At 36.5% G+C, this 60,948-nt stretch overlaps 1 protein-coding gene across 5 annotated transcripts; it reads left to right on the plus strand.

Annotated features, from left to right (window-relative positions):
• The first annotated feature begins 29,755 nt into the window (after window positions 1–29,755).
• LOC144254301 (uncharacterized) lies at window positions 29,756–60,642 on the plus strand. Of its 5 annotated transcripts, none has more exons than XM_077797306.1 (11): window positions 29,756–29,929; window positions 36,030–36,120; window positions 38,006–38,104; window positions 39,987–40,060; window positions 44,643–44,736; window positions 47,491–47,552; window positions 47,652–47,715; window positions 50,156–50,235; window positions 54,906–54,999; window positions 56,799–56,880; window positions 59,339–60,642. In XM_077797306.1, exons 3-11 carry the CDS (start codon window positions 38,050–38,052, stop codon window positions 59,343–59,345), a joined length of 612 nt encoding a protein of 203 aa, XP_077653432.1. In that variant the 5' UTR covers window positions 29,756–29,929; window positions 36,030–36,120; window positions 38,006–38,049; the 3' UTR covers window positions 59,346–60,642. The 5 variants fall into 5 exon arrangements, with proteins under 5 accessions (XP_077653432.1, XP_077653436.1, XP_077653443.1 ...); XM_077797310.1 differs by having other exon boundaries at window positions 56,802–56,880; XM_077797317.1 differs by having other exon boundaries at window positions 47,524–47,552.
• Window positions 60,643–60,948: the final 306 nt, after the last annotated feature.

The following is a 60,948-nucleotide window of genomic DNA, read 5'->3' on the forward strand; positions in this document are numbered from 1 at the left end:
CCAGTTGACTTCAGGCACCAAGACCCGAATCTTTTCAAAAACAGAGTGAACCCTAACAGAAGAAATGAAGGCAAAGGGAAGGATAGGAATATGTGGTTTACTGTCAAAGATATCACAGTGATCATATATACACATATATTTTTGTTGACACCAATGTTCCACGCAGTGGTTCATTAAACATTATTATTAGGAAAAAACATAGGAGACAGTGTGAAGTTATTTTTTCCATTGTAATTTCAACATTGTTTTTCTACAAAATATCATTTTTCCTCGAATGGTTGAATCTTTGAGATATGCAGTGAACAAAGTGTTCAAGTTAAGGTAGAGGTATTGGATGCCAACAGCATTTACACTGGAGCTCTCAAACTGTAGTGTATGGTGAGTTGGGGCCAGGAGATTCTCCTTGTGACTCAGAAGTTCTTTCCTTCTACATTTGCTTTATGTTCTTAGGTGACTCCAATGATCCTAGTTTGCCAACAGCATTTTTGTAGCCAAGAAAAGAATGTTCCTGTGGGACATCAAAGAGCATTCTAGTAGATCGTACACACCAGAATAGAAGATGATCAAGAGCCAGGATAAATATTGCTATACTTCTGAGCATAATTCTTAGGTAGTGGGGATAAGAAAAAGACCAAGATTTAGAAATCATTTTCTCAGATAAATTTTCTACATTGGTATAGATAGGAAGGAGTTGGAATGACCCATGCAAACAATGCATAGTGGAAAGAATCAAGTCTCCCACACCAGAAGTTTGTGTTTGTCTGTTTGCTTTTTTGTTTGTTGTTTTGCTTGAATCAGCTAGAAGGAAGGGGAAATGTGGGAGAAAATAAAGAAGTTAGTAAGGAAATTTTGGAGGGGAAAATGAGAGAAAGCAATTCAGCATTTTTCAGTGTGGCTGCCTTCAAAGCAAAAGTGAGATGATACCTGGTCCACAGATGATTGAAACAAGTAGGGACTGGAAAAATCAGGGCAACCCTCCTGCACACCTACCAGGCACCACCATGTGTGTGACATCCATAAGAGTGATTTAGATCAGTGACCTAGTGTTTCTGAAGATGTTTTTTTAAAGATAGTGACTGATTATTAATATGGTTATAGTATTATATGATGATGATGATGACACGGATTATGATTTTAATTTTTATATTATATTGGTGCTTTGGAATGAAACCATGTCCCTGGTGCTGCAAGAATAAACTCCATTCCTGTGCTTAATTCTGATCTCTAGATGCCTCATTTTCTGCTCTACAGCACTTTCAGAAAATATGTGATATCATGTCTGGGTGTTTTATGTCACACTCATGTTTTTAAACAGAATTCTTTAAGAAATTTATTCCACCTAGACTATGACATTTTTCTAACATGTTCATATAAAAGACTTTGAAACACAATACTTCAGTCCTATCTGTCAATTCTGCTTCCTTTCTGATCCCAGTTTGCTGTGGATGGCTATATCTAAATCCTTTATGCTTTCTCACATTTTTTTCAGATGCAGGACATGTATCTTTGCCCAAGGGTGAAGAAGACCATATTCTATTGCCCGAAACAAATGAGGAAGGATTAGAAGATGTGCCAGGGTCCCAGATGGGTATGAAACACACACACATATATGTATTACCTGTTATTCTAAATGCATATACCTGGTCCAATGAATTCAGAAAAAAAAAAACAGTTTGAGGAGAAATTAAGTGTACATTTCCACAGATCTTGGATGAAAACTTTTTAATAATAAGACAAATGAGGTACAGGATACTCAGTTATAATAAAATGTGTTAAAGAATTCATAGGTCACTTGACATGTGTACTGCCATGTGACTAGTTCAGGTTTGACATTGAAGTTCTCAGGTTTCTCTTTTGCTTCTCTAAATACAGATCACTGTGGTCTCCAGATTGTGCATCTTCACATTTGTATACGTAATTTGCCTAAATATTTATGATGATTGCAAAGGTGTTCGTATTATTTGAAACTTAACTACAAGTTTTAATTACTAAAGATATTTTCTCCATATTGATTTTCTACATTTCAGTCTTGTCATTGTACTCAACCAAATCCACAAACACAAAACCCCTAAGCGAATGTAGTCTGTATCAACGCAAATGAAAATTGTTATCACTCAGACTGAGCTCTCTACTTATTTCATAGACTCATGAATGTGTTTTTCTTAATATTCAGGTTTTATTGATTATATATTTCACTTGCTTTTCAGGCTCTGAGGACGTACATGCTTCCGACAAGGTAATTCATCTTCTATGTTTATGTGATATTATTAAGAGTATGCTGAATGTACTGTAAAATACTTACATAATATCTTCTCTGCATGCACATCAAGCCGACCACCAAAAGCAAAGCTACAGCTCCCCCGAAACCGAAAAGGAAGAATAGAGGAAAAACACTGGAATCGGGTAACTGTTGCAGTACAGCTTCTATAAAACCGCCTATGTTTAAACCTTGGAAATGATAGCAATCTTCTCACTCCTGATATATCCATTTTCTGCCATGTGTTGGGAGGATTTGCCCCATGGGGTCTGTGTTGCTGCTGCATCCACATTTCAAAATATTTCTGTAAACGTCTGAGGAAATGATGTTTTAAAATAACCTCTATCATAGGCGTCTACAATTAAACTTCATGACACCTGTTAGTTGGGTTGTGGGTCTCATTTTTCTTCCCACCCAAATTTTAAAAATAGGTCTGGGGAGAAGGATTGAAGTCCAGAATCCTGATATTCTGAGGAATTCTAGATTTTTGGAAGCCGAGATATCAAGGCCAGTCTGTGAAATACAGGAAAATCTCATTTATAAGGCAATGTGCACTCTACTGTGACATCTAGTGTATCAACCAAATGCATCAAACTTGAGTGATGTTTTATATACAACATCATTTCATGACTTTGACAACTCTTGTGGGAAGTTTGAGGCAAGAAATAATAAGATGTATGATCATATGTACTTTAGTTTATCCCTTGTTTCTAAAGTGAACATTTGCTGGTGAACACTCTTTCCTGAAATTTTATCTCAGAGTAGTCAATCCATAAATTCTTCCACATCCCAATGGAGTGTTTGCTCATTATTCTTTGTCTTTGACTTGTTGTTTGTTTGTTACCTCTGTATGCTAAAAGCAGAACCCAGATCCTTTTGGAGACATGCCTTCCATTCAGGCCTGCATCAACCTCATAGAGCAATTTGCATTCTCATTATTCATCTCCAATCATGAACATGCCCCTCAAGTTCACATGCCCACAGAATTGAGATGGTTCCAGAAATATATGTGCCCATGACATAGATGACATTCTTTGGTATATGTATGTCCAAGCACCTTAATATTTCCAGGCATCTTTCACAATGCAAGTCTTCCTCAATCTATCTTTAGCCCGTTTTCTACCGACATGAACTTCTGGCAGTTTTCACCAATCTCTGTATTATCAGACACATGGCATCCCCCTTAACCCTTGTCTCTATGTCATGCTATATAGCCTTCCACTTTTTCACCATTCTCTGCCTCTGGCCGATGGCCTCACTCCTCAAGTCTCCATTCATCCCTACCTCTAGAAAAGACACCACCCACGCCAAGTGTTATTGCCTCAGACACTTACCTGACACTTTATTATGGGTGTTCAAACCAATTTGTTGTAAAAGCAGCCCCTGAAGTCCAGGACCTTGAGAACTAGACAGAGAAGGAATAATTTACAGGTCAAGTGGTTGTTACCCAGTACAATAAGGGTCATGTTTTGAGGTAGCTAACACCAGAGAAGCAAAACCAGTTGACTTCAGGCACCAAGACCCGAATCTTTTCAAAAACAGAGTGAACCCTAACAGAAGAAATGAAGGCAAAGGGAAGGATAGGAATATGTGGTTTACTGTCAAAGATATCACAGTGATCATATATACACATATATTTTTGTTGACACCAATGTTCCACGCAGTGGTTCATTAAACATTATTATTAGGAAAAAACATAGGAGACAGTGTGAAGTTATTTTTTCCATTGTAATTTCAACATTGTTTTTCTACAAAATATCATTTTTCCTCGAATGGTTGAATCTTTGAGATATGCAGTGAACAAAGTGTTCAAGTTAAGGTAGAGGTATTGGATGCCAACAGCATTTACACTGGAGCTCTCAAACTGTAGTGTATGGTGAGTTGGGGCCAGGAGATTCTCCTTGTGACTCAGAAGTTCTTTCCTTCTACATTTGCTTTATGTTCTTAGGTGACTCCAATGATCCTAGTTTGCCAACAGCATTTTTGTAGCCAAGAAAAGAATGTTCCTGTGGGACATCAAAGAGCATTCTAGTAGATCGTACACACCAGAATAGAAGATGATCAAGAGCCAGGATAAATATTGCTATACTTCTGAGCATAATTCTTAGGTAGTGGGGATAAGAAAAAGACCAAGATTTAGAAATCATTTTCTCAGATAAATTTTCTACATTGGTATAGATAGGAAGGAGTTGGAATGACCCATGCAAACAATGCATAGTGGAAAGAATCAAGTCTCCCACACCAGAAGTTTGTGTTTGTCTGTTTGTTTTTTTGTTTGTTGTTTTGCTTGAATCAGCTAGAAGGAAGGGGAAATGTGGGAGAAAATAAAGAAGTTAGTAAGGAAATTTTGGAGGGGAAAATGAGAGAAAGCAATTCAGCATTTTTCAGTGTGGCTGCCTTCAAAGCAAAAGTGAGATGATACCTGGTCCACAGATGATTGAAACAAGTAGGGACTGGAAAAATCAGGGCAACCCTCCTGCACACCTACCAGGCACCACCATGTGTGTGACATCCATAAGAGTGATTTAGATCAGTGACCTAGTGTTTCTGAAGATGTTTTTTTAAAGATAGTGACTGATTATTAATATGGTTATAGTATTATATGATGATGATGATGACACGGATTATGATTTTAATTTTTATATTATATTGGTGCTTTGGAATGAAACCATGTCCCTGGTGCTGCAAGAATAAACTCCATTCCTGTGCTTAATTCTGATCTCTAGATGCCTCATTTTCTGCTCTACAGCACTTTCAGAAAATATGTGATATCATGTCTGGGTGTTTTATGTCACACTCATGTTTTTAAACAGAATTCTTTAAGAAATTTATTCCACCTAGACTATGACATTTTTCTAACATGTTCATATAAAAGACTTTGAAACACAATACTTCAGTCCTATCTGTCAATTCTGCTTCCTTTCTGATCCCAGTTTGCTGTGGATGGCTATATCTAAATCCTTTATGCTTTCTCACATTTTTTTCAGATGCAGGACATGTATCTTTGCCCAAGGGTGAAGAAGACCATATTCTATTGCCCGAAACAAATGAGGAAGGATTAGAAGATGTGCCAGGGTCCCAGATGGGTATGAAACACACACACATATATGTATTACCTGTTATTCTAAATGCATATACCTGGTCCAATGAATTCAGAAAAAAAAAAAACAGTTTGAGGAGAAATTAAGTGTACATTTCCACAGATCTTGGATGAAAACTTTTTAATAATAAGACAAATGAGGTACAGGATACTCAGTTATAATAAAATGTGTTAAAGAATTCATAGGTCACTTGACATGTGTACTGCCATGTGACTAGTTCAGGTTTGACATTGAAGTTCTCAGGTTTCTCTTTTGCTTCTCTAAATACAGATCACTGTGGTCTCCAGATTGTGCATCTTCACATTTGTATACGTAATTTGCCTAAATATTTATGATGATTGCAAAGGTGTTCGTATTATTTGAAACTTAACTACAAGTTTTAATTACTAAAGATATTTTCTCCATATTGATTTTCTACATTTCAGTCTTGTCATTGTACTCAACCAAATCCACAAACACAAAACCCCTAAGCGAATGTAGTCTGTATCAACGCAAATGAAAATTGTTATCACTCAGACTGAGCTCTCTACTTATTTCATAGACTCATGAATGTGTTTTTCTTAATATTCAGGTTTTATTGATTATATATTTCACTTGCTTTTCAGGCTCTGAGGACGTACATGCTTCCGACAAGGTAATTCATCTTCTATGTTTATGTGATATTATTAAGAGTATGCTGAATGTACTGTAAAATACTTACATAATATCTTCTCTGCATGCACATCAAGCCGACCACCAAAAGCAAAGCTACAGCTCCCCCGAAACCGAAAAGGAAGAATAGAGGAAAAACACTGGAATCGGGTAACTGTTGCAGTACAGCTTCTATAAAACCGCCTATGTTTAAACCTTGGAAATGATAGCAATCTTCTCACTCCTGATATATCCATTTTCTGCCATGTGTTGGGAGGATTTGCCCCATGGGGTCTGTGTTGCTGCTGCATCCACATTTCAAAATATTTCTGTAAACGTCTGAGGAAATGATGTTTTAAAATAACCTCTATCATAGGCGTCTACAATTAAACTTCATGACACCTGTTAGTTGGGTTGTGGGTCTCATTTTTCTTCCCACCCAAATTTTAAAAATAGGTCTGGGGAGAAGGATTGAAGTCCAGAATCCTGATATTCTGAGGAATTCTAGTTTTTTGGAAGCCGAGATATCAAGGCCAGTCTGTGAAATACAGGAAAATCTCATTTATAAGGCAATGTGCACTCTACTGTGACATCTAGTGTATCAACCAAATGCATCAAACTTGAGTGATGTTTTATATACAACATCATTTCATGACTTTGACAACTCTTGTGGGAAGTTTGAGGCAAGAAATAATAAGATGTATGATCATATGTACTTTAGTTTATCCCTTGTTTCTAAAGTGAACATTTGCTGGTGAACACTCTTTCCTGAAATTTTATCTCAGAGTAGTCAATCCATAAATTCTTCCACATCCCAATGGAGTGTTTGCTCATTATTCTTTGTCTTTGACTTGTTGTTTGTTTGTTACCTCTGTATGCTAAAAGCAGAACCCAGATCCTTTTGGAGACATGCCTTCCATTCAGGCCTGCATCAACCTCATAGTGCAATTTGCATTCTCATTATTCATCTCCAATCATGAACATGCCCCTCAAGTTCACATGCCCACAGAATTGAGATGGTTCCAGAAATATATGTGCCCATGACATAGATGACATTCTTTGGTATATGTATGTCCAAGCACCTTAATATTTCCAGGCATCTTTCACAATGCAAGTCTTCCTCAATCTATCTTTAGCCCGTTTTCTACCGACATGAACTTCTGGCAGTTTTCACCAATCTCTGTATTATCAGACACATGGCATCCCCCTTAACCCTTGTCTCTATGTCATGCTATATAGCCTTCCACTTTTTCACCATTCTCTGCCTCTGGCCGATGGCCTCACTCCTCAAGTCTCCATTCATCCCTACCTCTAGAAAAGACACCACCCACGCCAAGTGTTATTGCCTCAGACACTTACCTGACACTTTATTATGGGTGTTCAAACCAATTTGTTGTAAAAGCAGCCCCTGAAGTCCAGGACCTTGAGAACTAGACAGAGAAGGAATAATTTACAGGTCAAGTGGTTGTTACCCAGTACAATAAGGGTCATGTTTTGAGGTAGCTAACACCAGAGAAGCAAAACCAGTTGACTTCAGGCACCAAGACCCGAATCTTTTCAAAAACAGAGTGAACCCTAACAGAAGAAATGAAGGCAAAGGGAAGGATAGGAATATGTGGTTTACTGTCAAAGATATCACAGTGATCATATATACACATATATTTTTGTTGACACCAATGTTCCACGCAGTGGTTCATTAAACATTATTATTAGGAAAAAACATAGGAGACAGTGTGAAGTTATTTTTTCCATTGTAATTTCAACATTGTTTTTCTACAAAATATCATTTTTCCTCGAATGGTTGAATCTTTGAGATATGCAGTGAACAAAGTGTTCAAGTTAAGGTAGAGGTATTGGATGCCAACAGCATTTACACTGGAGCTCTCAAACTGTAGTGTATGGTGAGTTGGGGCCAGGAGATTCTCCTTGTGACTCAGAAGTTCTTTCCTTCTACATTTGCTTTATGTTCTTAGGTGACTCCAATGATCCTAGTTTGCCAACAGCATTTTTGTAGCCAAGAAAAGAATGTTCCTGTGGGACATCAAAGAGCATTCTAGTAGATCGTACACACCAGAATAGAAGATGATCAAGAGCCAGGATAAATATTGCTATACTTCTGAGCATAATTCTTAGGTAGTGGGGATAAGAAAAAGACCAAGATTTAGAAATCATTTTCTCAGATAAATTTTCTACATTGGTATAGATAGGAAGGAGTTGGAATGACCCATGCAAACAATGCATAGTGGAAAGAATCAAGTCTCCCACACCAGAAGTTTGTGTTTGTCTGTTTGTTTTTTTGTTTGTTGTTTTGCTTGAATCAGCTAGAAGGAAGGGGAAATGTGGGAGAAAATAAAGAAGTTAGTAAGGAAATTTTGGAGGGGAAAATGAGAGAAAGCAATTCAGCATTTTTCAGTGTGGCTGCCTTCAAAGCAAAAGTGAGATGATACCTGGTCCACAGATGATTGAAACAAGTAGGGACTGGAAAAATCAGGGCAACCCTCCTGCACACCTACCAGGCACCACCATGTGTGTGACATCCATAAGAGTGATTTAGATCAGTGACCTAGTGTTTCTGAAGATGTTTTTTTAAAGATAGTGACTGATTATTAATATGGTTATAGTATTATATGATGATGATGATGACACGGATTATGATTTTAATTTTTATATTATATTGGTGCTTTGGAATGAAACCATGTCCCTGGTGCTGCAAGAATAAACTCCATTCCTGTGCTTAATTCTGATCTCTAGATGCCTCATTTTCTGCTCTACAGCACTTTCAGAAAATATGTGATATCATGTCTGGGTGTTTTATGTCACACTCATGTTTTTAAACAGAATTCTTTAAGAAATTTATTCCACCTAGACTATGACATTTTTCTAACATGTTCATATAAAAGACTTTGAAACACAATACTTCAGTCCTATCTGTCAATTCTGCTTCCTTTCTGATCCCAGTTTGCTGTGGATGGCTATATCTAAATCCTTTATGCTTTCTCACATTTTTTTCAGATGCAGGACATGTATCTTTGCCCAAGGGTGAAGAAGACCATATTCTATTGCCCGAAACAAATGAGGAAGGATTAGAAGATGTGCCAGGGTCCCAGATGGGTATGAAACACACACACATATATGTATTACCTGTTATTCTAAATGCATATACCTGGTCCAATGAATTCAGAAAAAAAAAAAACAGTTTGAGGAGAAATTAAGTGTACATTTCCACAGATCTTGGATGAAAACTTTTTAATAATAAGACAAATGAGGTACAGGATACTCAGTTATAATAAAATGTGTTAAAGAATTCATAGGTCACTTGACATGTGTACTGCCATGTGACTAGTTCAGGTTTGACATTGAAGTTCTCAGGTTTCTCTTTTGCTTCTCTAAATACAGATCACTGTGGTCTCCAGATTGTGCATCTTCACATTTGTATACGTAATTTGCCTAAATATTTATGATGATTGCAAAGGTGTTCGTATTATTTGAAACTTAACTACAAGTTTTAATTACTAAAGATATTTTCTCCATATTGATTTTCTACATTTCAGTCTTGTCATTGTACTCAACCAAATCCACAAACACAAAACCCCTAAGCGAATGTAGTCTGTATCAACGCAAATGAAAATTGTTATCACTCAGACTGAGCTCTCTACTTATTTCATAGACTCATGAATGTGTTTTTCTTAATATTCAGGTTTTATTGATTATATATTTCACTTGCTTTTCAGGCTCTGAGGACGTACATGCTTCCGACAAGGTAATTCATCTTCTATGTTTATGTGATATTATTAAGAGTATGCTGAATGTACTGTAAAATACTTACATAATATCTTCTCTGCATGCACATCAAGCCGACCACCAAAAGCAAAGCTACAGCTCCCCCGAAACCGAAAAGGAAGAATAGAGGAAAAACACTGGAATCGGGTAACTGTTGCAGTACAGCTTCTATAAAACCGCCTATGTTTAAACCTTGGAAATGATAGCAATCTTCTCACTCCTGATATATCCATTTTCTGCCATGTGTTGGGAGGATTTGCCCCATGGGGTCTGTGTTGCTGCTGCATCCACATTTCAAAATATTTCTGTAAACGTCTGAGGAAATGATGTTTTAAAATAACCTCTATCATAGGCGTCTACAATTAAACTTCATGACACCTGTTAGTTGGGTTGTGGGTCTCATTTTTCTTCCCACCCAAATTTTAAAAATAGGTCTGGGGAGAAGGATTGAAGTCCAGAATCCTGATATTCTGAGGAATTCTAGTTTTTTGGAAGCCGAGATATCAAGGCCAGTCTGTGAAATACAGGAAAATCTCATTTATAAGGCAATGTGCACTCTACTGTGACATCTAGTGTATCAACCAAATGCATCAAACTTGAGTGATGTTTTATATACAACATCATTTCATGACTTTGACAACTCTTGTGGGAAGTTTGAGGCAAGAAATAATAAGATGTATGATCATATGTACTTTAGTTTATCCCTTGTTTCTAAAGTGAACATTTGCTGGTGAACACTCTTTCCTGAAATTTTATCTCAGAGTAGTCAATCCATAAATTCTTCCACATCCCAATGGAGTGTTTGCTCATTATTCTTTGTCTTTGACTTGTTGTTTGTTTGTTACCTCTGTATGCTAAAAGCAGAACCCAGATCCTTTTGGAGACATGCCTTCCATTCAGGCCTGCATCAACCTCATAGTGCAATTTGCATTCTCATTATTCATCTCCAATCATGAACATGCCCCTCAAGTTCACATGCCCACAGAATTGAGATGGTTCCAGAAATATATGTGCCCATGACATAGATGACATTCTTTGGTATATGTATGTCCAAGCACCTTAATATTTCCAGGCATCTTTCACAATGCAAGTCTTCCTCAATCTATCTTTAGCCCGTTTTCTACCGACATGAACTTCTGGCAGTTTTCACCAATCTCTGTATTATCAGACACATGGCATCCCCCTTAACCCTTGTCTCTATGTCATGCTATATAGCCTTCCACTTTTTCACCATTCTCTGCCTCTGGCCGATGGCCTCACTCCTCAAGTCTCCATTCATCCCTACCTCTAGAAAAGACACCACCCACGCCAAGTGTTATTGCCTCAGACACTTACCTGACACTTTATTATGGGTGTTCAAACCAATTTGTTGTAAAAGCAGCCCCTGAAGTCCAGGACCTTGAGAACTAGACAGAGAAGGAATAATTTACAGGTCAAGTGGTTGTTACCCAGTACAATAAGGGTCATGTTTTGAGGTAGCTAACACCAGAGAAGCAAAACCAGTTGACTTCAGGCACCAAGACCCGAATCTTTTCAAAAACAGAGTGAACCCTAACAGAAGAAATGAAGGCAAAGGGAAGGATAGGAATATGTGGTTTACTGTCAAAGATATCACAGTGATCATATATACACATATATTTTTGTTGACACCAATGTTCCATGCAGTGGTTCATTAAACATTATTATTAGGAAAAAACATAGGAGACAGTGTGAAGTTATTTTTTCCATTGTAATTTCAACATTGTTTTTCTACAAAATATCATTTTTCCTCGAATGGTTGAATCTTTGAGATATGCAGTGAACAAAGTGACCTCCATTGTCTCTGAAGTATTGGATTAGTAAAACTACTCCCCAAATCACTCAATATGCCCTGGGGGAAGAAGGATTCCTCTGTAATAAAAAGCTTAGTGGGAGGCTGAGACAGGCTGATGTCAGGTTTCCAGCGAGCCAGGGAATATTCAGTCACTCTGTCTCCAAAAAAATTGAAGGCCTCGGATTTGAAGATCGGGCTACAGTTCTTGCCAAGGATACACTTGGCTCTGGGTAGAACCACCAAGTTCACACAACAATCAAAAAAATTCAAGCAACATGAACATTCACCTAAAATTAAGCTTCACTTGAAAATATTGTGAAAATAAAATTTTAGGATTCTTACAGTTATGTTTTTGTTGGCTAGAAATTCACTCAGACTAACTCTTTTAAGTAATTTAAGTACATCTGTGCATTCATCCCCAGAGTCACCTGACAATTTGTCAGCATCACGAGAGAAGGAAAATACTGATGGCATGGAAAAGAGAAATCTGCAGGTCTGTAAATGTGTCAATATTAATTCATGTTTTATTTTTCTTTTTTTCTTACGAAGGGAAATTATGCCAAACAAAATGACCTCACACAAGACTTACGTGGAAATCAAACATCATAATTTAACATTTAAGTCTAAAGAATATAATAGGACATGAAAATAGCTTTAGAAATCAAGGAAGCAGAATCTTAAAAGTAACCTTCATTTCATATCAATAGAGAAAATTTTTTGAATATTGTTTCAGTTTTCTTCTTGGTGACATCCTCATATCATAAGGAAAAAATTTAATACTCTGAAAGATCAATCAAATTCGGAAAATACTTAACCTGTAATGGCCAGTGAAGACATTTCTGTTAAATGATCATCATTCCCAAAGTCTCAAAATTTTAGTTTCCCATTTCCACTAATCCATGCCGGTCTTAAAGATTCCATTCTCCCTTGACTCCACTATGTAAGTTGAGGCAGGAAACGGGCTTAAATGAGAAATCAAAGGGCCTGTTGAAGGAGTCACATCCTTTCAGGATGTATCCATTCTGTTAGCATGCAAGCAAAACTTTCTAGTTCATTGACTTTTTAATGCAAGAAATCAACAAAATCACTAAATATGTTCATCCTACCTCTGAAATGAACATTAGTAAAAAGATCTTGGATGCAGTTATGGGGGACTCACGATATTTGGTGGTAACTTAATTCCCCCCCCCTTTCTTTTCCCTGTTGTGTGCATTCCTAGGAGGAGATTTTGCAAGCATTTTAGTTCTAAAGTTATGCGTGTGTCCTTTCAGTGTGCAAGTTTTTCTTTAGGATGTGTTCGGGTCAGGCCATCAGTCTCAGCGTCAAGTTCCCAAATGAGCATGTTTAACATATTTAGTCACCAGCATCCCATCAAGGGGAAAGATGAATCTCTGAGAACAATCATAGCTTAAAGCAAAACATGCAAATCATACAAATAAAATGTATATTTTATATGATTTCCTATAATACTTAGTAATTAATCGAACTTCATAGGAAATAGCAATGGGCACCTTGATGAGAAAAAGAAAAGACCTCAGTGACAATAAAATCATCATAACAAAATTTAAAAAGAAAAGACAATGAAATTGGTTATAATAACTAGAGACTGAAGAGGAGATGAGGATGAAATTCCATATAAAAGAGAATAGGAAAGAATTTAAAATAAGAATGAAAAGGAATCAGAGAACTAAATCAAAAGTGAGTGAAAATATCTTAGAAAATTAACTGTATTACAAAATATATATAAACCGGCAAAGCCCTAGAAATATCAGGCCAAACAAATGTAAGGGTCCGGCAGAGCGTCGGAGAAAGAGACCACACAAGAGACTGGCTCCATGCAATTGGCAAAAGGGGATTTATTAATTCAGCATGCTGAGGTTCCAGGATCACTCAGGAAGATAGAGCAGCCCAGAGCCCAGAGCAGAGGTCAAGCAGAGCTTAAGTACACTTTTTGGAGAGGGCGGGGGGCTTTGCATACATCAGAACAAATCATCATGAGGTGCGGGAAAATTGAACAACAACTCTGAGACAGGATTAGTACATTCATTGGCGGGAACAGTCTGGGCAGGGGTGATTGGTCACTCCTAAGCGGGGTACACATTTAAACTGATTGGTTTTGGGACCTGGATGCTTATGTGCCGAGCTACTTGGAGCCCTTAGCTATGAAACAACCAGGGAACCAGGAGAAATATTTACTGGGCCGTTCAGGTATTGTCCTAACAGCTACAGGGATTACAGGTTCCAGGGGTAGCAGAGGAATTTTAACAATACCTGGTCTTTTACTCTTTAGCCCAGGCCTTGCAATTTAGAGACTTTACAGTGCCCAGTCTTTTACACTTTAACTCGGGCTTTTGCAGCTTAGAATCAGCTTAGAAATTTTACTTTTACACAAAAGGCATAAACAAAACCAAGGAAATCTTCACAAAAACCTGAAAGTAATGTAACTGAAATGGAGAAATATCTGTCCGGGATTTCTAATTTTGGAAAGCTAAGGCTTTGTGTGGTTTGGTGGATGCAAATATTGTGGAAATACATTCTCAGTATTGGATTCTTTACTCAGAGACATGGGTCTATCCAATGTAGAAATTGCCTAATATACTCTGTGGGCATGGAGGCTGGAGACTAATCTGTAGTGCAGACTCCAATTATGGAATTCTGTACTCAGAGGTCTTGTACTGTGCCTGATTCCAAGTCACTGAGGCTTGTCCTACAACCTATTGGAGCATGAGAGACATGGCCTGGTTTCAGAATCTGTGGCTTCTTCTGAGAACTCAGTGAAAATACCATTCTCCCTGATCCTGCCCCAGCACTTCTGGAATCTTCTGTTCCTTGAATTCTCAACTAGCAGTTCTTGCTCACTATCATTATTCCCAAAGCACCTGTTTGAAAGAGGCTGTGCCTCTGTGATCCTCTACTCTACAGAACTTCCACAGCAGCAACATACCTCTTCCTGATGAGAGCCTTCAGCACATGCCTGTCACTCACTATCCTGAGCCCATATGATGAGTAACCTTGTAAAATTCTGGGAGGATACCTGGCTACTGCATCATAGAGGTGTAAGGGATGCAGTGGTTCCTGATGAGACACCACTGAGAGTCCATGTCTTCAGGGCAATATTGTAATTCTTAAAGAGGGTGGCTTTAACTTCCTGTGTGATGTTAATGGGGGTAAGTGTTCTAAATTATTCTCAGCAGGGTGGGTTGCCCATGCCTAGTATTCATTTCATGTTTATGGTACTGCAGGCTGCCCTTTGTCTACCAGAGTTACCCTTGGCCCTTGCTGTCACACTATCATGCCATGACAGTGCCATAAACTACTATTCTTAACATAGACTACAGGGCCATGTTCTAAGTGCCCAGTTCTCTCAGCAACTCTGTGTCTGCTTTATCTCCTACTCTCACCTGATTGTGGTTATGGGTACCTCCAAACCACTGTTTTATGGCAAGTTCAGCCTTTGAATAGCTAAAAAAGAAACTGGGTGGTGTTTTTTCTATATCCCAGGAAGAAAGCCTAGGTAAACTAACATGAGTGGAGAGGCTCCTAAACACACGCTCAGATTCTGCCTGGAAGGTTTGGATTTCATCAAATATTCTTTGACATTGCGGGGGAAAAAGAAGTCTCACCTTTGCTGAAATGATTGTATTTGGCCTTAGAATAGTCTACATAAGTTTCCTACATTTTTGCTTTAAAATGCCGTCGTTGTATAATCTTAGGGATCTAGGTGTTACAAGTTTTATATTTTAGAATTTTTTAGGACAGTGTTTTTAAATGCTATATGAGGACTCATTTTGACATGATGGTGAATCATGAAAAAATAGTTTGCTCAAATTTATTGTCATGTTTCTAGGTGTTTATTATCCATTTTTGTGTTGATGTGCCTCTGGGCTCATTCATATCTTTCTAATGGTGATAGAAACCACTGTAAATATTGAAGTTCCAGTGTCTCATGTGTATACAGAATCATTGTAAATTGGGAATAAGAAGAAGGCTTGGGAATCCTGGGCACATGGTGTTCATATTCCTCGTCTTCTGCTGACTCTCCATACTACTTTTCAGATGGGAAGTCCTGATTTTCAGTCTCACAGTGTATCTTTGTACATTTTTACCCACATCCTCTCCAGCACTTATTATTTGAAGTCTCCATGAATGCCTAACTGGCTGGCATGAGCTGAAATATCAATGGAGTTTTGGATGGTATTTCCCTGAATGCTAGATATATTTTTCATGTATTTATAGTGAACTTGGATTTGTTGTTTTGAGAACTGTCTATCTCTTGCTTTTCTCCATTTCCTAATTGGATGGGTGAGATTCTCCTCAGATCACCAGTCAGAATATTTCTCTCTCATAGCCAGCTAGTTTTCCCTACCCTGGCTTTATCCTATTTCCTCCATGAATGCATTTCCTCTTTGAGTATCTTAATATTTCTTGGTTTCATCTGGTCACAGGCTCTCCATTGTGTCACTCCTGTGTTTTCCCACAGCTTCTCTTTTTTAGCTAGCAGCTATGCACCAGTTCAAATGACTCCCACCTCTGCAAATAGTCAGCTTTTAAGACATGGGAGTCACCTTTATCTTTTGAAATACCTCTTAACTTTCTTCTTCAATGGAAGTGCTGCATATTCTACCCAAGTGGTGTGTGGAACTGTTATGTTCATGTTAAACACAGACATTTTCCTCACTATCTTTTACTTTTTTAAAGTAATAAGTTTTGACTTGGTAAATATTTTGCTGAAATACATTAAATTTTGGAAGTCTCTGGTTAATCAAATGAAGCAAGAACAACAGTTTCCCATTCCTACACAAGGTGACAGAATTGAAACTCTCATCTTACCAAGTATCGTACTTTCAGAATAAAATATTGACCACTCAGGGTATAAAATTTGAATGCTCTAGAACATCAAGGGCCATTCTCAAAAGGCTTTCAAAGAAGAATTCTACAGCATTCTTAGAAATGCTGGAAGTGCAAAGTTGACTGATTAAATGCTGATGCTAGTTTTGGGGGTATACGAATGTCAGTGTGTATATTCTGAGGGAACAGGGTTCCTATGTCCCTCATCCTGGTTTTATCCAATCAGTAGCCAGAATGATATAAGAGCTCACTTAATCTGAGGTGCCTAAGGCAGTGAAACTAATGCATACATTCTTGCTTAAAATGCACTCATCTAATTTCCAATTGGGATGATTTCAAAAATAGACATATGGTGATGAGATAAAGGTAGTGATGAAATCTTTGTGCAACTCATTATTGGCATTACTTTCTCCAGAGTGTCTGTGAGAAACCTCCAGAGGTTTGTGCTTCTAGTGTATCTGGAGAGTCCGATTCAGGAGCCAAGAACAGAATAAATGGACATAGAGAAGGTAAGAGTCATGAATAATGCAAAATACATTGCGGAGCCTATTGCCTTAATACATGAGCACTAGTATATTATAATTGTTCAAGGAGAGTATGTATTACCTGATAAGGACAAAGAAATATAATGAGTCATATGGTATTAGGTTTCTGTCACAGGCTACACTGGGGATATTGCTAAAGCATCTGAATTAGGAATTGCACATTTTGAGACATGCTTCCATCAAAGTAAAGTAGAAATCAGCGAGAAGAAGAGGATATGAACACTGAGACAGGCATTAATTAATTGCAGGGTATCAATGAAGAAAGAGGCAGCAGCTGTAGTCAGTGGAGTCAAGGACACTCAGGTACATAGGAGCAGGGAAAAGAGCAGCTTTTTGATAATCTGGGGAGCATATCTGTGTTGCCAGGTCCCAAACTGAATGAAGTGTAGAGTGAAAATTTTCCAACCTTCTTAACTTAGTCACAGTTGGAATCAAATTGAGGAGTGAAGAAGGAATCCCGTATTGCTAGGTTTGTTTATCCATGTATACAATATAATGACAAATAAAATCTTGCTAGTCTGTACAAAGGTTTTATAGAGCAGAAACGCCAATTAGGAGAGTGGAAAGAAATAGGAATGATTACGGATTGGTCCCCAAATTCCCAGATAGCTAAAATTAAATTTGGAAAGATTAGACCTTCTTCTAGACTTCCATTTGAATGGATCATCTTTCGGAGAATCCCAGGGCTATGTTCAAGTTAAGGTAGAGGTATTGGATGCCAACAGCATTTACACTGGAGCTCTCAAACTGTAATGTATGGTCAATTGGGGCCAGGAGATTCTCCTTGTGACTCAGAAGTTCTTTCCTTCTACATTTGCTTTATGTTCTTAGGTGACTCCAATGATCCAATTTTCCAACAGCATTTTTGTCACTGAACATTTTGTATCCTCTGTATTTCTGGAAACATTCCTTTCAATTAGGCTTCATCAACAATCTCATGCAATGCTACATTCTCATCATTCATCTCCATTCATACACATACCCCTCATGTTCACCTGCTCATAGCATTGAGGTTAGTCCTGATATTTTTGTACATACTGCACATATTACCATCAGCCCTCTTTAGAACATGGATGTCCAAGCATCTTATCTTTCCTAGGAATCTTTCATAGTACAAATTTTGCCTCATTCTCTATGTTGATCCCACTCTGTGTCTGCAATGTCCTCTCTCAGATCTCCTTTCAATCAGTATAATGGCATTCAAACATGTTCCATTTAAACCCTTTCATGCTCTCAGCATTTTCTGCCTCTGGATGATAATCTCACTTTTGAAGTTTCCATTCATCACTATCTCAAGAAAAGTTTTCATTCCTGGCACCTGTTATCTCCTCTATATCTTACCACAAAATTAAATACATGTGGAAGTAAATAAAATTGTTCAGAGCTACATGATGTAAAAGCAGTTCCTTCACATCCAGGAACTGATGGACTAAACAGAAGAGGAATAATTTGATGGTTAAATGTTTATTATGGAGTTGGAAAGCTGAAAAACATCTCAGGTAGCCCCCTGGAAAGCAAAACCAGATTATGTCAAGAATAACAGGCATAATCATGGAATTTTCAAAAGACAGAGATTCCTAATATAAAAAGAAAGAAGAAGAAATGAAAAGGAGAGTGAAAAAGAAAAAACATGGACTTCATTGTATCAAGATGTAAATGTGATCAGTTATATGGGACACCAACAATGAAGGACAATGGGATTTTAAAGCTTAATATTTGAACAGAGAGATAGTAAACCATGTGATGCTTCTTGTTCCAAGGAAATGCAAATTTTATTCTGTGAAATTTTCACCTTGAGTGGATCCACATGTGAGTTATTATAGGGATTATGCATGGTGACACCTAATGTCTCCCCAAATGGTGTTCTGGAGTATTGGGTTAGTAAAACTACTCCTAAGTTATGTCAGTATGTACTGCGTTCAGAGGAGCACATCTGGATTTGCAGGTACTTGAGAGGCAGAGGGAGGCCCTTTCAGGTTACCAGCAATCCAGGGACTTCACAGACACCCTGTCTCCAAATATAAAGACATGGAATTTGAAGTAAGAGCTATAGTATTTGCCAAGAATACACATGTCCCTGTGTAGAATACACAGGCCTATAAAAAAAATCCAGCAATTTCAAACAGTAGGTATAGTCACCTAAAATTAAACTCAATTTAAAAGTATAATTGACAAAATAAAATTGTATGATTATTACTACTCTTCCTTTTAATGTTTTTCACATTAATTTATTAAGTAATTTAAGTAAATCTGTGCATTTTTCAGCAGAGTCACATTTGGATATTTCATCAGAGGCAAAACAGAAGAGGCCTGATGATACTGAACATTGCCAGTTAGAGGTATGCATGTGTATCAATTTAATGCCTGATTACTTCTCATTTTCTTGCTTCCAGAAGGGAAATCAGGCCAAATGAAATGACCCTGTAAAATACTGCTTGGGAATCCAAACACTGTAATTTAATATTTAAGTATAGAGAATTTAACTTGTCTTGAACATGAAAGTAACATTAGAAATCAAAGTGGATTACAGATAAACTTTATGATAGCAACTACACTAATATTTTTGACTTATGTTTGCATTTTATTATGTGTAACATCCTTAAATGATTATTGATAAATTGGAGACTTAGGAATAGCCAGTGGAAACTAGGAACATACATAATTGCAATGACCACTGAATCTATTCATATAAAATAATTTCATTCCCAAAGCCTTGACATTTAATTTCCCATTACCTGTTATCCATGCTGAGGTATTGCATGTTAACAGAATCAGAACAATTCAAGATGGTTACTTTTCTGTTAATGTACAAACAATAACTATATCTTTTCCTGCAAGAAATTAATGCACTTATTAAATATATTTATCTTATCTACTTTGTTGTTTTTAGACCTAGGACATTGGATGCAATTACTAGAAAATCATAAAATTTTGGACATGTCTTTTTGCCTCTGTTTCTCATGTTGTCTGTGTTAGTAGGTGGTGGATTTGCATGCATTTGAATGGACTTCTCTTACACTTCTTGTGTAAGTGGGTATTTGTAGTGTGCAGGTTTCCTTTTAGAATGTGTCCTGAGCACAATTTATATCTGAGTACCATGTGTGAAAATTATCATGTTATTCATGTAATTTTCATTCTCCAGAACTTCTGTTAGAGGAGATAGTAAACTCCAACAATGATCAGAGCTTAAAGCAAAACATTTATCAACTGTCTATAAAATAGGTATTTCAAATGATCTCTATAACAGCACAAAATTAAGAAAAGGATAAGGAAATAACAATATTTGTCTGGCCACAAAAGATGCCTTGTTTATAATACAATTATTAGGACACATTTAAAAAAAAGAAGAAGAGTGAAAGTGGTGGGACTAGAGATAGGCAGAAGAAGAGATAAGGAGAAAATGCAATAAAATGGTAAAAGAAAGGATTTTAAATGAGAGTAAAAAAGATCTCTCAATAGTGACCAGGTAGGGGGTGAGGGTGGCAGGGGGGAGGAAAAGAGAATGGAGTAAAACTGTCATAAAAAATTAGATAGAATGTGAAAAATTATCATGGGAAACCCATACAAATACTGGACAAAAATATATCAAGAACAACAATAGCGAAAGCTTAAGACTTCCTAAAGTTAATATAGTAGAAAGAAGATATTTCTGTTTAGAATTTCTAATTTTAGACACACACATAACTTTGGGGGGTTTCTGGGAAACAAATATTATCCAGCTATTTCTTTATTTGCCCTATAGCCCCCAAAGGCCTAACCTGTTATTTTGCATGAATAAGCAGAGGTCCTCTGCTCCTTTGTCCCCCACCACACACAGAGAATGCTGAGGGAACTTTGCAATTTGAAGAAAAACCCTCACCCTCAGTAGGAGTTCATGTATTCAGACATATGGGTCTATCTAATGTGGGAACTTCCTGACACATACTCTGGTTCATGGAGCCTGAGGACTAGTATGTAATGCTGACCACCTGATGGATTCCTGTAGTCAGTGGTCTAAAGGTGGGCAAGATTCCATGTCTCTGAGGGGTTTTCTACAACCTATTGGAGCATGGCAGTCATGGCATCCTTACAGAACCTGTGATTTCTTTTGGGAACTGAAGGAAAATACCATTGCATCTGACAATGCCCAACACTCCTTGAATATTTTGTCACTTGAATTCTCAAAAAAGCACTTTACCCTCACTAATATTTTTCTAAACTACCATTTAAAGAGGTAGTGCTCTTTAGGCCTCCACACTGCTGCTAATTGTCCAACAGGCATAACACATGAATTCCTGATGAGAGTTTTCAGCACATTTCTATTACTATCCTGAGATCATATGATCAGGGATAACCTTCACCATTTTGTGAAGATAGTTGACTATGCAACTGAGAAGTTTAGACATGCAGTGGTTTAGATCTCTCCCACAGATATACATTGTAGGGACCTTTCTCAATGGTGTTTGACCTCAGGATTTTATTCAATCCCCAGGAAAGTTCTAAAGCTCCAGTGTGGTGGAAATGTGGATAAGGACTCCAAATGCTTCTCAACTGAGTGTCTTTAACTATACCTGGCATGTCTGCTCAAGTTTGTTGTTCTGCAGGAGAGCATTTTTCTGCCAGACATAACTTTGGCACATGATGTCACACAACTTCAAACAATATGTTTCAATGAAAGTGTCATGATCTTTTATTCTTTAGGCAGACCAGAGGAACAAGTTCTAGCTTCCCAAAGCTCTCAGTATATCTATATCTCAGTTTCTCTTTTACATGACCCTAATTCTTGTTATGGGTGCCTCCATAACCACTGTTTTTGCCAGAAGTCCATCCCATAAAATTTAAAATATGAATGTATATTTTTCAGGTATTCCAAGAAGAAAATATATATATATAATGTAGTCAGCAAAAAGAGAATCATATTTTTGTACTCTAACTCTGCCAGGGAGATTTGGCAGTAATTCAAATTCAGCTTTATATCTATGCAAAAATCCAATCTCTCCTTTGCTGAAAAAGTTATATTTGAATTGAGAGGAATCTACATTAGTTTCCTAATTTTGCTCTAAAATATTTTCCTTTATAAAATTAAGGAGATTTTTCTGTTACAACTTTATATTTTATATTCTAAAATTTCATATACCATAAAATCACTACACACAGTGATTTCATATACCTTTGGGTATTCATTTTGACATAATGTTGTGTCATGAAGAACTAATTTGCTCAAACTCAGGGCAAGTATCTCCACATGTTTTGTTTTCCATTCTTCTACTGATGGGTATCAGAGTTAGTCCTATAACTTTATAATTTTGACTTGTAGTGCTAAAACATCAAAGTTCATATGTAACATGTGCATACTGATTTCCATACATTGGGATTCAGATCAAGGAGTGAGAAATCTAGGTCATGTGGCAATCATATTCCTAGTATCCAAAGGAATCTCCATAATGATTTCCAGCATGGAAGTCTTAATTTTAAGTCTGATAGTGTAAGATTGTAGTTTCCTGCCACATCCTGCACTGCACTTATTATTTAACTACTTGATAAATGTCATTCTGACTGGGGAAATCTGAAATGTTAATGCAATTTTGAATGGTATTTCCTTGAGTGCTAGATGTTGACCAAATGTGGTATGTCTGTGGGCAATTTGTAATTCCTGATTTGAGAACTATCTCTTGCTTTCTGTCATTTCCTAATTGGGTGGGTGAGATTCTCTGCTGCTCACCAGAGGTGAGATTCCTCTCTTCTACCCAGTTAGTTTCCCTGGCACAGCTGCAGCCTATTCCTTCTACAAATGAATTTCATTTTTTAAGAGCCATGTTTCTGTGTATTATCTGTTGACTGGCTCTGGGTCATGGCATTCCAGTGTTTCCCCCACAGACTGTCTTTTTTATTATGCAGCCCTATAACCATTTTCCTGGATCCAATCTTTGAAAATATTCAGACAGTAAACACAGCATGATACTTTGCTAGTGTCTTAATTTCTTGGAATTCCTTTTAGTTATTCTTCAATGAAAAGTGTTGCATACTCTAACCAAATTGAGTGTGCCCATTTGTCTACATAAAGTATAGACACATTTTCATTCTGAATTTCTCTCTTTTTAAAATAAATTTTTGACTATATATATTTTTCTAAATGAGATTCATGTTTTTCAAGCTCTGTGACTCAAACAAGTGCAAGTGTGTTTTATTTCTACACAAAGTGACAGATTTGAAAATCTCTTAACACATCAATTTTAACACTAAAAAATTGCCCTTTATTGTTTTAAATATTGAACCTGTATAATATCAAGTCCATTTCTCAAGAGAGTTTTAAATAAATTTTCTGTTGTGTTTATAGTGTTGCTGAGTATGTTTGCTAGTTAAGCACTGATTTAAATTGTTTTAGATTTATGCATATCAGTGTTTGTTATCAGGGAACACAGTCTCTCTTAATTCTTCCTGGTTTTACCCCAGCAGAAGCCAGATGAAGAAAGCATCTCAGCTTCATCTGGAATGCATAAGATAGTGTCTCATTTGGAAAGTACTGTTGCACAAAATGTAATGGTCTTATCTCCAATTGCAATAACTTCATATCTATGAACATGGTGGTGTCTAAAGAGTGATGATGAAATCTATATGTAACTCATTATTGCCATTATTTTTAACAGAGTGATTCTGAGCAAGATAATGAGTGTACTTCTTGTCTATTTGGTGCATTCCATTTAACCAGAAAAAAAGTATAAAAGGATATGTAAAAGGTAAGATACACATAGGATACAAAATATAATAGAGAGACTATTGCCAAAAAAATGAGCACTAGCATAGAATAATTGTTCAAAGAATATGTCTATTAAATAGCTAGCAAGGAAAAAGGAAGATAAGAAGTGGCATCTTATTAGGTTTCATTCACAGGTTAAATTGGGAGTATTGCTAAATGAATACAATTGTGAGTTGCATTTAAGACATGCTTCTATCACAGGTAAATCTAAAATAAGGGGAAAAAATAAGAAGATGTAATGAAGACTGAGAAAGACAGTGAGTACATGGAGTCAAAAAGAAAAAGAGGAATAAGTTTTACCAAGGAGAGGGTGGGAAATTCAAGCCACATAAGAGAAGGGTAAAGAGCAGGGTCTTCAAAATGTGGGAAGAATTTGTGAGTTTCAAACTACAAAGATGAATGAAGGGGAGAGCACCTCTTTCTGAACCTTCATTACTTATTCACACTTGGAAATGAATTGAGGAATAACACTTGATGCCACAAAGCTAAGTTTATTTACCATAAATGATTAGGCATGTACAAAATTTAGTGACAACATTTTGTTACACCCTAGGACAAAAACATGATGAAGAAACAGCAAATGGAAAAGGTGAAAGAAGTACAAATAGTTGTGGAGCATTCCCGAAACCCACAGGTATCTAAAATTAATGTTGGAAAAAGATTACAGATTCTTCTAAACTTGACTTTGAAGGCACATCCTAAGGTAAAATTCAGAGCTATATTGAAATTAACTTAGAGGAATTGGAAGCTGACAAATTTCACCCTGGAACTCTGAAAACGTAAGGAATCATCTCTTGGGGATCATGTCCAAAATCTCTTTCTGACTGAGCAAGTCTTTCCTTCTCCATGTCCATTACATTTTATAGTGATTCCAAAGATCCTGGTCCTCAGGCAACATGTTTTTCAGCCAGGGAATGCATGTCCTTTTGAGAAATATGCAAAAACAGCCACGGGTTCCTGCAGTTTAGGACACAAGCAGATCAATTGCAAGGACAAATATTGAGTTCATTCTAAACATGTCTCTTGAGAATTGAGAGGGACTCAAAAGACTAAGATGAAGAAATTATATTTCCATGATAAATTTGTTACATTGCTAGGAAAGAAAGTGGCAAAACTCCATTCAAAGAATATAAAATGGAAAGAAACAAGCCTCCACTCTAGGGTTCTTTTTGAAAAGCTAAAGGGAAGGGAAAATGAAGGAGGAATCATGAAATTTAGCTAGGAAATATGAGTAAATGGAGAGAATACTCTTCAGGTCTTTACAGTTTGTCTCATTTCATATCAATATGTGATGGAGAGATGATTAGAACTAGTGGGGCCTGGAAGAATAAGGGCAACCTAAAGCTGCCAATTTCTCTCCTCCATATGTAGCAGGCCCCACAACGTGTGAGGCATCCATATATGTCATTCAGAAGAGCAACATTGCATTTTTGAAGAATTAATTGTTTTAAAGAAAGCTAATATTTTCATTCATACTATTCTTATCATTAATATCATTAATTTTGTTTAAGCCATTATTTTTTGGTGCTTCGTTGAGAAACTATGTTGCTTACATGCCAAGAATCCACAGCACTGCTGAGATACCTTCTGAACTCTAGAGGACAAATGTTGTTCTGAACTGGGACTTTTTTGAAAATACTTTAAAAGCATTGTAAATATGCCACATCAATCTCAAACTGGAACCAGAAATCTTTATGCAGTTTACTTCTCAAAAACCAACACCACTACTCTTATTTACCAATTTCTTCAAAACATAATAGTTTATTGATATCTGCAATTTCTGCAAGATTTCAGAACAATTTTTGATGGACTAGTCTGAATCCTTTGTGCTTTATCATATTATTTTTTCATAGATGTTGGATCACTTTCTTCACACAACAGAGGAAAAATAAAATTGGTATTGGTTGAGCCACCTGATACAGGAAAGGAAGCTATATCAGTTTCCCACATGGGTATGGATAAAAACACCCAGATGGTGTGAGCTGACTTTCTGTAAACACATCAGAAAACTCTCCATGATGAGCAAACAATTATATCTTTCCCTGGACTTACATCACTACTTTAGACTTCTTAATTATAAGGCAAATAAGGGATTGGAAAAGTACTTATAATAAAATAGATGAATAGATTCTGAGAAGATTCACTAAAGATGTGTACTGCCACATTTTAAAAGCTTTGACATTGAATTTCTCAGGGGTCTTCTTTCCTCCTTTAAATACAGTTCATTCTGCATCTTGACATAACTGTATAATTGATCATTTCAAAAATGATCTTTCCTTTGGAAACTTAACTGCAAATAATACTGAACCCACATTCCTGGTTTTGTTTTAGTACTTTGAATCTTGTGACTTTACTCAACACACATGTAATCCATTTTACTGCTTTTATATAAAATGGATGTGTTATTTATTGGCAAACAGTTTTCCAGAAATTTTGACTGAGTTGTAAATCAAGAATATGCTTGCACATACCAATGAAGTGTTTGCTAATCATTCTATGACATATTTTATTTCTTTATTTTACTAAAAAAGGTCTTTTTGCATGCTAAGCAGTTGCTGTCTCACTGAACCTCTCCCACAGACCTCTCTAATTCTCTAGTGGGTTTTCTAAATCCAGGTTTCAGAAAATTGTGCACCAAGCACCTAAATGAGTTCCTTCAACACAGGAAGATATTTTTACAGAAGAAACTACATGGTACATGAAAACAACATTCACAGTTCCTACATTTTATTACACATCTCATTTGAAACCTTGTTTTACAGTCAGGATCTCAAAGCACACTGAGCCACTTTCTTTCTTGTTCATTTAATTAAAATGGGTTCCATAAATCTCACTGAAAATTTTATACCCTCTGTATTTTTGGAAAAATTCCATCCAATCAGGCCTGCATCAATTTTCTAGTGCACTGCTGCCTTCTTATTTTTCATCTCCATTCATGCACATGCCACTCATGGTCACATGCTTATCACATTGAGGTTGGTTTTACTATTTATGCATATAGTGCATATATGACCATAACACCTCTCTAAAACATGGATTTCCAAGCATCTTAAATTTACTAAGAATCTTTCTTAATACAAATGTTTCCTCACTGTGTATTTTGATCCCTCTCTCTGCCTGCGATGTCCTCTGGCAGTTCTCCTTGCCAATCCCTATAGTCAGTCAGGCATGTTCCATTTAAGCCCTGTGTGTATGTACAGTCTCACATACCCTCAGCATTTCCTCCCTCTGGCAGATAACCTCACTTTTTAAGTCTCCATTAATCTCTATCTCTAGAAAAGACATCATCCCTGACCCCTATTTTCTCCTCTAGTTCTTGCCACAAATTCAATTACAGGTGGAAATAAATAAAGCTTTTGACAGTAAATGATATAAAAGCAGTCCTCTCAAGTCCAGTAACTGATGAACTGGGTAGGAAAATGAATACTTTACAGCTCATATGTTTATTACTCAGTACAACAGTTGTAATCTGTCTGAGGTACTCCCAAGGAAAGAAAACCAGTTTATGTCAGGAATAACAGGCATAATCATGAATGTTTTGCAAGACAGAGGCAATTTTGATTGAAAAAATATATGAGAAGAAATGGAAGCTAAAAAGAAAAATAATATGGAATTCATTCTATTAAGGTGTAAATGCAATCATTTATTTGGAACACAATGAAGTACAATGGATTTTTAAAAGTTAATAATTGAGGAAGAGAGAGAGTAAACAGTGTGATGATTATAGTGTACATAGAAATTTAATTTTTTTACTGTGAAATTTTCATTCAACTTGAATGGAACAAGTTGTGAGTTATTATAGGCATCATACATGGTGAATACCTAGTGTCTCCCCACGTGGTTTTCTGAGGTATTGGAGCAGTAAAATTACTCTTCAATGATGTCAGTATGCATGGGGTTCAGAGACACACATCCATAACTGCAGGTACTTCAGAGGCTGAGGCAGCCTCTCAGGTTTCCAGCAAACCCAGGAATTGAAAAACACCCTGTCTCCCAGTATAAAGACTTGGGATTTGAAGTTTGCATTATAGTATTTTCCAAGAATACACATGTTTTGGGGTAAAATACATAGGCCCACACACAAACAGCAATAAAAATTTCAAACATGATGTATATTCTTCTAAAGTAAAACTTCAATAAAAATATAACTGGACAAATAAAATTATATGATTATTAGTACTCTTCCTTTTTATAATTAGGATAATTTGTCTTTTGCAAAAATTTTTTTTAAGTATTTTAAGTTTATCTGTGCATTTGTCAGCAGAGTCAAATTTGGATAGATCATCTGAGGCAGAACAGAAGAGGCTTCATGATATGGATAATACTGCACATCACCAGCAAAAGGTAGGCATATGTGTCAATTTAAAGTCCTGGTCATTTCTTTTTCCTGCTTCCAGATGCCAATTGAAATGACCAACTACAATACTCTTTGAAAATCCAAACATAGTAATTAAATATTTAAGTACAGAGAAGTTAACTGGTCATCAATATCAAAATACCTTTAGCAATCAAGGTGGATGCCAGATAAACTTTATGCAAGCAATTGCACTAATATTTTCCAATAATATTCGCATTTTCATGTATGTGACAGCCTTAAATGGTGAATGATAAATTGGAGAATATCATATAAGTTGAAACTAGGATCATGCATACATACAATGACTGCTGAACATATTCATGTAAAAATAGCTTCATTCCCAAAGGCTCAGTGTTTAATTTCACATTAGCTGTCACCCATGACAAGGTTAAAGATTTTATTCTCCATGGATTGTTGGGAGCCATTCTCACACGTGATCGGGTGCCTCCCGTTGAGGGTCTGAGGCACTTTGGCATAAGTCGAAGTTTTTCCCGGCCCTCTCCTGATGAGAGAGCCCATCCGTGTGGGGGTGTGCCTGACCACTGACCCCGGGGACCCAATCGCTGACCCTGACCTTGGAGTGCAGCCCCCCCTCAACCTTCATTGGATGGAATTCTCCCCTGAATCTCTGGTTCCCTAATAAAAGGCTACTCCCCGGCGTGCTCCCTCTCTCTCTCCTGCTAGCCCTGAGTAATCCTTGCTGCCCTGCTGGGCGGCTAGAGGAGCGAACCAGAGAGGGGAGCCCTCTCGGACCTAGCAATAGAATTAAGGTAATTGAGTCTTGTGTTTTTATTTCGATCTCGTCTAACTAACTTTATGCCTAGAACCTCATTAATGAAACCACTGCGCAGGCCGCGTGGTAGATTTGGCGCCCACGAGGGGGGCATTCTAGATTAGTTAGATTGAGTGGGAGCGCGCTATAAAGATAAGGAAAAAAGATATAAGGACAAGGAAAAAGGAAATAAAGAAATAAAGGAAAAAGATAAAGATAAAGGAAGAAGTGACATTGGGTCACAAAAATACCTGGAGTTATTGAAGGAAAGAGACGTTAAATTAATTAAAATGGGAAATTCAACTTCTTCTGATAAGGAAATGTACCTGACTATTTTAGACAGTATAATTAATCAGAAAGGGAAACAGATAAAGAAAACTCAGTTATTACAATTTTTAAAGATTGTAGGTGAATATTGTCCTTGGTTTTGCGAACAGGAATCTCCAAATTTACTTACTTGGGAGAAATTAGGAAGGAAGTTACAGAGAGTTTGTATTTCTAATGAATTACCTGGAGGCATTGAAAATATACAGAAAACATGGACAGCTCTAGAAGTTTGTCTTTTTGAATATATGGGCCAAAGTTCGTGGCCCCCTGAGGACCTTTTAAAAGGCATTCAAGGAGCTGTTAGGTCTATTCAAATGGAGAATCAGCCTGAGGCTAAGTTAATTCCCTTTCCCTTAAGCCGTTTAAAAACAAAGGCACTAGGGGCCAAGCCAAAGGTTAAAAATGTGGACTTTAGCTCGCAGGATCAGACTAGCCCGCAGGCCGATTGTACAGAGCAACATCATAGAGGAGAAACCTCCCAGATCCTAGAAGGCCCTCCGGAAAAGATAGATGATCTTGCTAGAGAGGAAAATACGGAAGAAACTCCTAGAGGGGCTCAGGGTTCTTCTCAACCACGTGGTGCAGAAACCCAAATTCAAAATGGCGATAGTTCAGATTCGGACCGTGACTCACAGTCTGAAGAGGAAGGATCAGATATTGAAATTCAGGACTTAGAGAGAAATTTTAATAGGCTGCGCTTAACACCGCCTGCCCAAGCTATTCAAATTCGGCCGGTACCTGCTAGAAGGACCAAATTTAACAGGTATGCTAAATTAAAAATGACTCTTCTTACCCCAGTCCAGCAAGGTATTAAGAAGGGTCAAGAAATGGGGGAGGATACTAGTGGTTTTTACCTCTTTCCAGTTTTTGAGCAAACTGATGAACAAGATCAGAGAGTAAGAGTTCATACTGTAATTCCATTTAAAACTATTAAAGAATTAAAAAGTGCATGTGAGACGTATGGTCCAAATTCCCCTTTTGTTCAAAGTCTGATAGAAAATATTTGTTCACAACCCCTTCCTCCTAGCGATTGGATTTTTATAGCCAGATCTTGTCTGAGTGGGGGAGATTACTTAATCTGGAAAACCTATTGGAGTGATTTCTGTAATGAGCAAGCAGAGAGAAACAGAAGGCAGGGCCTAGAAACGCCAGTAACGATGTTTTTAGGGACTGAAGATTTTGCAGCTTTAGAAAGGCAATTAAATTATGATTTTGCAGTATACAATCAGATAACTGACTGTGCAAAGCGTGCTTGGAAACAGATCGTCCCCAAGGACCAGTCCAATTTAGTCCTTACCAAAATCAGACAAGGTGCCAATGAAACTTATTCAGATTTCGTAGCCCGACTATATCAGGCTGCCAACAGATCCATAGGGGACCCAGGAGCAAGCGAATTTATAGTCAGGCAGTTGGCTTTTGAGAACGCTAATAAAATTTGTCAAGATGTCCTCAGACCGCATCGTAAAAAAGGAACTGTTTCTGAGTTTATTCGCCTGTGTTCTGATTTAGATCCCACACAGTTGCAAGCAGTAACTTTAGCGGCTGCGTTAAAAGAGACTTTGGGGCCGAAAAATTTAGGTCAAAAGTCCCGCGGTAGATGTTACGTTTGTGGTAGAAACAATCATTTTGCCCGCGAGTGTCGCATGCGCAATTTTAAGTTCAGAGCTCCATCTACTGGCGACAATAGATATTACAGGACTCAACGCCACGCGGTGGATTCAGATGGTGCAGATGAGCCCGCCTTCTCGCCGCCAGCGTTTCCTCCTAGCGGGAGGCCAAAAAACTTCAACTTATGCCAAAGTGCCTCAGACCCTCAACGGGAGGCACCCGATCACGTGTGAGAATGGCTCCCAACAATGGATTCCTGTGTCTTTACTGAGGAAGATACCAGACTCAAATGAGACACAGAACTGCCTGTTAATGGAAAATGATTCAGGATGGGTACTTTTCAGTTAATATACATGCAATTTCTATTGATTTTATGTCATTTCCCTTCAAGAAATCAATTCACTTATTTAACATATTTTTTCTTAGTATCTAGTTGTTGTTAGACCTAAGTCATTGGATGCAATTATTGAGAAATCATGAGATTTGAGAGGTGTATTTTTCCTCTGTTCTCATGTTGTCTGTGTTAGTAGATGGTAGATTTCAGTGCATTTGAATGGATTTCTGTTCCATAGTGTCTCCTGGGTACTTGTAGTGTGCAAGTTTCTCTTTGGGATGTTTCCAGGACAGGGTTTATAGATGAGGATCACATCTGAAAAATGAGCATGTTTAACATGTTACTTTCACTCACAAGTATCTCTGTAAGGGGAGAGTATCACAGAGCCACCATCACCTTGCCAGGGTAGTTTCCTGCTCAGAAGGTGTAAGCCACCTGGGAAAAAAGAAAGTCTCAAATAATTAGTAAAGAAATAAGAGACAGAGCCAGAAATTAAGTTTGAAAAGGAAAGCAGAGCTCCTGAAAGGTTCCCCAATCCCAGTAGAAGCTGGAACTGAACAACTAGAAAAAGGATCAAGTTGTTTATTTAAGGGAGAGTAGATCAAAGGCAGAGATAAGTTTTTAGCAGGAGGAATATTGCTTTTTGGTGTGTTAGGGTTCTTGCAGCAATGAAGTTGATTGGCATCTTGACAGGCCACACCCAACTCTGAAAGGCTGTGTAGCTGTGTGGCTCCAGCTGGTCCACCCATCTCCAGTGCAGTGCTGAACCTGACACAGCTTTGTAAGAAGCCAGTGGCTTCTAAGTCAATTTGCTTCACACCAAGTTCACATTGGCTCCTGTCAGGAGAGAATAAACTCCAATAATGATCACAGCATAAACCAAAATATGTATCCACTGTACATAAAATATATGTTTTAAATGATCTCCAGAACAGCACAAAATGATGAGATGGAGTAGGAAATAACAAGGTTAACCTGCAAAAAAATTATGTCCTGCTTATAATATAATTATTGGAACATATTTCAAAAAAGTAAGTAGAGTGAAAGTGGTGAGAGTAAGCAGATTTAGAATAGGAGAAGAGGAAAAATGCAATAAAAATGAGAAATGAAAAGATTTAAAATGAGAATAAAAATTCTCTCTGGCTAACAAAAAAATGAATGAATGGAATAAATCTCTCAAATAAATAGAAAGAGAAAAATAAATAACATGGAAAACTCATAGAAATTATCAAACAAAATATCAAAAACAATAATAGCAAAATCTTTGAGATTCCCTAATAATAACACAGTAGAAAAGAAGATATTTCTTTCTGTCCAGGATTTCTAATTTTACTCACACATAACTTTGGGGGTTTCTGGGAAACAAATATTATTCAACACTTTATTTGTTCTAACTCCAAATGTCCTAACCTGTTATTTGCATGAATAAGCTGAGCTTCTCTGCTCCTTTGTCTCCTACCACATACAGAAAATGCTGAGGGAACTTAGCAATTTCAAGGAGAATCTCACCATCATTACTTGTTAATCTACTCAGAAATTTGGGGCTATCTAATGTGGAAACTTCCTGACACACACTCTGGTTCATGGAGCCTAGGAACCAGTATGTAATGCAGACCACCTGATGGATTCCTGTAGTCAATGGTCTAAAGGTGGGCAAGATTCCATGTCTCTGAGGGGTTTCCTGGCAACTTATTGGAACATGGCAGTCATAGCCTTCTTGCAGAATCTTTTGGGAACTGAAGGAACATACCATTGCACCTGACAATTCCCCAGCACTGCTGGATTCTTGTGTCACTTGAATTCTCAAAAAGCAGTCTCCTTCACTATCATTATTCTAAACCACCTATTTAAAGAGGCAGTGCTCTATGAAACACTATGCAGCTAACTGCCCCACAGACACAACACATGTATTCCTGATGAGAATTTTCAGCTCATTCCTATCACTATCCTGAGAACATATAAGAGGGTGAACCTCCACCATTCTGTGTGGAGAGTTGGCTATGCATCTGGGAAGTTCAAACATGCAATGGTTTCAGATCTTGCCCACAGAGTTACTACAATGGAACACTTCTCAAAGATGTCTTCCCTCAGGATTTTATTGTAATTCCCCGGATGGTATCTACAATATCAGTATGGTGATCATATGGACAAAAACTTGAAGTGCCTCTCAACTGAGTGGCTTGACTATACATGGTGTGTATGCACATGTATGTAGTTTTACAGGAGAGCAATTTTTACCAGGCATAACCTTGGCACTTGCTGTCACAGAAAATCAAACAATATGTTTCAGTGAAAGTTTCAGAAACTTTTAATCTTCAGGCGGACCACAGAACTAAAATGTAGCCACCCAGAGCTATCAACAGATCTATGTCTCAGTTTCAGTTTATACCACTCTAATACTTGTTGTGAGTACCTCCATTAACTACTGTCTGTTTCAGAGGACCATCTTATTAAAAAATAGTGATGAAATTTTTTTCTGAAATCTGGGAAAAAAGTATGGATAATGTGCATTAGGTGATGAGGCTCTTGAATATTGCCTAGAATATTTAGCAGTATTTTGAATACTGGTTGATTCACCTTAAAAAATTCAATTCCCTCCTTTGCTGAGAATGTTGTATTTGAACTCAGAGGAATCTACATTAGTTTCCTATTTGTACTAAACTATTTTTCTTTATATAATTAAGGAGATTTTGCTGTTGTGCCTTTTGTATATTAGAATATTTTAGGGCACTGAATTCATATAAAGGATTGGGATTCATTTTGACATAGTGGGGTACCATGAATAAGTATATTGCTACTTATTCATTGCTACTTATTCAGTGCTAAGTGTCTTTTTGGTTTTTTTAAAATACATTTTACTGTTGGGGGGGTATCAGAGTTAGTTCCAGAACTTTACAATCTTGACTTGCAGTGCTAAAACAGCAACATTCATAAATCACATGTGCATGCTGGTTTTGGTACACTGGGGTTCTGATTGAGGAGTAGAAAAGTTGGGTCAAATGGCAGTCATATTCTTAGAATCCTGAGGAATCTCCAAAATGCTTTCTAGTGTAGAAGTCTTAATTTTCAGTCTGGCAGTGTAGGATTGGACTTTCCTGCTATATCCTGCACTGCATTATTTTTTGACTACTTGATGAATATCATTTTTACTGGGGACATCTGAAATATCAATTCAGATTTAAATGATATTTCTTTTTTATTTATTAAAATATAAATTACAGTGGGATGCATTACAACTGTTAATACACATGTACAGCACAATTTTTCATATTTCTGGTTGTATATAAAATATGTTGTCACCAATTCATATATGTCTTCATACATGTACTTTGGATAATGATGTCTATCACTTTCTGCCATCCTTACTTACCCCCTGAACCCTTCTTTTCCCTCCCATCCCTCTGCCTTATCTAGAGTCCATCTATTCCTGCCTTGCTCCCCCTCCTATAGCAGCACAATTCATAATAGCTAAACTGTGGAGCTAACCTAGATGACCTTAATAGATGAATGGAAAAAAATGTGGCATATGTACACAATGGAATTTTACTCAGCAATAAAAGAGAATAAAGTCATGGCATGATATTGACCAAATGTGATATATCTGTGAACAATTTGTAATTCCTGATTTGAGAACTTCCTATTTTTTGCTTTTTGCCATTGCCTAATTGGGTTTGTGAGACTCTCCTCAATCCTCTAGAAGGGGAATTCATTGCTTGCACATCACTAGTTTTCCCTGGCACTGTTGCCGTCTATTTCTTCTATGAATGCATGTCTTGTTTTAAAAGCCATGATTACTGCGTTGCCCACAGAGGTACTACAATGGAACACTTCTCAAAGGTGTTTGCCCTCAGGATTTTATTGTAATTTCCAGGATGGTGTCTACAATATCAGTGTGGTGATAATATGGACAAGAATTGAAATGCCTGTCAGCTGAGTGGCTTGACCCTACATGGTGTGTAGGCACATGTATGTTCATCTGGTCACTGATTCCTGTTGAGGGTCCCTAGTATTTCCACACAGGCTGTCCTATTCATTATGCAAATTCATCAGTTTTTCTGATTCCAAACTTTGAAAGTAGTCAGTTAAGAAACTCAGTGTGATGCTGTGCTACTGCCTTACTATTTTGAAATTCCTATTAGTTCCTTTTTTGATGAAAAGTATTGCATACTCTAACCAAATTGAGTGTGCTTCTTTGTTCACATAAAATATGCACTATACTTTATACACAACCAGAGATATGAAAAATTGTGTTCTTTATGTGTAATATGAATTGTAATCATTCTGTGATATGTAACAAATTAGAATACAAAATAGACACATTCTCTTATTGACGCTCTCTTCTTTTAAAATGAAATTTTGACTATCTAAATATTTTGCTTAATGAGGCAAATATTTGGAAGTCTCTGAAGACTCAACTGAAACAAGTCCAAGAGTATTTTCTTCCTACTGGAGGTGACCCATTGGAAGGGTCTTATCATAACAAATATCATATAAATCAATAAAACAATTGGCCCTTCATTGTTACAAATAGTGAATCTGTTAAACATGAAATCTAATTCACAAAAGCATTTTAAATAAATTTTCTACTCTGTTTTTAGATTTGAGTAAGAATGCAGAGCTTACTAATTAAGCACTGATGTTAGTTGTTTGGGATATATGCATATCAGTGAGTTTGGTGTAAGAGAACACATTTCCTCTTTCATTCTTCCTGATGTTCCCCATCAGTAGCCAGATGAAGAGAGGAGCTCAGCTTCATCAGGACAGCATGTGAAAATGTGTCTCATGTCTCATGGAAATATTGTTGCAGAAAATGTAATGGTGTAATCTGCAATTACAATGTCTTCCTACTATAAATATAATGATGGTCAGAGAGGGATGCAGAAAGCTATATGAAACTTATTATTGTCATTATTTTAACCAGAGTGATTCTGAGAAACATCGAGAGGTGTGTGCTACTTTTGTATCCAGTAAATTTGAACCAAGCACAAAGACAATAAATGGACATGAACAAGGTAAGAACCATATAGAATACAAAATACATTGGAAAGGGCATGGCCAAAAAATATGAGCACTGGTATACAGTACTTATTCAAGGAATATGTCTATTAAAATAAATAGTAGGGTTAAATAAACATAAGAAATGGTGTATTTCATTGATTTTCAGCCACAGGTTGAATTGAATGTATTGCTAAAGAATTGCATTGTGAGTTGCATTTGATACATGCTTCACTCACAGGTAAATCTGAAATAAGGAAAACCACAGAAGAAGGGGGAGTGAAGACTGAGAAAGGCAGTAAGCACACATAGTAAAAACAATAGAAAGAATAAATGGTAGTCAGGAGAGGGTAGGAAATTTCAACAACACTTGAAAAGGGAAAAGAACAGGGTTTTCAAAATGTGGGAAGAATTTGTATGTTGCCATTCTCAAAGTTGAGTGAAGGGGAAAGTAAAACTTTCCCACCCTTTTTGACTTATTCACAGTTGGGAATAAATTGAGGAGTGAAGACCTGTTGCCACAGAGCTAAGTTCAGTTACCCCAAATGATTTAATGACATACAATATGTTAATACAGCCTAGGGCAAAATGATAGTGCAGAAACACCAAATGTAAAAGTAGAAAGAAGTATGAATGGTAAGTAAGCATGTCCAAAATCCACAGATATCTAAAGTTAATCTAAAATTAGTAATGAAAAATTATCAATGAAGGTATTATACATCCTTATGAATTTTAATTTGTGGGGATATTTTAGGGAGGAATCCACAGATACATTGAAATTAACTTAGACAAATTTGAAGATGACAAATTTCACACTGGAACTCTGCAACTATAAGGAATCATCCTTTGGGCACCATCTTCAAACTCTTGCCTCTACTTGTCCGTTAGAATCTAAGGTGATTCCAATGATTCTAGTGTATAGACAACATGATTTGCATCTGTGCATTGTGTCTCCTTTTGGGAAATATGCAAGAACTGCTATTGATTCCTATGGTTTGAGGACACAACCAGATCAAGTGCAATCATAAATCTTGCTTTCATTCTGAGCATGTCTCTTGAGATGTGCAAAGGACATAGGACTAAGATGAAGAAATGATATTTCTAAGATAAATCTGTTACTTTGGCAGGCAACAAATAGTGGCAAAGATCCATATAAAGGGTGTAAAATGGAAAAAGAGAAGCTCCCACTTTATGGATATTTTTGGAAAAACTACAGGGAAGGGAAAGTGAGGGAGGAAATAGCATTTAGGTAGAAAATGCAAGTAAATGGAGACAATTCTAGTCAGATCTCTTCAGTTTGTCTGTTTTCAAGTCAGAATCTGGTTCTAAGATGATAAGAACCAGTAGCAGCTGGAAGAATCAGGGTAACCTACAGCTACTAATTTCTCCCCTTCTTATTTAGTAGGCACCACATTGTGTGAGGTATTCGTATGTGCCATTCAGATTAGCAACATTGCATTTTTGAAGGATTCGTTACTTTAAAGAAGTCTAATATTTTCATCTATACATTTCTTATTAACAGCCTTAATATGTTGCTTTCATCATTCTTTTACTGATTTTTGTGAGAAACCATGTCCCTGGACATGCCAGGAATTCACCATATTACTGAGATAAATTCTGAGCTCTAGAAAGCAGATAGATGTTGGGATGATCTGAGACTTGTGTGCAATTCCTTAAAAAGCTGTCTATATATGCCACACCAGACTCAAATTTTAACCAGAAACTTTTATTCAGTTTACTCCTCAAACACTAACACTATTACTCTTAGTGTATTTACCAATTTCTTTAAAACACAATGGTTCATTGGTATCTGATAACTCTTCAAGTTTTCAGAAAAATTTTTCTTTGGGATGGCCTTGTCTGAAACCTTTGTGCCTTATCATACATCTTTTTTTTCCATAGATGTTATAACACTTTCTTCATACAAGAGAGAAAATATAAAACTGATGGTGGTTAAACGAGTGGATAAAGGAAAAGATGACACCCCAGTTTTCCACATGGGTATGAACAAACATTGAGATGGTGTTAGCTGATGCTCTCAGCACATATATCTGAGCTAATTAGCTCAGAAAACTCTCCATGATGAGCAAACAATTATATTTTCCCTGGGAATTTCATAACAATTTTGGAATTATTAATTATAAGGCAAATAAGGATTAGGAAACATAATAAAATGTATTAAATGATTCTGATAAGATTCACTAAAGATTTGTACTGCCACATTTTGACATTGAATTTCTCAGGCTTCTTCTTTCCTCCTCTGACTACAGATCATTCTGCATCTTGACACTGGTATATATACCTATGTCTTTCTATAATTGGTCATTCCAAAAATGATTTTTCCTTTAGAAACTCAACTATGTAAATATTACTGAACCCATATTCCTGATTTTGTTCTAGTACTTTGAGTTTTGTGGCTTTACTCAACACACATATTTAATTCGTTTTGCTGCTTTTATTGGCCCTTCTTTGCACATAGATGTCCATTTGTTGGAGTAGTTTTCCAGAAATTTTGACTGAGTTGTAAATCAAATATATACTTGCATATACCAAAGAAACATTTGCTCATATTGCTTTGACATGATTTATTTGTTCCTATTCTTCTCAATGCTGGGCACTGAACAGGATCTTTTACATGCTAAGCGGTGATCTCCCACTGAACCTCTCTCACAGACCTCTCATTTTCTGGTGTGTTTCATATATCCAAGATTCAGAAAATTGCCCACCTTCTTCCTAAAGGAGTTTCCTGAACATAGGATGATATTACCATAAGAAAAACTACTTGGTAAAGAAAAGCAACATTCACATTAGCTGTAGTTTACTGCACTTCTTATTTCTTTACTGCAAGTCTCTATCTTGTTCCCTCTATCTGCCTGTACTGTCCTCTTGCTCTTCTCTCACCAATCCCTAAATCATCAAAAAATATGTTCCTATTTAAACCCTGTCTCTATGTACAGCCTTTCAGCTCTGAGTATTTCTAGCCTCTGGTGGGTAATCTCACTTCTGAAGTCTCCACTATCTCCATCTCTAAAATATAAATCATCACTAGCACCTGTTTTCTAAGGCTCTTATCACAAACTCAACTGTGGTGGAAATTAATACAAATGTTGACTGCAACATAATATAAAAGTAGTCCACTCAAGTCCAGGAATTGAGGAAGTAGACAGGAAAGTGAATATTTTACACATCACATGTTTATTACCCAGTTTGGAAGCTATAAAATGTCTGTTGTAGCCCCAGCAAAAGAAAAAAGACTTTACATCAGGAATAACATAGATGCTTCACAAGACAGACTGATTCCTAACAGTAAAAAAGAAAAGAAACAAAACAAATTTTTAAAAACTATGAAGTTTGTTGATAAAGATGTAAGTGTGATCACTTTTGGAAGACATCACAAATGATGTACAATGGACATTTTTAAGTATAATATGTAAAAGAAGAGATAGTAAAAATTCTGATGCCTCCTATTTCCATAGAAATATAAATTAGGGTATCACCCCTAATTTATGTCAATATGTACTGGCTTCAGAGGGACACGTCCATAATTGCAGGTACTTAAAAGCCTGAGGACAGATCCCTGTCAGGTTTCAAGCCAACTTTGGTATTTACAGATGCCCTGTCTCCAAATATTAATCAGGGAATTTGGTATAAACACAATAGTTCTTGCCAAGGACATACATGTCCCTGGATAAAATACCTAGGCCTACATGCAAACAAAATAAAAATATCAAATATGAGATATATTCACCTAAAATTAAGCTTGATTGAAATTGTACTTGAGGAAAGTAAAATGATAGGATCATTACTACTGTTCCTTTTTACTTGGATTAATTGCCATTCACATTATTTTTTAAGTAGTTTAATAAATTTGTGCATTTTTCAGCAGAGTCCCATTTGGGAAAGTCATCACACGAAGAGCAAAGGGGACTTAAATGTGCTGGGCACAGCAAAAAACAGGTATGTACATGTGTCAAATTCCAAATTACTTCTATTTTTCTCATTCTCAGTAGATCAATTAGGCCAAGTGAATTGAACTCATAGAACACTCTTTGGGGATCCAAACATCACAATTTAATATTTTAGTGTAAAGATGTTAACAGATCATTAATATAAAAATAGCTTTAGAAATCAAGGTGATTACAGGTAAGCTTTATGTTAGCATTGTTCCTATATTTTTGAAGAATGTTGGTGTTTGCATCTGGGTGCCATCCATAAGTGGAGAGTGATAACTTGGAGACTTAGAAATAACCAGTTGAAACTAGGAACACGCTAAAGGCAATGACTTACTGAATCCATTCATGGAAAAAACAGCTTCATTCCCAAAGGCTTAACATTTAATTTCACATTCCCTGTCATCTGGGTCAAGGTTTGCAAGTGTCTTCATTGAGGAAGGGAACAGGCTCCAATAAGAAACAAAACTCTCTCCTTATGGAATGAGAACACCTCAGGATGGGTATTTTTCTGCTAATGTACAAACAATACCTGTTTCCTATCCATTGTCTGCAAGAAATCAATAAAATTATGAAAATATTTACTTTACCTCTTTATGTGAGGTTAGACCAAAGATTTTGGATGCTATTTTTGGGAAATTCTGAAATTCTGAAGGGTTGTTTGCCTCCTGTTCTCATATGATCTGTGTTACTATGTAAAGGACTTACATGCATTTGCATGGGTTCTCATCCACTATTACACGTGGGTCCTTGTAGTGTTCAAGATTCTCTTTGGGATGTGTCCTGAGCAGGGCTTATATCTGAGTATCAGTTTCTAAAACCAGCATTTTCCACATGCCAGTTTCACTCACAGGTATTTCTGTGAGAGTAGACAATAAACTCCCAACAATGATCACAGTTTATTGAAAAACACTTACACCTGTAAATAAAATGTATTTTTAAAATCATCTCTAGAACACCACAAAAAGAAGAGATGAAGTAGGAAATAACAATATTTACCTGGCAAATCAAAAGAGGCCTTGGTTATAATTTTTAGGTCTTCTGTTAAAAATGAAGAAAAGTTAAAGAAGTGAGTATAACAGAGACCAAAGTCCTGGAGATGAGGGGGAAATGAACTAAAGTTGAAAAGAAAAATTTTAAATGAGAACTAAATTGGCCACTTCATAGTGAATGCACAGCCCCCCCAAACACACACACACACACACACACACACACACACACAGAGTAATGGAATGAAATTTTAAGAAAAAAAATAAGATTGAAGGTGAAAAACAAAATAATGCAAAAACTCTATACCAATAGCAGACAAAAACATATCAAGAACAACAACAGCAAAAGCTTCAGATTTCCCTTATACTAACATTATAGAAGATAGTTTGTCCAGGATTTCTAATTTTAGAAACCTATTTTGGGAGGTTTCTGGGAAACAAAAATAATCCAGCTCTTTATTTGCTCTAGCCCTAAAAGGCCTAACCTGCTATTGGCATGAATAAGCTGAGCTCATAGGCTCGTTGGTTCCCCCACCCCACCCAGAGAAATGAGGGAACTCTACAATTTGAAGAAAATTCTCACCCTTAGTACTTGTTCATATACACAGGGCTGTGGGCCCATCTAACATGAAAACTGACAAACACTCTGGCCTGAATCCTGGGAAGTACTGAGTAATGCAGACTCCAAGGATGGGCTCCTATAATCAGTGATGTAGAGGTGGGCAAGAGTCCATATCTCTAAGGGGTTTTCTTACAACCTATTCAAGCAGAGCAGGCATGATCTGCTTGCAGAATCTGTGATTTCTTCTGGGAACTGAAGGCAAACACCATTATACCTTATAATTCCCCAGCACTGCTGGATTCTTCTGTCACTTGAATTTTCAAAAAGCACTTCTCCTTCACTGTCATTATTCTAAACAACCATTTCAAGAGATAGTGTTCTGTGGACCTCTACTCAAAATAACTATCCAACAGGCACAACACATGTATTCCTGATGAGAGTTTCCATCCCATTCTAATTATCACTATCCTGACACCATTTGATCAGGGTAAACTTCCACCATTCTGTAAGGAGAGTTGATTCTGTGTTTTGAAGTTGCAAGACCTGCAGTGGTTTCTGATCCAGCACATAGAGTTACCACAATGGGACTCTTCTCCAAGGTGTGTGCCCTGAGGATTTCATTGTAATCCCCAGGAGACTTTCTATAAGCACCAGTGTGTTGGAAATATGAACAAATCTCCAAATGCCTCTCAGCTGAGATTGTTTACCATCCCTGGTATGGCTGCTGATTTGTGCTTTTAGAATGCAGCCTGCTTAGAGCTTCAAACAACACATTTCAATGAAAGTACCATGACTTTTTAATCTTTGTCAGACCACAGGTCCAAGCTGCAGCTACCCAGAGCTCTCAGCAGATCTGGTCTCAGATTATTTTTAAAACCCATATTAATTCTTCTTTTGGGTGCCTCCTAACTATTGTTTTGTGCCATGGTTTCATCTGATAGAAGTTGAAATAGGAACATATGTTTTTTCAGTTATCCCAGGAAAAAAGCCTCTGTGAGGTAACCAGAGTGAAAAAGATCCTGCACTCACAGTCTAATTCTGCCTAGGATTTTGGGCAGTATTTTTAACTTTGTTTGAAAACCATGCAAAAATCCAAGTCTCTCCTTTGCTGAAAATGTTGTATTTGAGTTGAAAGGAATCTATATTAGCTTCCTATTATCTCTCTAAAATAATTTTTATACAATTAAGAAGATCTTGCTGCTATAACTTTTATATGTTTGAAAGATTTAAGGCAGTATTTTAATACACTATATGAGGAATCATTTTGCCATATGGTTTATCAAGAATAACCAAATTGCTAAAAATCAGTGCTGAAGAGGCTGGGCTTATGGCTCAGCGGTAGAGAACTCACCACGCATGTGCAAGGCCCTGGGTTCAATCCTCAGCACCACATAAAAATAAATAAAAGTTATTGTGTATAACTACAAAAATAAATATTAAAAAAATAAGTGCTGAATATTCTATGTGTTTTCTTTAATTCATTCTTTGTTGGTGGTTATCAATTAGTTCTATAACTCTATAAATGTGACTTGCAGTGCTAAAATTCAAGTTCATATATCATGTGTGCATTCTGATTCATCCACTGGGATTAATTGGAAGGAGTTGGAAAGCTGGATCATATTCCTAGAATCTAAACAAATCTTCATAATGCTTTCCAGTGTAAAGGTCTTAATTTTCAGTCTGGCAGTCTAGGATTGGACTTTCCTGCCACATCCCAAACTGCACTTATTATTTGAATACTTGAAAAATGTCATTCTGACTGTGGGCATCTGAAATGCCAATGCAGTTTTGAATGGTATTTCCTTGAATTCTAGTGGGCATTTTGTTATTCCTGATTTAAGAACTGTGTATCTCTTGCTTTTTTCCATTTTTTAATTGGGATAGTGACATACTCCTCAGCCTTCGAGAGGAGAGATTCACTACTTGTGCTCTGCTACTTTTTCCTGGCAATGCTGCAGTGTATTTCTTCAATGAATGCATTTCTTTTTTTAAAAGCCATGGATTCTGTATTTCATCTCATCACTGGTTCTCTGTCGTGGCTTTCCAGCATTTCCACAGAGCCTGACTTATTCATTATGCAGCCATGCACCAGTTTTTCTGGCTCCATCCACCAGTTCTTCTGGCTCAAATCTCTGAAAATATTCAGTCATTAAATAGTGCCTTCCTTCTATGGAATTCCAAGACTTTCTTCAATGAAGATGTTTGCATACTCTACCCAAATGCAGTGTTTTCCTTTGTCCACATTAGTTGTGTGGACAAAAATGCTTTCCAGTGTAAAGGTCTTAATGTAAAGCATTTTTGTTCCAAATTTCTCTTCCTTGAAAATGAAATTTTCATGAAGTAAATACTTTACTGACACATATTAATTTTTGGAAGATTCTATGACTCAAATTAAACAATTCCAAGCATATTTTCTTTCTACTTGACGTGACACATTTGTAAGTCTCTATCACATCAAATATCATATTTTGACATTAAGCATTTAACCCTCCCAGGCTGCAGTTGTGGCTTAGTGATAAGAGTGTTTGCCTTGCATGTGTGAAACCCAGGATTTGATTAAGCATCACATAAAAATCAGTCAAATAAATGAATCATGTCCAACCACAAGAAAATTTTTTTAAAAAAAATTAAATTTAACCCTCCTATGTCTAAAATTTCAAATCTATATAACATCAAGTTCCAGCCTCAAAAGAGTTTTGATTATTTTCTACTGTGTTCTTAGTTTTGTTGGGGGAATGCACACATTGCTAGTTAAGCACTGATGTGAGATGCTTTGAATATATGTGAATCAGTGACTGTTGTCAGAGAACACATTTCCTCTTTCATTTTTCCTGGTTTTATCCCATGGGTAGCTAGATGGAGAGAAGAGCTCAGCTTCATTTGGGCTACATAAGATCATGACTCATAAGCAAATATAGTTTCACTAAATGTAATGGTCTAATCTCCAATTCAAAGACTGCACAATTGTAAATATGGGGATGTGCAAAGAGTGATGATAATATCTATATGTAACTCATTTTTGTCATTATTATTACCAGAATGATTTTGAGCAACATCAGGAGATGTGTGCTGCTTCTGAATCTGTTGAGATCAATGCAAGCACAAAAGAGGGAATAAGTAAACTTGGAAAAGGTAAGAACCACATAGAATACTAAATACATTGGAAAGAATATGTCCAAGAAATATGAGCACTGGTATATACTAATTGTGCAAGACATGTGCATATTAAATAAGTAGTAATGTTTAAGAAAAAATTGTAAGAAGTGGAGTCTCACTGTAGGTTTCAGCCACAGGTTAAATTGGATGTATAGATAAAGGTACTGAAATGTGAGTTGCATTTGAGACATGCTTTTATCACAGGTAAATTTAAATAAGGAAAAGGCCTAAAAAAGAGGGAAAGAAGACTGATGAAGGTAGTGAGTACACATCGTCAAAACGAATAAAAGTAAAAAAGAACCAGTGGTACTCAGGAGAGGGTAGGAAATCCCAACAATATGTGAGAAGAGAAAAGAATAGGGTTTTCAAAATGTGGGAAGAATTTGGGTGTTTCCAGTTCCAAAGTTGAATGATGGAGAGGATTTAACTTTTCCACCCTTCCTGACTTACTCACAGTTGGGAATGAATTGAGCACTGAAGACCTGTTCCCACAGAGCTAAGTTCACTTTTCTTAAATGATTAGGCAGGTGTACAATTTAATGACATGCAACATGTTGCTACTCACTAGGGCAAAATTTTAGGGCAGAAACAGCAAATTTGAAAGGATTTGGAATTATTACTGGGCATTTTCCAAATCCACAGGTATCTAAAATTAACTTTGGAAAGCTTAAAGATTCTTCTAAACTTTATTTTGAGGGAAGAATCCAGAGCGACATTCAAATTAACCTAGAGGAATTAAAAGCTGACAAATTTCACACTGACACTCTGCAACTTTTAGGAAACATCTCTTAGTGACCATGTTCAAAAACTTGTTCTGACTCAGTAGGTTGTAGCTTCTATATGTTCATTATAGTCTAAGGTGATTCAAATGATCCTGATCTGTAGAAAAAATGTTTTGGAGCTGTGCATTGGATATCCTTTGGGGAACTATGCAAGAAACACTATCAGTACCTACATTTCAAGACACAACCAGATCAAGTGCAAGCACAAATCTTGCTTTTCATTCGGAGCATGTCTCTTGATATGTGGGAGGGACCCAAAGACTAAGGTGAAGAGAAGATATTTCTTAGATATATCTGTCACATTGACAGGCAGCAAGCCGTGGCAAAGAGCCACACATAAAATGTAAAATGTAAGGAGACAAGCTCCCACTTCTGTGGGTTCCTTTGGGAAAGCTAAAGGGATGGGAATGTGAGGAAGGTAACATAGAATTTAGCAAGGAAATATGAGGAGCAGGAGAGAATTCTCATCAGTTTGTCTGTTTCAACTCAAAATCCCAAGCAGTCATGATAGGAATCAGTTACAACTGGAAGAATCTGAGTAACCTGCAGCTACCCATTTCCCCCTCCATCTACATCCAGAGGCATCACAGTGTGTGAGGCATCCATATGTCTCATTCATATGAGCCGTGTTGTATTTTTGAAGCATCCATTGCTTTAAAGGATGCTAATATTTCCATATTTACTATTCTCATTATCATCCTTAATATTGTAGATTTCATTATTTTATTGGTGCTTTGTGAGAAACCATGTCCCTGGACATTCCAGGAATGCACCATTTGGCTGAGATAAATTCTGAACTCTAGAAAGCAAATGTTGTGATCATCTGGAACTTGCATGCAATTACTTAAAAAGCTGTCAAGATAAACCACACGAGACTCATTTTACAACCAGAAAACTTTTATGAAGTTTTCTCCTCCAACACCAATACAATACTCTTCTTGTATCAACAAATTTCTTTGAAACACACTAGTCTATTGATATCTGATAATTCTGAAAACTTTCAGAAAACTTTCCTTTTTGGAAAAGTGACTAGTATTGTCTAGTCCAAACACTTTAGCTTTACTGTATATTTTTTTTTCCAATGGATAAGGAATCACTGTCTTCCCAGGATAGGGCAAAAAGAAAGTAATTATTGATTAAACAAGGGATTCTGGGAAAAGAAGGTACACCAGTTTTTCACATAAGTGAGCAATATGTGTATTACCTTTTATTCTAAACACACATATCTGGGCTAATTAGCTCAGAAAACTCACTCTGATGTGCACATAAGTATACCTTCTCCTGAAAACTCATTGAAACATTGGATTTGTTAATTATGAGGCAAATGAGGGACAGGAAGTATGCTTACAATAAAATGGATAAAATGATTCTGATAGGGTTCACTCAAGATATGTGCTGCCACATTTTAAACTCAGTTTCCTTATTACACTCCTCAGGGTCCTTTTTTCCTCTTCTGAAAACAGATCACTGTGCTCTTCAACATTCTGCATCTCTAGCATTCTATTAAAGACCATTGCAAAAGTGATTTTACCACTGGAAACTTAACTGCAAGTTTTCTGAAACGTATATTCCTGATTCTGATTTAGTACATTTGAGTCTTCTGTCATTGCTCAACATAAAGCCCCCAAATGAAAGAGGATTCCTAAAACTAGAGTAGTCTTCACCAATGCTAACTACCAGGACTAGGGTCCATATTCATTTAGTGTGTAATGAGGGTAGTTTTGTTATATTCAGATTTTTGGAAAGTAATTAATTTTAATTAGGTATATATATGACAGCAGAATGCATTTTGATGCATTCTACACAATTGCAGCACAACTTCACATTTCTATGGTTGTACACAGTGTAGTGTCACCATATATATACAGTACCTAGGGTAATAATGTCCATCTATTCCACCATCTTTCCTGCCCCCACATAACCTCCCCCCTCCTCTTTGCATATTCAGATTTATTTGAGCATCATCTCAATCTCTTTTCAGTTTGTGGGGATTTATATGATGCCTGCAAGGTAAAATTCATCTTCTATGTTTATTTTACATTATTAAGTGTGTGCTGGATGGGATCAAATCTAAAATGTATATTATATTTTTTCTCCAAAAACATCAAGACTATGAACAAAATCGAAGAAAAAAGGGTAAAATTGACGATGCAAACATGGAACTTCAATATAGGTAACTTTTGTGGTACAACTTTTCTAGAAAGCATATAATAAAACCTTTGAAAGGATAACAAACTATTCACACATTATATATATATATTCCACAATGGTTGTGATTATTGCCATAACATGTGGATGTTGATGCTTGATCCATTTTTCAAAATATTTTTGTAAATTCATGAGGAAAATATATTAAAAAGTGCTTATATCATACTTATCTCTAAAATTATATTTCCCAAACTGCAGTCATTACAGTGGTTAGTTGAAATATGAGGCTGATTTTCTTTCTTCCCTAAATTTAAAAGGAGATTAAAGGGGGAAGAGCTAGAACTGAGATGCCTGAGAGAATGAAGATATGGTTTATGCTTGAATCTAGGAGGTCAGTTTCAGCCTGTGACATAGGAGAAACCCATTGAAAAGAGAATGTCAACTCTATTATGACAACTTGTGTATGGACTAATTCCAAGACCTTGTACTTTGTTTCATGCTTTACGTTTGTTTGTGTCCTTCACCATTAATGTGATCAGTCTATAACAAGAAAGGATGCAATGTATAATCATATGTAATTTATTTTACTCCTTTCTATAAAATGAATCTATTATTACTGGAGAAACTTCTTTTCAGGAATTTGGACTAAATGATCTAAATCAAAAATAAACTTACACATAGCAATAAGAGATTTCTCATATTCCTATGACATGGTTTGTTTATGTTTTTCTCAATGCTTGGCATTGAAATGGATTATTTTGCATGCTGGGCAGTTGATCTCCCATTGATCCTCTCCCACAGACTTTTCTGATAGTCCTGTGGGTTTTGTAAATCCAATTTCAGAACATTTCACACCAAGCTTCTAAATGAGTTCTCTCAACAGAGGAAGATTTTGCTTCAGGAGAAACTACTTGCTAAATGAAAGCAACATTCAAAGTTCCTGCACTGTATTAAGCATCTCATTTGTAATTGTGAATAACAGAATCTCAAATTACTCAGACCCACCTTCTGTCTTTGTTCATTTAGTTAAAATTGATTCTATACATCTCACTGAAATTTTTCTACTCTCTATATTTTGAGAAAAATGCCATCCAATCAGGATGCATCAATTTTCTAGTGCACTGTTGCCTTCTCATTATTCATCTCCATTTCATGCACATGCCACTCAAGGTCACCTGCATATTGCATTGAAGTTGGTTCTGCTATTTATGCATATACTGCATATATGACCATCGGCCCACTTTAACACAAGGATGTCCAAGCATCTTAACTTCTCCAGGAATCTTTCATAATACAAATTTTGTCTCACTGTGTATTTGATCCCTCTCTCTGCCTGCAATATCCTCTGGCCATTCTCCTTGCCAATCCCTATATAGTCAGACAAGCATGTCCCATTTAAACCCTGTGTCTATGTATAGCCTTCCATTCTTTCAGCATTTCCTCTGTCTAGTGGATATCCTCACTTTTGAAGTCTTCTTTCATCTTTATCTCTAGAAAAATCTTTACCCCTGGTCTCTAGTTTCACCTCTAGCTCTTATCACAAACTCAACTATAGGTAAAAATAAATAAACCTGTTGACAGTAACATGATATAAAAGCAGTTCCCTCAAGTTCAGTAACTGATGAACTGGATAGGAAACTGAATACTTTACAGCTCATGTGTTTATTACCCCATACCAAAGTTGTAATATGTCTAAAGTAGTCCCAAGGAAAAGCAAAAACAGTTTATGTCAGGAATAAGAGGTATAATCATGGATGTTTTGCATGACAGAGGCAATTTTAATAGAAAAAATATGAAAAGAAAGGGAAATTAAAAAGAAAAACAATATGGAATTCATTTTATTAAGGTGTAAATGTGATCATTTATCTGGGACAAAATTAAGTACAAAGGATTTTTAAATTTAATAATTGAGCAAAGAGTAAACAGTGTGATGATTTTGGTTTACATGGAAATTTAATTTTTTTCTATAAAATTTTTATTCAAGTTGAATGGATCAAGTTGTGAGTTATTATAGGCATCATACCTGGTGAATACCTAGTGTCTCCCCCAGTGGTTCTCTGGGGTATTGGACCAGTAAAATTACTCTTCAATGATGTCAGTATAAATGGGGTTCAGAGGCACACATCCATAATTGCAGGTATTTGAGAGGCTGAGGCAGGCCCCTGCAGGGTTTCCAGTAAACCTTGGACTTTACAGACACTCTGTCTCCCAATATAAAGACTTGGGATCTGAAGTCAGCATTATAGTATTTGCCAAGGATACACATGTTTTGGGGTAAAATACACAGGCCCATACACCAGCAATAAAAATTTCACATACGACATACATTCTCCTAAAGTAAAACTTCAATAAAAATATAACTGGGAAAACAAAATTATAAGAGTATTCATACTCTTCCTTTTTATTTGGATAATTTGTCTTTCACATGAATTTTTTAAGAAGTTTATCTGTAAATTTGTCAACAGAGCCACATTTGGACAGATCATCCGAGGCAGAACAGAAGAGTTTTCATGATATTGATGATACTACACATTGCCAGCAAAAGGTAGGCACATGTGTCAATTTAAATTCCTGGTCATTTATTTTCTTTCTTTTTTTTTTTTTGCTTCCAGACATTAAACTAGGCCAATTGAAATAACCTACTACAATACTCTTTGGGAATCCAAACATAGTAATTAAATATTTAAGTACAGAGAAGTTAACTGGTCAGCTACAACTAAAAAAAAAAATTAAAGAAATCAATGCAACTATTAATTATATTTACCTTATCTATTTAGTTGTGGTTAGACCTAATTCTTTGGATGCAATTTTGGGGAAATCATGACATTTTGAAGGTCTTTTCCTCTGTTCTCCTGTTGTCTGTGTTAGTAGGTGGTTCATTTCCATGTACTTGAAAGGATTTCTATTCCATAGACTCATGTGGGTACTTGTAGTGTGCAAGTTTCTCTTTGGGATGTTTCCTGGGCAGTATTTACATCTGAGTATCAGAGCTGAAAATGAGCATATTTTATAGGCTACTTTCACTCACAAGTATCACTGTAAGGGGAGAGTATCACGGGGCCACCATCACCCTACTCATAAGATGTAAGCCATCTGAGAAAAAGAAGGTCTGAAATAACTAGTAAAGAAATAAGAGCCAGAGCTAGAAATTAAGTTTGAAAGGTGAAGCAGAGCTCTTAAATGGATCCCCAATTTCAGTGGAGCTGCAGCTGAGCAACTAGAAAATGTCTCCAGTTCTTCATTTAAGGGAGAGTGTATCAAAGGCAGGGATAAGTTTTCAGAAAGAGGAAAAGTGTGTGTGTGTGTGTGTGTGTGTGTGTGTGTGTGTGTGTACTAGGGACTGAACTCAGGGCCGCAAGACCACTAAGCCACATCCCCCCACCGTATTTTGTATTTGATTTAGAGACAGAGTCTGAGTTGCTTAGCACCTTACTCTTTGCTGAGACTGGCTTTGCATTCATAATCCTCCTGCTCAGCCTTCTGTGTCACTGGAATTACAGGCATACACCACCACACCTGGAAACAGGAGGAATGTTATTTTTTGGTGCGGTAGGTGTCTTGCAGCAAAGAGGTTGGTTAGCATAGTGGCCACACCCAACTCTGGCTGTGTGGCTGTGTAGCCTCACCTGGTCAACCCATCTCCATTGCAGTGCTGAACCTGATGGAACTGTGTAAGAAGTCACAGGTTGGGGCCAGTCTCTAAAACCAGCAAGATTGCTGATGGAAATTCCCAGATACCAGACTTTTCCTACCCAATGGATTTTATGTCTATTTGATTCTCATAAAGTGCATGGCTGGTTCCTGTCAGGAGAGAGTAAACTCCAACAACCATCACAGCATAAAGAAAAACATGTATTCACTGTACATAAAATCTATGTTTTAAATTATCTCTAGAACAGCAATAAATGAAAAAATGGAGTAGGAAATAACAAGGTTGACCTCCAAAAACACCTGCCTTGGTTAAGATACAATTATTGGAATATATTTTTAATAGGAAGTACAGTGAAAGTGGTGGGACTAAAGAGAGACAGAATAGGAGAAGAGGAGAAGGGCAATAAAAATTAGAAATGAAAGGATTTAAAGTGAGAATAAAATTTGTCTCTGGGTACCACCCCCCCAAATAGAATGAAACTCTCATTTAAAAAAAAAGAGAGAAAAATGAAATAACATGGAAAACAAATACAAATAGCAGGCCAAAAAATAATGAACAATAACAGCAAGAGTTTGAGACTCCCTAATGTTAACACAGTAGAAAAAAAGATATTTCTGTCCAGGATTTCTAAATCTAGCCACACATAACTTTGGGAGTTTCTGGGAATCAAATATTATCCAACACTATCTTTATTTGCGCTAGCTGCAAAAGGCCTAACCTGATATTTGCATGAATAAGCTGAGCCCCTCTGCTCCTTTGTCTCCCACCACACTCAGAGAATACTGAGGAAATTTAGCAATTTCAAGAAAACCCTCATCCTCAGTACTTGTTCATGACTCAGACAAGTGGGTCTATCTAATTTGGGAACTTCCTGACAAACACTCTGGTTCATGGAGCCTAGGGACCTGATTGATTCCTGTAGCCAGTGGTCTAGAGATGAGCAAGATTCCATGTCTCTGAGTAGTTTCCTGGCAACCTATTGGAGCATGGCAGTCATAGTCTGCTTGCAGAATCTTTTGGAAACTGAAGGAAAATATCATTGCACCTAACAATGCCCCAGCACTGCTGGATTCTTCTGTCACTTAAATTCTCAAAACACACTCTCCTTCACTATCATTATTCTAAATACTTATTTAAAGATGCAGTGCTCTGTGGACTTCTACTCAAGTAACTGTCCAACAAGCATTACACATGTATTGCTGATGAGAATTTTCAGCCCATTCCTGACTATCACTATCCTGAAAACATATGATGAGGGTGAACCTCCACCATTCTGGGCGGAGAGTTGGCTATGAATCTGGGAAGTTCAAGACAAGCAGTGGTTTCTGATCTCACCCACAGAATTACTACAAGGGGACCCTTGTCAAAGTTGTCTGCTCTCAGGATTTTATTGTAATACCCAGCAGGGTGTCTACAAGTATCAGCATGGTGATAACATAGACAAGAACTTGAAATGCCTCTCAAGCCAGCTGAGTGGCTTGACCCTATCTGCTCATGTGTGTCTGCACATGTGTGTTGTTCTGTAGGAGGACAATTTTTCTACCAGAAATAACCTTGGCACTTTCTTTCACAAAGCTTCAAACAACATCGTTCAATGAAAGTGCCAAGAACTCTTCATCCTTAGGCAGACCACAGGACCAAAGTCTAGCTTCCCAGAGCCATCAGTTCTGTCTCAGTTCTCTTTTACACCTACCTTAATACTTGTGTGGGTGCCTCAATAACCACAGTTTATGAAAGAGTTCCATCTTATAAAAGTTAAAATAAGAATGAAGGTTTTTTTCTGAAATCTTGCAGTGCCATTCTGCCTTCGCAATTTAGCAGTATTTTGAATTCTGGTTGATATCTCTGAGAAAATTCATCTACCTTGTTTGCTGAAAATGTGGCATTTGAATTGAGAGGATTATACATTAGTTTCCTATTTTTCACTAAAGTATTTTCCTTTGTATAATTAAGGAGATTTGCTGTTGCAACTTTTATGTTAGAACATTTAGGGCACTGAATTCATATAAAATATTGGGATTTATAAATAACTAATCTGCTCAAAATCAGTGACAAGTATCTTTTTATACACATTTTCCCCTTGATGGATATTAGAGTTAGTTCCATAACTTTATAATTGTGATAACAGTGCTAAAACATTGACATTAAAAAGTTACATGTACATGCTGGTTTGGGTACATTGGCGTTCAAATCAAGGAGTGGAAAAACTGGGTCATATGACAGTTATATTCCTAGAATCCGGAGGATTCTACATATTGCTTTTCAGTGTGGAAATCTTAATTTTTCAGTCTGGATGTGTAAGATTATATTTTTCTCCCACTCCCCGCACTTCACTTATTATTTGAGAACTTGATAAATGTCATTCTAACTGGGGACATCTGAAATATCAATGCTGTTTTTAATGTTATTTCCTTGGGTGCTAGTGATGATGACTAATGTTCATAAGGCTGTGGACAAGTTGTGGTTCCTGATTTGAAATATGTCTGTCTCTTGCTTTTTGCCATTTTTTAATTGGATTGGTGAGATTCTCTTCTGACCTCTAGAGGGGAGATTTGTTGCTTGCCCTCTGCTAGTTTTTCCTGACAATGCTGCAGTCTATTCCTTCAATGAATGCATTTCTTTTTTTAAAAGCCATGGATTCTGTGTTTCATCTGGTTACTGGTTCTTGTCGTGGCTTTCCAGCATTTCCACACAGCCTGACTTATTCATTATGCAGCCATACACCAGTTTTTCTGGCTCCAATCTCTGAAAATACTCATTAAATAGTGCCTTCCTTCCATGGAATTCCAAGACTTTGTTCAATGAAGATGTTTGCATACTCTACCCAAATGCAGTGTTTTCCTTTGTCCACATTAATTGTGGACATATTTTTGTTCTAAATTTCACTTCCTTGAAACTCAAATTTTGATGAAGTAAATACTTTGCTGAAATATATTAATTTTTAGAAGATTCTGGTGAGTCAAATTAAACAATTCCAAGAGTATTTTATTCCTACTTGATGTGACACATTTGAAATCTCTATCACATCAAATATCATATTTAACATTAAATATTTAATTAACCTTCCCAGGCTGCAGTTGTGGCTCAGTGATGAGTGTTTGCCTCACATGTGTGAAACCTGGGTTTGATTCAGCATCACATAAAAATAAATCAAATAAATGAATCGTGTCCAACCACAAGCAAAAAAAAATAATTTAAAAAAATTTAACCCTCCTATATTTAAAATGTCAAATCTGTATACTATCAAAAGAGTTTTGTTGGGGAATACACACATTGCTAGTTAAGCACTGATGTGAGATGCTTTGAATATATGTATATTAGTGCTTGTTGTCAGAGAACACATTTCCTCTTTCCTTTTTTCCCAGTTTTGCCCCATGGGTAGCTAGATGAAGAGAAGAGCTCACCTTCATCTGGGCTGCATAAGATCGAATCTTATAAGGAAATATTATTTCACTAAATGTAATAATCTAATCTCCAATTCCAAAGACAGCACAATTGGAAATATGGCGATGTGCAAAGAGTGATGATAATATCTATATGTAACTCATTTTTGTCATTACCAGAGTGATTCTGAGCAACTTCAGGAGATGTGTGCTGCTTCTGAATCTGTTGAGATCAATGCAAGCACAAAAGAGGGAATAAGTAAACTTGGAAAAGGTAAGAACCACATAGAAGACTAAATACATTGGAAAGAATATGTCCAAGAAATATGAGCACTGGTATATACTAATTGTGTAAGACATGTGCATATTAAATAAGTAGTAAAGTTTAAGAAAAAAATGTAAGAAGTGGAGTCTCACTGTAGGTTTCAGCCACAGGTTAAATTGGATGTATAGATAAAGGTACTGAACTGTGAGTTGCATTTGAGACATGCTTTTATCACAGGTAAATTTAAATAAGGAAAAGGCCTAAAAAAGAGGGAATAAAGACTGGTGAAGGTAGTGAGTACACATCGTCAAAACGAATAAAAGTAAAAAAGAACCAGTGGTACTCAGGAGAGGGTAGGAAATCCCAACAACATGTAAGAAGGAAAAAAAAACAGGGTTTTTAAAGTGTGAGAAGAATTTGTGAGTTTCCAGTTCCAAAGTTGAATGATGGAGAGAGTACAACTTTTCCATCCTTCCTGACTTACTCACAGGTGGGAATGAATTGAGCGATGAAGACCTGCTCCCATAGAGCTAAGTTCACTTACATGTTGCTACTCACTAGGGCAAAATTTTAGGGCAGAAACAGCAAATGGTTTAGTTGAAAGGACTAGGAATTATTATTGAGCACTTTCCAAATCCACAGGTATCTAAAATTAACTTTGGAAAGCTTAAAGATTCTTCTAAACTTTATTTTGAGGGAAGAATCCAGAGCGACATTCAAATTAACCTAGAGGAATTAGAAGCTGACAAATTTCACACTGACACTCTGCAACTGTTAGGAATCATCTTTTGGTGACCATGTTCAAAATCTTGTTCTGACTCAGCAGGTCATAGCTTCTATATGTTCATTATAGTCTAAGGTGATTCAAATGATCCTGATCTGTAGAAAAAATGATTTGGAGCTGTGCATTGGATATCCTTTTGGGAAATATGCAAGAAACACTATCAGTTCCTACATTTCAAGACACAACCAGATCAAGTGCAAGCACAAATCTTGCTTTTCATTCTGAGCATGTCTCTTGAGATATGGGAGGGACCCAAAGACTAAGGTGAAGAGAAGATATTTCTAAGATAAATCTGTCACATTGACAGGCTGCAAGGTGTGGCAAAGAGCCACAAATAAAATGTAAAATGTAAGGAGACAACCTCCCACTTCTGTGGGTTCCTTTGGAAAAGCTAAAGGGATGGGAATTTGAGGAAGGTAACATAGAATTTAGCAAGGAAATATGAGGAACATGACAATTGAGCAAAGTGTAAACAGTGTGATGACTTTTGTTTACATGGAAATTTAATTTTTTTTCCTGTAAAACTTTATTCAATTTGAATGGATCAAGTTGTGAGTTATTATAGGCATTGCACATGGTGAATACCTATTGTCTCCCTAAGTGGTTTTCTGAGGTATTGGACCAGAAAAATTATGCTTCAATGATGTCAGTATGCATGGGGTTCAGAGGCATACATCCATAATTGCAGGTACTTCAGAGGCTGAGCTAAACCCCTGCAGAATTTCCAGCAAACCATGGGCTTTACAGACACCCTCTCTCCCAATATAATGACTTGGAATCTGAGCATTATAAATACAAGCATTTTAGTATTTGCCAAGGATACATGTTTTGGGTTAAAATACATAAGCCCACACACAAGCAGCAATAAAATTTTCACATATGACATATATTCTCCTATAATAAAACTTCACTTAAAAATATAACTGGGAAAATAAAATTATATAATTATTAGTACTCTTCCTTTTTATTCGTATAATGTGTCTTTCACATGAATTTTTAAGTAGTTTATCTGTATATTTGTCAGCAGAGTCACTGTGGGCGGATCATCTGACACAGAACAGAAGAGGCTTCATGATATGGATGATACTGCACATCACCAGCAAAAGGTAGGCATATGTGTCAATTTAAATTCCTGGTCATTTCTTTTTCTTGCTTCTAGACATTAAACTAGGCCAATTGAAATGACCTACTACACTACTCTTTGAAAATCCAAACATAGTAATTAAATATTTAAGTACAGAGAAGTTAACTGGTCATCAATATCAAAATACCTTTAGCAATCAAGGTGGATGCCAGATAAACTTTATGCAAGCAATTGCACTAATATTTTCCAATAATATTCGCATTTTCATCTATGTGAAAGCCTTAAATGGTTAATGATAAATTGGAGAATATCATATCAGTTGAAACTAGGAACATGCATAAATGCAATGACCGCTGAACACATTCATGTAAAAATAGCTTCATTCCTAAAGGCTCAGTGTTTAATTTCACATTAGCTGTCACCCATGACAATGTTAAAGATGTTTTTCTCCATGGATTCCTGTGTCTTTACTAAAGAAGATACCAGACTCAAATGAGACACAGAACTGCCTGTTAATGGAAAATGATTCAGGATGGGTACTTTTCTGTTAATATACATACAATTTCTATTGATTTTATGTCATTTCCTTTCAAGAAATCAATTCACTTATTTAACATATTTTTTCTTAGTATCTAGATGTTGTTAGACCTAAGTCATTGGATGCAATTATTGAGAAATCATGAAATTTGAGAGGTGTATTTTTCCTCTGTTCTCATGTTAACATGTCTGTGTTAGTAGATGGTAGATTTCCATGCGTTTGAATGGATTTCTGTTCCATATGTCTCCTGGGTACTTGTAGTGTGCAAGTTTCTCTTTGGGATGTTTCCTGGACAGGGTTTATAGATGAGGGTCACATCTGAAAAATGAGCATGTTTAACATGTTACTTTCACTCACAAGTATCTCTGTAAGGGGAGAGTATCACAGAGCCACCATCACCTTGCCAGGGTAGTTTCCTGCTCAGAAGATGTAAGCCACCTGGGAAAAAAGAAAGTCTCAAATAATTAGTAAAGAAATAAGAGACAGAGCCAGAAATTAAGTTTGAAAAGGAAAGCAGAGCTCCTGAAAGGTTCCCCAATCCCAGTAGAAGCTGGAACTGAACAACTAGAAAAAGGATCCAGTTGTTTATTTAAGGGAGAGTAGATCAAAGGCAGAGATAAGTTTTTAGCAGGAGGAATATTGCTTTTTGGTGTGTTAGGGTTCTTGCAGCAATGAAGTTGATTGGCATTTTGACAGGCCATATCCAACTCTGAAAGGCTGTGTAGCTGTGTGGCTCCAGCTGGTCCACCCATCTCCAGTGCAGTGCTGAACCTGACAGAGCTTTGTAAGAAGTCAGTGGCTTCTAAGTCAATTTGCTTCACACCAAGTTCACATTGGCTCCTGTCAGGAGAGAATAAACTCCAATAATGACCACAGCATAAACCAACATATGTATCCACTGTACATAAAATATATGTTTTAAATGATTTCTAGAACATCACAAAATGAAAAGATAGAGTAGGAAATAACAAGTTTTACCTGCAAAAAAAATGTATGTCCTGGTTATAATATAATTATGGGAACATATTTCAAAAAAGTAAGTAGAGTGAAAGTGGTGAGAGTAAGCAGAGTCAGAATAGGAGAAGAGGCAAATGTAATAAAAATGAGAAATGAAATGATTTAAAATGAGAATAAAAGTTGTCTCTGGATAACAACAAAAAATGAATGAATGGAATAAAATTCTCATAAATAAATAGAGAAAAATGAAATAATGTAGAGCACCCATACAAATATCAGACAAATATATCATGAATAATAACAGCAAAAGCTTGATATTTCCTAATGTTAACAGAGTAGAAAAGAATATATTTCTGTCCAGGATTTCTAATTTTACTCACACATAACTTTGGGGGTTTTTGGGAAACAAATATTATTCAACACTTTATTGGTTCTAGCTCCAAAAGTCCTAACCAGTTATTTGCATGAATAAGCTGAGCTCCTCTGCTCCTTTGGCCCCCACCACACTCAGAGAATGCTGAGAGAACTTAGCAATTTCAAGGAGAATATCACCATCATTACTTGTTAATGTACTCAGACATGTGGGTCTATCTAATGTGAAAACTTCCTGACACACACTCTGGTTCATGGAGCCTAGGGACTAGTATGTAATTCATACCACCTGATGTATTCCTGTAGTCAGTGGTCTAAAGGTGGGCAAGATTCCATGTTTCTGAGCAGTTTCCTGGCAACTTATTGGAGCATGATTGTTATATTCATGAAGAGGGATGGAAAATCTGAAACCCTGATACTCATTCAGAGTGACAATTCTATACAAAACTAGGGGCAAACTGTTTCATAGTAACTTTGTATTGTGGTCGTACACATGTAAAAAAAATTTCATTTTATGAAAAATGAAAATTTTTTAACTTTTTGTTTACTGATTGATGTTTATGAAACCTTTGAGGTAAAAAAATATAATCCTTTTTCTCTCCATTTGCTATAGAATTTGAATCTAGACTAATTGGAGTTTCTTCCATAAGATTTACTAAAAAGCCAAGACAAGATCTATTTGTGGAAGCATCACAAGGATTCCAAAGAGATTTTTAAAGAAAAATAGATATGAAAGATAGTATTGCATATCTCAGACTATCGCCATAATATTTTAAAAACTTTATTGAAGAAAATATGTTTGTATTATTCTTGTGTAAAATTCTCAAAACATGAGACTACTTCTTTGCATCTATAACAAAATTTGAAGTGCAAGTGCATAACAGTTTTTATTGATTTCTATGTATCCAAACTATGTAAATTGTTGCAAAGTTTCTTTTTTCTGAACCATTTGTATGTTGCAGGCATGTAGTTTTTAATTGCTGAATATTTGTATTCCTAAAAGCAAGGAGTTATCTTACATACAGTGTAAAGATCAAAATTTTAAAAATGGTTCATTATGAATATCTAATCTACAAATATGATTCAAAATTTGCCAATTATTTCAGCAATGTTATTTAAAACCAAAATAAAATTCACTCTTGGAAAATTTCAGAATCCATTATTGGTCCTGTTTCTTTCACCTCCTTTAATCTGGGATATTTCTTTAGTCTTTCTGGGCTCTTCATGGCACATATGTTTTTGAATGGTGTACTTCAGTACCTCTGTAGATTTTCCTTTAGTTTAGAATCACATGATATTTCCTCATGTGTGGAATCAGATTATGCCATTAGAGAAGGAATATCATGCATGTAATGCTGTGTTCTTTAAATGCAGCATGTTCTAGAGGCACTTGTGGACATATCCAAGAACCGTGAACAGCCTCTAGAAATATTTGACATCCAATAGGATGAATAAATATTATACATACATAAATATGATCTTGAATGTATGTGTTGTAAATTAAAGATTCTTATTTTTTCACATTTTGAAATGTGTGGGGCTACCCAAATAAAGCAGAATACCAGAACTCAGAGTCTGAGCAAAGTTCCCTGTCTGTAGATTAGAGTTCACACCTGAAAAGAAGTCCAAGTGCCTTGGAAAAAAGTCATTCGTATCTTTTGACATAAAATGTTATGAAAAATAAGTTTTAAAGGTACTTTTCCACCTCTAGTTTAAGCTTATCATGAATAACATTTTTGTTCCAAAAAATTCTGCGTTCTAATTTTCAAAATGTTGTCATCATAGTCTAACATCATAGGTCTCAATCATTTCCGAAGATGTTTCTGCTTTCTTCCATTTAAAAGTATTTTCTTCAGTAAGTTTCTGAACTTTCCTATTGCATTTGCTGGAGTGGGGATTGAAGAAATTACCTCTTTTTTTTTTTTTTTGGCCAGTAATGGGATTCAGTGGGGCACACTTCTTAAAACCCAGAAGGACTCTAGGGCCAAAAAGTGCTGGATATTTGAAATATGTTCTGTTGCAGATCAGTGAAATTGACCTTTGTAGACTTTCCTCTCAGGCTGATGGCAAGAAAAAATTCACTGGCCACACATCATTTAAAATTTCCCAGGGCTGGGGTTGGAGATCACTGTTAGAGTACTTGCCTAAAATGAGTGAAGCACTGTGTTTAATTCTTAGCACCATATAAAAATAAATAAAGGTAAAATAGTTCCCTTATTCCTT

This window comes from Urocitellus parryii, chromosome 1 (assembly GCF_045843805.1).
Source record: "Urocitellus parryii isolate mUroPar1 chromosome 1, mUroPar1.hap1, whole genome shotgun sequence".
NCBI classification, from domain to species: Eukaryota; Metazoa; Chordata; class Mammalia; order Rodentia; family Sciuridae; genus Urocitellus; species Urocitellus parryii.

What these genes read in the sequence shown, in the direction of transcription:
- LOC144254301 (XM_077797306.1), top strand. Translation starts at nt 38,050, where the DNA reads ATGGTGGTTAAACGAGTGGATAAAGGAAAAGATGACACCCCAGTTTTC. An exon ending in AACATGGAACTTCAATATAG is followed by an intron (nt 47,716 to 50,155) that starts GTAACTTTTGTG and finishes ATTTGTCAACAG; the next exon opens with AGCCACATTTGGACAGATCA. An exon ending in AATAAGTAAACTTGGAAAAG is followed by an intron (nt 55,000 to 56,798) that starts GTAAGAACCACA and finishes TATATTTGTCAG; the next exon opens with CAGAGTCACTGTGGGCGGAT.